This window comes from Maylandia zebra, linkage group LG3 (assembly GCF_041146795.1).
Source record: "Maylandia zebra isolate NMK-2024a linkage group LG3, Mzebra_GT3a, whole genome shotgun sequence".
Classification (NCBI taxonomy): domain Eukaryota; kingdom Metazoa; phylum Chordata; class Actinopteri; order Cichliformes; family Cichlidae; genus Maylandia; species Maylandia zebra.
In genome coordinates this window covers 11,910,971-11,983,059 of record NC_135169.1, presented here as the reverse complement: position 1 = coordinate 11,983,059, position 72,089 = coordinate 11,910,971, and the positions used below count along the sequence as shown (strand labels likewise).

The 72,089-nt window shown below is 39.8% G+C and overlaps 1 protein-coding gene and 4 long non-coding RNA genes across 10 annotated transcripts; 3 read left to right on the top strand and 2 right to left on the bottom strand.

Moving 5' to 3' along the window:
* The first annotated feature begins 21,696 nt into the window (after window positions 1-21,696).
* On the top strand, window positions 21,697-23,130 carry LOC143414751 (uncharacterized). The gene is made up of 3 exons (XR_013095449.1): window positions 21,697-21,749; window positions 22,733-22,798; window positions 22,930-23,130. It is a non-coding gene; the product is annotated as an uncharacterized LOC143414751 (long non-coding RNA).
* Window positions 23,131-33,351: 10,221 nt separating this feature from the next.
* On the bottom strand, window positions 33,352-36,183 carry LOC143414747 (uncharacterized). The gene is made up of 3 exons (XR_013095447.1): window positions 36,053-36,183; window positions 34,969-35,067; window positions 33,352-34,834 (listed from the first exon to the last, which is right to left on the bottom strand). It is a non-coding gene; the product is annotated as an uncharacterized LOC143414747 (long non-coding RNA).
* Window positions 36,184-36,396: 213 nt separating this feature from the next.
* On the top strand, window positions 36,397-41,694 carry LOC112430747 (uncharacterized). Of its 6 annotated transcripts, none has more exons than XM_076879575.1 (9): window positions 36,397-36,521; window positions 36,962-37,050; window positions 37,407-37,525; window positions 37,628-38,353; window positions 38,533-38,682; window positions 39,378-39,595; window positions 39,684-39,837; window positions 39,919-40,028; window positions 41,000-41,694. In XM_076879575.1, exons 4-9 carry the CDS (start codon window positions 38,167-38,169, stop codon window positions 41,309-41,311), a joined length of 1,131 nt encoding a protein of 376 aa, XP_076735690.1. In that variant the 5' UTR covers window positions 36,397-36,521; window positions 36,962-37,050; window positions 37,407-37,525; window positions 37,628-38,166; the 3' UTR covers window positions 41,312-41,694. The 6 variants fall into 6 exon arrangements, with proteins under 6 accessions (XP_076735690.1, XP_076735685.1, XP_024654959.2 ...); XM_076879570.1 differs by having other exon boundaries at window positions 36,408-36,521; window positions 36,945-37,050; XM_024799191.2 differs by lacking the exon at window positions 36,397-36,521 and adding an exon at window positions 36,683-36,809.
* Window positions 41,695-46,337: 4,643 nt separating this feature from the next.
* LOC143414743 (uncharacterized) lies at window positions 46,338-47,290 on the bottom strand. The gene is made up of 3 exons (XR_013095441.1): window positions 47,234-47,290; window positions 46,489-46,579; window positions 46,338-46,411 (listed from the first exon to the last, which is right to left on the bottom strand). It is a non-coding gene; the product is annotated as an uncharacterized LOC143414743 (long non-coding RNA).
* A 10,403-nt stretch (window positions 47,291-57,693) lies between these two features.
* On the top strand, window positions 57,694-65,197 carry LOC143414730 (uncharacterized). Its single transcript, XR_013095428.1, has 2 exons — window positions 57,694-59,402; window positions 62,592-65,197. It is a non-coding gene; the product is annotated as an uncharacterized LOC143414730 (long non-coding RNA).
* The last annotated feature ends 6,892 nt before the right edge of the window (window positions 65,198-72,089 follow it).

Below are 72,089 nucleotides of genomic sequence, written 5' to 3'. Positions count from 1 at the left end.
ATTGTTGATGTAGGTTACAAATAAGTCTTATATTTATTTGAATTTAATTCGTTGTGCTATGCTGCTTTGTTCACTGTGGCTTTGCGGGCTTATATTTGTTGTGTTGTGTAGGAAAACCAGCTTACAAAATGCAGGAATGCGATCCAGACTGGGCACCCTCTATCAACCTGGGTCATACCGAGTTTAAAGCTGCTACCACAGCGAGATTTGATCAGTTAAGAGAGAGAGCGACATCAAAACAGCCACGAAAAGTCCCGCATATATGTGCCCGAGTGTTGTATTGAAGCACTCAAGTGATGAATAACTGTTTTCCAGTATGTTGTTTTGATATGTTTTTGTTGCATTGTTGATTTATTTTTCACCGAAGCAGCTAATAAAGCATAATGGATTTTTACAATTTTGCCTCTTTCCTGTAAAATTCTAGAATAGAATGAAACAATAATGCCAGTTATAAATAAAGACAATAAATTGAAGGAATTACAAAACACTCATTTTTTTTCCATTAGATCTGAAAATGTTGTGTAATACTACAACCTGAAACGACAAATAGATTGTGTTGGCCTGTACAGGAGATAAAGGAAAAAAAATAACAAATGAAATGGAATAGTCCAAATCACAAAGTAAAATGGATCTGGGCTTGTTGCAGGGATCTGAAGTTACTAAACATTTTGTGAGTGTATGCACTCACACTTAGGACCATATAATAATAAATATGTGCGTGATGAAAGTTGGGCAGCACGCTAACGTCCTTACTCCACTCTGTATGCTCGTATGGGTCTGACCCTTTCACTCCTTTGATTTTTTTCCTCATGCTTTTTTGCCTTTTCAACAAGTCTGTCTTCGTATGGACCTGCCGTGTTCTCCGTCGTTTTGTACATAACAAAATGCAACTAGGGATTAAAACCGCAGAATTAATGATTACCGGTGCTGGAAATGCTAGCGCTTAATGCAGTGTTTTGATTTTGTTGCCACTCGTACCCACAATGCAATGCGCGAAAGTCACGTGGTCTGTCAATCTCTATAATAGGATTTTTTTGTTTTTGGATTACCTCTTGGAGTTGTAAATATGCTAATTATCAAAAGCTTCACTCAGATGACAAATTAAAGGAAAAACCAACATGAAACATGGTAACCAAATGCTGCTCTGAGCTCAGCATAGAGTTTGTTACCTTCATCCCTCAGTTGCTGTTTTGATTAGAAGCTGTCTAACACGTCACTCTAAAGTCTCTGTAGATTTTCAGTATGTTGAATTGTTTGGCTGCAAAAACTCCAACAGATGATTCAGATTATATAAGTTTGCTTCAAACATTCAGAACAACAATTTTATTCTTTTGATCTTTTTCTAAATTACAGACCTTGGAGTGAAGGCCACTCTGACAGCAGACAGATTAACCATACCAGCAGGGGGCAGTGTGACACTGACCTGTGATGTGAAGTACTCTGCTGACTTTGAATATGAGTGGTTCAGAGAACCCCCTTTGTACTCAAAGCTGAAGTTCGCAGTAGCTGGTGAATCAAAGAAAGTACTTGTGACCTCTGACGCCGGCACCTACACCTGCAGAGGACGTGTAAAAGGAACAAATTCAGTCACAGTAGAAAGTGATCAAGTCATCATTGAGGAAACGGGTGAGTTTAGAAATGTCATAAGAAATAAAACAACATGGATTCTCCGAAGTCTGGAGATCAGAGGGGGATAATATTATGACGAAAACATATGTCACAAAGTGATTTACAGCCCCAACCTGCCAAGTTATTTATGATAATATAAACTGTTACAAAGTTATAATAAACAATAATGGGGTTAAAATATTTGATAATACTGTTTTTATTTTTTAATGATAAATGTTAATCAGTCAGAAATTAAATGTGTGGCTCAGTCATTCATAAACGTGTTTTGTGATTTGGCCCCTGATGCTCCAGTTGTCACGGTTGAGCATTTTGAGTCTCCTGTGTTTTGGTATTTTATAATATGGTTCATGTTCGGAGTCCTTTGCTGTTTTGATTATTGTAGTTATTATTATTATTACCCCAGGCTCGGTTATGGCTGTTATGGTTTTAGTTCTTATGATGTGTTCACACCGAACGCGATAGACGCGACCAAAACGCGCCAGACGCCCCTAACTTGACGCGTGCAAATTCGCACTTCGACCCGGGTCCAACGCGAATTATTTGTGTGAACCGAAAATGGAGGAAGTTTTGCCAGACGGTATGTTTACAAGATGGCAGCTGTCGATCTAGCGTTTGAAGAGAGAGTCTCCCTTGTCTATTTACTGTGGAGAGCAGAGCAGCGGTGTAAAGGACGTCCTCGCCGTACCTGGGTCCATCAGGTCCTCCAGAAGCATGAGCAGTTTGGTGAGTTTCACCATTTGCTCAAAGAGCTGCGCCTGGATGACGGGTGCTTTCAGCGGTACTACAGGCGCGCAATCCCACCTGCAGAGCGCCTGTCCATCTGGCTGCGGTTAGTAAAAGTGTTTAATACGGTAGTCCTGATACCTGTGCTAATATATGCTAAACTATCCGTTTATACACTGATAGCATGAATGTGGTATGCTATCAGTGAATGCCGTCGGTGTTTACTGATAGCAAACTGTGGTATGGAGACGACTGTTTCTAATATTTCTAGTGATACTCAAAAGGTCTCATCAAGTCACGATTTAATTCAATTTATGCTGTTATCAGTGTTTGCAATGGCTGTGGTGTCTATCAATGTATGCTCTCGATGTTTGCTGATATCAAACTGTGGTATGAGGACCTCTGTTGGTAATCTTTGTAGTGATACTCAGAAGGTCTATCTTACAAAGTCCTTTTTTAAAAAAATTTTTTAGACCTGGTTTAATTTTGGTATAGAACCAGTTGAATATTTGTATATAATCCCCACAGCTGTCAGACTCTGTAACAGGGGTCACCAGCCTTTTTTAAAACTGACCGCTAGATAAAATTGTGAACAGTTTGGTTCATCTTTAGTTATATGATAATAACAATTCTATCTTGATATGCTGTCTTATCACAGGTTAATTTTTCAAAACAGGCCTGGGTCATGTAGCAGCCAACAAGTCCTCCAGAGAGGCTGTCCTGGTGAGGGAGAAGTTCAGGCCACACTTCTCGGAGGAGGGAGCAGTGTCTTGGCAGCCAAAAGAAAAGCCCATTTGAAGTCCCAGTGACTTCCCCACAACAGCTCTGAGCCACCCACAAACCTCTAAAGAGCGTTCCTGCCTTTTTAAAATTTTCTCAATAAATGGAGCTTGCCTCCAAAATAAACTAACCTGTCTTTATTCTCTTAAATAATTGGTCTTCACTATGTTCCTATATAGTAGTATATTTTTTCATTAGTATAATATGAAATAAATTCTACATATGTCAAGTTGTGTGCCAATATTTGCTGTGTAGTAGAACTGAGACATAGTCATTAAAATTTTTTATTTTAAATAATATTAAAATTCTCAATCAAAAAAACATTAAACATAAATATATAAAATATAAGTATTTACAGAGAGACAGGAATAAAAAGGACCCAGCTTAAAGTGGAAGAGCCTCAGGGAGAAGGAGGAGAAAAATAAGAACACTGTTTCTGCCCTGGAGAGCCTGCTGCCTCATCAGAAAACTACTGGTTGCTAGGGTCCAATGTTTCCAAATTTAACACAGCAGTGCTGTTTTCAAAAACGAATTTATAAATTTGAAATTTCACTAATACTCTCGTGTGAGGCGGCATGCTCTCCAGAGCAGGAACAAGGCTGAGGAGGAAATGCTCCATTGGAGACTGGTGGGGCCTCTTCAGGGACTCCAAGATGGCCAGCTCCACCACCGATGGACCGTCCTGGGACCCGTCCCTCATCCGCCTCAGAGCTGTCCTCCTCTGTGGGCCTGTAAAACACAGCACAAAACAACACAAAGAAATGAGAAGGCTGCTACTAGATTTTCATTTTCAACATTGAAAAAAAAACCAGGATATAAACAGATTGGTTGTAGATATTTAGTAAAGGTGATCACAAGGAAATTCAAGCGAGTAAAAAGCTATCAGGGCTTGCTGTACATACCTGTGGGTGCAGCAGCAGGAGAAGCAACAGGGGATGGCTCTGCTGCAGAATCAGTTGACTGTCAAGACAATATTAAATGATAACTAGGGCTGCCACTAACGATTATTTTGATAGTCAACTAGTCACCAATTATTTTTGCGATTAGTTGACTAATCAGATCATGCATCCATCGGACGTAAAACGTACAGCTTATTGCACCAGCATGCATCTGCTCTTATATAACTATCATTAGCTTACAGTTTTAAGTGTTTAAGGTATGTGCTAACTAAACATAAAGACAATATGATAGTTTATTAAATTTTAATGACATTTCCAGATTGTTTCGGTGAAGTTTAATAAACTCAGCCGTCTGCTCCTTGCTATCTAAAATATAACAGGACACCGGAGTATATTCTGGAGCATCTCACACTTCTGATAATCAGCTGTCTGCTTGACGTTTATTCAGCTGTGTAAAAACTATAACTTTAATATCAGCCAAACCGATTTACTCAGGAACAAATAAAATACTGAAAAAAGCCAAACAATAACATTTTTAAGTTATCTGAGTGATTTATATATCATGTTTAACCTGAGTAGTGAAAGATGGCGGTGGGTTTGAAAACGATTTGCTGGGAGTCCGGTGTTCTCACCGGCTCTAGTGAGCCTTGAACCCTGGCTAACTATCGAGCTGGTGGGTAACAGACGTCTCCGAAAACGTCGGAGCGCTTTTGAAAATATGTGATGTCTTGATAAACTGAGCAGATATTTGAGGTTTACACAGCTACATTCTCACCTGAAAATATGTTAAACATTTATTTTGTGACCCAGAAAGAATAATAAGAGTAATTTTAAAACTAACTAGCTGCCGCCATTGCTGGAAACTGAGCAGGTCCGCGCTATGAATTCTGGGACACAGTTTCTTCTTCCTCTGGGTTTAACGGCAGCTGGCATCCTTGTACATGCAGTGCTGCCATCTTCTGTTTCAGTCCGTTATTACACTCTTAAATCCTACTACTTATTCCTGCGTCTTTTGGGATCTTACAAAGCTTCAAACGACGCGTCGACTATTAAATTTGTCGTCGACGATTTTGATAGTCGACGTAATCGTGACTAGTCGACTAATTGTGGCAGCCCTAATGATAACAGGTTGAAAACAATAGTCATAGAGAAAGTATATACAGTGGTCTCTCATTTATTGCAACAGGGGTTCTCAAAGTGCAAACCTTTGTAGATTTTAAAACGTAAAAGTATTATTATGCCGCGTTTCTTTCTTCATCTGCCTGCCACTTTTGTGCGCCTTTTTCCCTCCCGGTGCAGGTGTCTATTTCCAAATGAGGTCATAGTTATGGGTGTTTTTGTGCTGTTTTTTCAATTGGACGTGATGATTATCAAAACCAAACATGATAAATTTGGCAAGGGCAGGAGACACGACTCTGCTTCTTCTTTCACAAAGTGAAAGAAGCCATCTATGTCCACTGTGAGTGACCATCTTTGAACAGAGGCGGTGGTTTACGACACCAACTCTCTGCCATCTATAATCCAGTTCTGAGTTCCCTCCCCAGACGCCTTAACGCCCACTCACATCCTGGGGCATCTGACCTCAGGAATTCGCATGATAAGGTGGGGCCAGGTTTCACAATGAGCTCACCCGAAACCCTGGCTGATTGGAACCCACACCCAGTTTCACACCTTGGCTCAGGCGATTAGAGGATCATCAGGGGGTCCTTTTGTCCCTCTGTGGGGGGATACTCCCACTAGGTTTATATCTGGGACTCCCCACCATTTGACCTTAGAACTGAAGAAGCTTCTCGGATGAGAGGTGAAACGACTTCAAGCAACTTAAAGAAGTCCAGACGCTTTTCTTTGCAAGCTCCGTTGACCTATATGACAACATGCATAAGAGCAGAAAGGTATTTGTACATCAGTGGGAACATAGCGGGACAGTAGGCGGGCTTGCTAGCTTTTGTGCAGCTTCCCCAGGTCAGTCAAAAATTTAAAAAGAGAAATGAATGAACTTACCAGGTTGCCGGATCTCTTCACATATCTTCATCCAAGCTCGGTCCTTTTTATTCCTGTCTCGGTACAGAAAGCAGCTGGTGTCGTACAGCTCCGGGTGGTTTGCTACGGCGTTGATTAGCCTTTCCTCCATATTGAATGAAGTATGAAGGGCTTTGGCTGGACCTGCCCCTTTGACCTAGGTCAGAGCCACGTCACCAGGCTTCTGATTGGTTGTCGCGGCGCAAATTGATGCTGGAGTTCAGATTTTTCCAACTCGAGCAGTAGGCGCCTATTTTTTTTGACGCGTTTTCGCGATGCAAATCTGCTTCTGAATTTTCGCGGGACCCGCAATCGCGCGTCATCACGCTTCTCCATTGGAAGTTCAGTTCAGTTCAGAAATGTGTTTTGGAGTTTGTAGTGCTTTGTCTCTAGGGGCCACTGCATATATTCATATATAAACATATATAAATAAAACCACTTTTTGTTTACATTAGTAATTCCTTTTGTGCATAATTTTATATTGTTAATAATAAATTAATTAAATCAACAAAACAACCTAAAGAGCCGGTTCGGAGCCGAAAGAGCCATCTCCGAAAACATTAGAGCACTTATTCAAATATGTGATGTCTTGATAAATCATGCAGATATTTGATGTTTACACAGCACCATTCTCGCATGAAAATATCTTAAAAGTTTATTTTGTGACCCAGAAAGAGTAATATTTCAAACTCCGCCACTCTGTGTTCCTCCGCCATTGCCTCGTTTGAGTTTTGGACGAAATGGATTCTGGGATATTGCATTTCGTCATTTCGAGCTGATTGGAGACCAAAACAGCCAATCAGATTTTTTTGCATCCAAGTCTGTGATTGGCTGGTTTTGTGGCACAAATATAACCGTGTACAGAAAGAGTTGAACGCGCACGGGCAGAAATGTCGAGAGCGCAAGCAACACATTGCGAGCAAGCGCAAATGCAAAAACTGAGCGAGAGGGGCTGCTATTGTGTGTGTGTGTGCGGATAATAGCAAACACTGAAATACATTTTTTGCACACAGCAATGAATTTTGTTCACTCAAATTTAGCTTTTCTTCGCTCAAAATAAATTTCTCCTCAAAATGCAACACTTGCACTTTCAAATTTTTTTACGTGCGCTCAGAATAGTGGCACAAAAATAACGCCATAGTTGCAGCCATTGCTCTAACACTATATACAATGGAACCCTGACTTACGAAATTAATACGTTCCCGAGGGTCTTTCGTAAGTCGAAAATTTTCGTAAGTCGAAGCACCCATTGCGCGTTTTGAGTGAGGCGATACTGAACGATGGGCTATAGGCTAATTGATAACTAGAACAACAATACGTTGTTCAAGTGGAACAGTGAATCGCAAGTATGGAAGCCAGGGGTTGTCACATTATTCGGAAGGCATTGTGGGCATTGTAGGCTCAGCCAATCAGAGCCAGCGGATTTCGTTACTCGGGCATTTTGCCGTAACAAGGGCAGAAATATTGCCGTTCAGTGCCTTCGTAACTTGAATTTTTCGTGAAACGGGGTATTTGTAAGTCGGGGTTCCACTGTAAATGTGACAGGGCTCAGTGCTGGTTCTTAGGGGCGATCGTGGCTCAAGAGTTGGCAGTTCGTCTTGTAATCGGAAGGTTGCCGGTTCGAGCCCTGGCTCCGACAGTCTCGGTCGTTGTGTCCTTGGGCAAGACATTTAACCCACTGCCTACTGGTGGTGGTCAGAGGGCCCAGTGGTGCCAGTGTCCGGCAGCCTCGCCTCTGTCAGTGCGCCCCAGGGTGGCTGTGGCTACAATGTAGCTTGCCATCACCAGTGTGTGTGTGAATGGGTGGATGACTGGATATGTAAAGCGCTTTGGGGTCCTTAGGGACTAAGTAAAGCGCTATACAAATACTGGCCATTTACCATTCTACTTCCAGCTTTATTTGTGAAATAAAGCTTATAAAACACGTAGCGAGCTCGTACAGCTGTGACGTAAAACTTTCATAAGCTAAGATGACCTTAAAATAACGGGGCTACGTGCAGTGATGGTAGCGTTAGCCACGTCAGCACGTTACCTTCAACAAGTGGTCAGACTGAGTAAACGGGCATTCAGTCAGAGGTTGGGCTCTCCGTTTCGCTGCAAGGTCCCTTCATTCTTCACATATCCGTGTCGAGCCGAGTGTAAATCCCGAGGCTGAACGGCCTTTGTACAAGCACACACGCTTCGTAGCAGGGCGAAGCTATGAACTAGAAAAATTCAGGCAGACAGCCTGTGGCTGTCCAACCAATCAGAGAGCTCCTTACATGCCACGGTGTGGCTAATTTGAATAGCCACAGGATTTTTAAAATGAAGTTGTTAATCCAACAGCTAATCCAGCAGCTAATCCAGAGTTGAATCCCTGAGTGAACAGGAAAGGGAAATGGATTTTGAAATGCAGTTTATTAAAATGAAATTGGAAAAAGGATTTTGAAATGAAATTTATTAAGTTGGAATTCAAAAATGTTTTTTGAAATAAAGATTTTAAAAAGCATTTTAAAAATCAGTTTAAATTGGAATTCAAAAATGAATTTACAAATGGAGAATTTATTCTACAATTCATTATTTAAGCACAGAATTCTTTATTTCGATGTGCGTGGCTCTTGTGGTCTTCCATACTCTATCCTTTTTTATATATTTTATATATTTGAATCAGTGGATAAATGTTTGAAATGACTTCATCTGTTTTAAAATTATTGATCTGAACAGGAAGGTGAACATAAAACATTCATTCCAGATTTCTGCATCTGTTTTTATTCTGTTAGGATTTCAAACTGCAAACTTCTCACTCTTGTTAATCAACCTTTTCTTAGAAAATATATATATATTTTTTTGTTTTCATCTTAAATCAGCCAGCAGGAGGAGTTTCAGCCACAGGGATGATAAAAATGTTTATTCATTCCTTTTGTGTCCTAACTGAGGAATTTTGCTGTGGAAAGTTTCCAACAGGATCAGAGTGATGCCGCATCCCAGCTGGTCTCATATTTGTGTTTATTTGTTTGTCTCCAACACTGTTTAACCCTTTAAGACCTACCATAGGACCAAGTCCGCCAGAGCTCACTTTATATTTTTACATGCTGTGGAGCCATTTTTGGGAGCACTTCAAGTTGCTATACATCAATACAACCACTATAGCCCAAATTTTAATAATATGTATGCATTAAGACCATAGTAACTACATAAATTGCAAAAAAAGTGCAACAAACTACAAAAAAATTGAAAATCGTTTTTGTTTTTCTTACATATATTTCTACTTAGAGAAATTTAAGAGGTTTATCCCCCAAAACTGTAAATACAAAAAAGTTGCAAAAACAGTTTACAACAACAGGAAATTTATTTTGAGTGTCTTCATAGTTTTATTTTTGAGATACACCAATTTTTATATACTGCAGATGTGAGAGATACACATATTGACGGGGCCGGGTTATGTTAAAAAGTATAAATTGTTATACTTTGTTCATTGGTTCAAAGGTACCCCACACTTCTTTTTTTGTTTGCTTGTTTGTTCTGGTGTATTTTTCATTTGAACTGTTATTCTGCCAGAGTACTCATATTTACAAGATGGCATTGAACGCCTCATTGGTGTGTCAGGAAAACTCTTTTGTACGTATGTTCCTTGAAGGGGATTGGAGTTGTTCTTTTTCCACTGCAGCCAAGGGCTAGGAGTTGGAGAGGAGCTGCTGTATGTTTTTGTTATCGATCTGATTGTGAAATAAAGCATATGCAGTGAGAAAGCAACTCTCAAGTCATCCCTGCCTTAAAGCTGCAACACAGAAAAAACGAAAAACAATCCTATGATGCAAATTTGCAGCGAAAACAGCATGTGCATAAAAATAAATTATTTAAAGCAGTGCAATTTGAGTTCTAAGAATCCCAGAAACTATTCAGAAAGGCATAAAGTCAAACATGATTTTTAAAAACACCAGTAAAGGCTTTTAAGGTCTACAAGTAAAAAACTACATTTTCCGCGAAAATGACATCACTTCCGGTTTCAGGGAGGTAATGGCGGACATGAGATCGCACTGACATCTATTTCAATGTAGGAAGTGTTCCGAACAGCTGATCGGATCGGCAAAGCCCGTTTCTGGAATATTATGTTTTTGTTCCTGCAAGTGCTTTTTATGCAATTTTTGCAAAGCTTTATGTGGAAGGAAACCGTGACCTAGGACAAGCTGATGGCATCAGATGTAAGTACAACTCCTCCGGTTTCATATGCAAAAAAAATTTTTGCGCTAGCTTACGTGGTTGCAGTGCTACTGGGATTTAAAAATAGTTACGCATAACAGAGCGTTCCCGCTCCGATCGGCTCTAAAGGGTTAAGCCCCGTGGGAGTTTCCCCCCACAGAGGGACAAAGGACCCCTGATGATCCTCTACCTAATCACATCATTCACCCTTACCTGAATATTGTATATTGTATATTGCATAGCTTTCTTGTTAAATTGTATTGTATTTATTTAAATTTTTACTTTTTAATTTATTTTATTTGCATTTTTTAATCACTCTCTTATATTTAAATGTTCATTTGCTATTTCATCTAGGGTAAGATGTAAGTACAACTCCTCCAGTTTCATATGCAAAAAAAATTATTGCGCTAGCTTATGTGGTTCCGGTTCTACGGGATTTAAAAATAGTTAGCAAAACGGAGCGTGCCTGCTCTGACCGGCTTTAAAGGGTTAAATAAAAATAAATTCAGTTCAGCAACTTCATGTGATTGGGCTTCTACATGCACAGCTTTAAAAGAAGCAGTGTCTTTGAATACATCAACCAAGATTTGAACCATTTTAGCACTTTTACCTCTCTGTAACAGGATCATTAGCATAATCTCATCTCTCCCAAGCAGGGCCTCCTTCAAAACTACAGGAAGTGACACGTGTGGGAAGTCAAAGATTACAAAGAAAATGAAAGCTTTCAAATACTAAATAAATAAATACACAAAATAACTAGATACATATGTATGACTTGGGTATAAAAAAATAATGAAAAACCAAATAACAGAGGATGGATTCTCTGTGAAATATAAATAAATGTTTTTCAATGCATGTCTTACATGTGGATGCAGATTACTGTTTATAAATTGTACAAAAAAGTTTCTTTACTATAGAAAAACTTTTGTCCGTCCAGTTTTGACTTTCTTAGGAAGCTGTTTAGATTTTCCTTTATCTCTAAAGGATTTGTGTTTCCACTGGAAGTGAACATCTCTTTTTAAAAATAGAGCAGTGTTGCATTCTGGGAAATAGGGTATAATTTGAAGCTTCAAAATGAAACACTGCAATTATCAGGGGCTACACAACGGGTGGTTTCACCAGTCTGCTGCAGATCATGTAACAGTTCTTTGGTGCAGATTTTCAGGAAAGATGTTTGGCCTCATGCATTTCAGTCTGTCTGAGGTCTGGACTTTGAATGAATCATTGCTCTCCTGCACCATCAAGTAAATGTAACACAGGCAGTGTGATCATAATGACAACATGATGTGTGATGCTTTGAAATGAATAAATTAATGAATGATGTTTGTGATGCCAGTAGTTACATTCTTAACGTTTCATACTGGTTATACAATGGTAAATGGCCTGTATTTGTATAGCGCTTTACTAGTCCCTAAGGACCCCAAAGTGCTTTACACAACCAGTCATCCACCCATTGGTGATGGCCCTCTGACCACCACCAGTAGGCAACGGGTGAAGAGTCTTGCCCAAGGACGAGACTATCCAAGCCAGGGCTCGAAACGGCAACTTTCCGATTACAAGGCGAACGCCCAAATCTTGAGCCACGATCGCCCCACAATGAATGGGCTTAAGTGTTGTCACCATAACACGTCATGGTGACAACATTTCAGCCATTTTTATTTAAAAAGAACTTTTCCTCTGTGCTGGATTTAAGCTTTATTTTTTAGATGATTTTACCTGCTTTAGAAAATACCCTTTCACAGGGCACAGGTGGAAATGGGGACGTGAGAAAAGCACCAGGAAGTTTGTATAAGTTGGGCAATACATTTTTTCTGTCCTTCACAGTACTCTGGGGGTTCTCCAGTCTTCAGTGTTTGGTTCACCCTCCACTGTTGTGTCTAAACGATGTCACAGTTTGATACCTCAGACAAACAGGCTCTATGTGACTAAATCCAATAATATCATTAGAGCGTATCCATTTACCCAGAGTCACTGACTGAAAAGCTTCTGATCTGTTAAGATCATTAGCATTAGATTAGGTATGATTGTTTGTTTTATGCAATTTTAAGGAATAATGTGCATGTTTATATAATTTTCTTATTTCATATCTGCAGATAAACCCAGGGCCACACTGACAGCAGGAACAACAATCATACCAGTAGGGGGCAGTGTGACACTGACCTGCTCTGTGCAGAGCTCTGATGGATGGAAATATGAGTGGTTCAGACGAACCCAAACAACCTATGAAGTTCAAATCAGAGGTCAACAAAACAGAGATATCAGAGTATCTCAAGGAGGAATCTACAGCTGCAGAGGAACAAGAGGAAACCCAGTTTACTACACTGATCAAAGTGATGAAGTCACCATTGAGATAACCTGTGAGTTCAGTAATTTAGTTTGAAATATACATTCACTCATGATTATCAAACATACAATGTTAAGTTTTCTGTGTTGATTTCATGTTTCTGTTTGTATCTCAACTGTTAATATGTGTAAACAGTTTCCAATAAAGTTGTTTTAAAACAACAACCCAACTGGCCTCAGATATTCAGAGGTGAGACGATCACTCTGACATGTGAGGTGCAGGAAGGAGGTGAAACCACCGAGTGGGAGTATGAATGGAGAGGACCCAGGACACCCACACAGTGGACACACAATAATGATGTGACATTCAGAGTTTCTGAGTCCAGCAGTGGAGACTACATGTGTAAGAGTCGACGCAGAGATGACTCATATTCTTCAACAGAGTGGAGTGAAGCCTTCACATTGTCAGCATCAAGTAAGTCATGTTTGTTGTGTGATCTCCATTTGACAAATGTCATAATGGTCAGCACAGGATGGATTCAATGGTCTACAAAGCATGTTACATTGTTAGTCAGACAAAGAGCTGCAGCTGATAGTAGCCTCATTGTAGACAGTTTGTCACCACTTTGTGTCATGAACTGTCAGCTGGTATAGAGACGCCAATGCTGACCTGCTGCTCCATCACCTGAGGACAGTAATGACAGAAATAAATAGATATAATAATAATAATAATAATAATAATAATAATAATAATAATTTCCAACAAATAGTGGTAAATCTACAATTTTTAGAAGACAGAATAAGTCATTCTGGCCTGTCATCATTTAATCAAACACTGCCATTTGTTAAAATAAAACACATACATATGGTGGGGTTTAATACAAAAAGTCCTAAAGAATAACAAAGGGAACTGCAAATACGAAAGGCAAAACCATTAAAAAACAATAAATAACAGAACCTTAAAGAATCAAAAACATTATATATAAAATATAATATTGTGAGGAGAAAACTATTAGGAGGCAAAGAAACACAGACTCAAAGATTTTACATGTACATGGGCGATGCCCCGACACTGCACCAACGTGTGCACTGTGTGTGTGTCACAGAGGAATCGCCAGTACGTTCCTTATTTATACTCAAACAAGCTTTCACAGTAATAGGTGTGGCATGTACAGAACTCAAATAACATCTCCTTAAAAGGAGAGACCGTTAGCTTATCTGTTGAAACAGGAGGTAGCTTTTTGGCTGTCACAGCACATTTTTTCTGCACACAATGTCTCACTCCCTTTTCCTGCAATTGTTCAATTCACAAGCTCTTCTTCCTTTAAATGAAGCTACAAATAAACATAACACAAAACTCAAAATCTCTCAACAAATATAAAATATAATGTAAAAAGAAATGATGAGCAATCAGATTTGAAAATTTAGTGAAAATATTCGGTGTTGGAGCCACACCAGCTTCACACCAATAATGACATCAGGGCAAAGCAGCAGATGGAGGAGAATCGAGGGAGGAAGTTAAAAATATAACATAACAAAATATTGTTACTGTTGCTATGACTACCATCATCACCACCACCAGTCACCTCCAGCAGGAGGGGAGCATATTGAGACTGATCCATTTAAACTCACTCACAGAACCTTGAGATGGTCCAGTTTAGTGTGTGTGTGTGTGTGTGTGAGAGAGAGCAAGAGCGAGAGAGAGAGAATGTAGAATCGCAAAAGTGATGGATGAGTTTGATTTACGGTGTGATTTGTGAGATTTTGATGTTAGTTACTGTCTTCGGCTGTGTCAGGGAAGACCTCCCTGCTTTTTCAGTGTATCTAGTAGCACTTATTCATAATTTGTGTGTTCAAACATTCAGACTTTCTATAAAACACGGAGTATCTTTAATTAATGTTGTTATGGAAACTTTTTTCATGCTGTGAAACTTGAAACTTTAACCAGGACTGCTGTATTTTACCTGTTATTTTGCTCACAGATGCTGTAATCCAGTGGTTCCCAAACTTTTTTTGCTGGGCCCCCCTTTGTTTTACACGAAAAACGTGTAAACACACGCGTACTAACACATCCTCCAACCACACACACTCATATTTTGCTCCATTGCGGTTTATTTCACACCTCAAACATTTAGTTAACAATTAAGCAAATACAAGTAACCTGCAATAAATGACAGGTAGTAATAAAATAAACTACTAACTCTTTTACGCTACGTCCGCACCTACACGGGTATTTTTGAAAACGCAGCTGTTTCATCCACACGTAAACGGCGTTTCGAATCACCGAAAACGGATATTTTTTAAAACTCTTTTATTACGGACGAGGAATACAGAGTTCGTCTGGCAACGTCAAAGGTATGTGCCTCTTTTCACGTCAGGCTTTGCGCCACGTTATTGTTTACATGAGATGAATTGCAGAATGGCAGACCGAGACGAAATACTGTTACTGTTAATCTGACTGTCTTCAGGTTTTACACGCAGTTACTGTCCCTCCATTTACAAAGGCAGAGGCGTCGCCGTGTGATTATTTTACGTGTAGTTGTTTTTTTTTTTTTTCCCTTCCGTGTAATAATATTCAACATTGCTATCAATACATTTTTCAAAAAATGCCTCTGTGCAAAATAGGTTTAAAAACAGTTTCTGGCCTCATCTCTAAAATCTCTAACTCAATTTAAGAGTGTCCAACACCCAAGGTCCAACCTTTGCTGCCCAAAAAAGCGCAGATTACCGTTCCAAACGGTAAAGTGGTCCAACCACTAGCTTATTCCAGAATGCCCTGTACCCCACAGTTAAGCCACACTGAACTAACCCTCTTCGCCGAGAGGTCAATGTCGCGTGTCCACGACAAGGAGGGAGCGTAAACTCCGGGCTATGCGCTTCCTACCAGTTCTTCGATAATTTATAATACTTTGGAACAACAGTAAAACACCCAAAAAAGTGTAAGACTGAAGCAGGTCCAACCTTCTAACCAATTAGGGGCTCCACCCCAAACAATAACCAAATTCCCTAACATACTAAAATCATTGAGCAGTCCAACTGCTTTCCACGGTCCAACCGTATTAAATCCTTTAGCGGTCCAACCACATTCAATCATTTTTAGCAGTCCAACTGCTTTAAATCCTCAGTACTGTTATGAGATTCTCATCAAAATCAAAGCAGACATTCACCAGTAATTTCAGTGAGTAGACTTTAATTTGTAATGTCCAATTTGGCACACTTTGGAAATAATTCAACAGGTAGTGCCTTACCTTTGGATAAGCCGGCTTATGCCCACTCACTTCGACCACTGGCACTCGTGTTTGCCCGTCCGACCACCTTGGACCCCAGATTTCTCCGTCTACACCTCCAACTCTCTCCCTCCTCAACCACCGGACGAAGCCCCCAAATGTTATTTTAGTTTTTTTTTCTTCTTCTTTTTGCCTGTCCCATTTGGTTCTTTAGCCGTCAGAATTGTTGTCTGAAGACCAACAAGGATACCCAATGGATTTACTTTGCCAAATGGATCATCGTGGCATTGCCGTATTGGTCCATTTGATCGACCTTTGTTTTGATTATTTATTATATTTTATTTTCAGATGTTACAGACGGGACAGACATGAGTGAGGGATAGGAAAGGGAGAAAGAAAGAGGAAGGAAAAGAAAAACAGAAGGGGAGAGAGACAGTGAGAAAGGGGGGGAGGAAAAAAAAATCTCCTGGATCACCTGTTGAGAGAAGAAGAATAGAAAACAAGCAAAAAAAAAAAAAACAACCAAAGCAACATACTAAACACAACACCATCGCATTAATCTAGCTAAGTGTAAACAGCAGTAAATACTAAATATTCAATGTTGTTGTGCAGCACGCAGGACAGACAGCGCACAATGTGCTTTGAAGTAGCAGCCAAGAAAGGTGTAATTTAAGTCTACGAGCAGTGAACACCCGTGTGCACACCTGTGTGGATCAGCGCGCTTGTATTCAAATGGTTTCCACATGTAATGGTCTGCAAGAGGATGTAGCGAGCCATAGCCCCGTCCCCCAGGGCATGAAGCATGCATGGAAGAGATCCAGGCCCCAGACATCCAGAGGCCTCAGAGTGCGAGAGCCCAAGGAGGACCACCGGAGGGGCATCCGTGCCACCCTCATGGGAAGGGCTGAGGATCCCCAGACGAGGCGTCACCCAGTCCCCAAATGTTAAGGTTCAAATATTGAGGAGGAGAGTACAAACAACCAGGTCCAGAGGAGCTTGGTCAGACAATTGATTTTAATGAATACACGCATGGGAAGACCAGTTCCGTTCGCAGACAGGGCTGATCTTCAACTTAATCAAAGCATAAGCAGATATTTATACCATCAGGGTTTGATTAATGACGCCCCATCATACGTCAGATCAATTTCATACATAGGTCAGGTTAGAGTTAAGTATTTATTGTCATTGTCAGAGAACAATGAAATTGCGTTTGGGGCTTCCGTACAACCCGTAAATAAAATAATGAAGAAAATAATAAATACCCCTTAAAGCCCAAGTGTAAGTATTTAACCCAGTGTGACTCCAGTGCAATAAGACAATCCTTAGCAACAACATAAGAACATGACAAGTGATGTTCATAAAAAATTCAGACAAAGACCTGAGAAACATGACAAAGTACAACAATGCAACCCATTCAATATTATTGTACTGTAAGATATGATGTCAGATATGATAGTTATCTATTTAAGAGAGAGATGACTATCTACTAACTACTCACTAACTAAAAATATGATATGATATGAAAATATGATGATATGATGCACCAATGCAGACCAGTTCAGTGCTATTAAGAAGTTGGATATGGTTATCGTCCGTGAGAGGGGGGTAGAGAGTTCAGGAGCCTCACAGCCTGTGGATACAGGCTGTTGGCCAGTCTGGATGTTCTGGCCTGTATAGACCTGTACCTTCTCCCCGAGGGCAGCAGGTGGAAAAGGTGGCGCGCAGGGTGATGTTGGTCCCGCAGAATACTGTGCACCCTCATTCTCCATTTGACAAATGTCATAATGGTCAGCACAGGATGAATTCAATGGTCTACAAAGCATGTTACATTGTTAGTCAGACAAAGAGCTGCAGCTGATAGTAGCCTCATTGTAGACAGTTTGTCACCACTTTGTGTCACGAACTTTCAGCTGGTATACAGACGCCAATGCTGACCTGCTGCTCCATCACCTGAGGACAATAATGACAGAAATAAACAGAGATAATAATATTAATCATAATAATAATAATAATAATAATAATAATTTTCAACAAATTGCAGCAAATCTACAATTTTATAAGTAAGAAAAAGTCATCCTGGCTGTCATCTGTTAAAACACTGCCATTTGTTAAAATAAAATACACAAACATGACTGGATTTAATACAAAAAGTCCTAAAGAATAACAAAGGGAACTAGAAATACAAAAGGTGAAACCATGAAAAAACAATAAATAACAGAACCTTAAAGAATCAAAAACATTTCTCGTTTGGCTCTGACGGAGGCGGTCACATTTTTCTCCCTCCCTTATCTTTCCTGCTTAGCTTCTCATATCTTTTATCGAGTCTCGTCTAACTCTCACCCTCAGAGAGTCTCTAAGTCTTGTTCACTAAAACCTAAAGAATTATGGATTTGACCAACCTGTCTGTGAAGGTTCTCAGTCATCCAGGTCATCGTAGTCAAAGGAGCTTGCAAAGAAAAGCGTCTGGACTTCTTTAAGTTACTTGAAGACGTTTCACCTCTCATCCGAGAAGCTTCTTCAGTTCTAAGGTCAAATGGTCGCTTTTTTTTGCAAGCTCCTTTGACATTTGACCAACCTGTTCGTGACGAAACACACACTCTCTTCTCTATGAGAAGCCTGAGCTCGGGAGAGCCATCCTGCAGAGACCTTTGCTGCGAGATGCTTGATGGTTGGTTATGTTGTATGTCTGGTGACACTCTTGATGGAGCACATTGAACGACATCTACCAATTCGGAACCACAGTAACAGAGTTTTGGCTGATTGGAGCTGGCTTGGACCTGGCTTATCAAAGAACAAGAAACGGCTACAGCTGTTCAGAACCCCACAAGGCTCGTTGAGATGATAGACAATGGGCAGGCTGTGAGTACTCAGACTGTGATTATTGAACCCAATATGGGCAAGATCTTGACCATCTTCACTCATGTTGCCGTCCCCATGTCATCAGCTGACTGGATCAACAAAAATTCTTACCTGATAACAATACTGTTGTTGGAACTCTTTGTCCATCCTTCAAGGTCACCTGGATCCACTGGAGACTGTTGACCTTTGCTTAACCGGGCGTGGTGACACTTTCTCTCAGCTGAACATGGCATACACACACACACACACATACACACACACGCGTAACTGACATAGACACACACAAACTGCTCTCCTAGTGGAGCCCAGTCTGAGTAGAGTCCTTTTTTTCTCCTTCTGTCCCCGATGTTGTGTATTTTCATTGTTTTTCTTAAATGCTACCTATTCTGACCTGTAATGGGATGTTTGTGTAATATATGTATGGTCGGAAGAGGTCCATTCTCACTGCAGGCAACTGCAAGTGACAAATTTTGGCTTCATTCATTCATAAACACAGAGTCACCAGACCATGACAAAATTACTTTTTAAATACAGCAAAGAAAAAAAGAAAAGTTTCACAGTGTTGATAAAAATGAGTTTATAGTTTATTTTATCTTGTCACCAAGATTTGGTCATGTTCACATTTTACATCTAGTTTTTTAAATTATTTAGATTCAGTCATTTATTTGTTTGTTCTTTTTCTAAACTGAACTGCAGATAAACCAAAGGCCAAACTGAGAGCTGATAACACAGCTGTTCCAGTAGGGGGCAGTGTGATCCTGACCTGCTCTGTGAACCCATCATCATCATCTGGATGGAAATACTACTGGTACAGAGATGATACCACAGTGGATGTTGTCTCCCCATCAAATGGACAAATGAGTGTCTCACAGGAAGGACTCTACAGGTGCAGAGGAGGAAGAGGAAACCCAGTTTACTACACAGAGGACAGCCAAGAAGTTCAGATTAACACAACTGGTGAGTTTGGATTCAGGAACAATGTTGAATAGATTGATGATTTAGGATTACTATGAAGGCCAAACAGCATTATATCTCATGGTAACCTCTTTGGCATTGTAATAATGTTCTTATTGGAAATGGTTGAACATGAATAGTCATGTAAAATGTGGAGTCTAGAGAATCAGTGTCAGGAATGTGATCCAAGGAGGGGAGACTAGGTGGGATTATGAATGTGAAACAACCACTTTCAGCAAATCTCCACATCAACATAAATTCACAATTAGTTCTGCAGCAATTCTACAAGTAACACTGCAAGTAGTGTAGAACAGGAGTCACAACATCAAACCACAGAGCAGAGTCATGCTGACAGTTTCTGACAGGAAACAGAAAATTTCAATGTAAACATCAGTTTTTGTTTCTTTATATTAAGATTTGACTGTTTGACACGTTTATATAGTAAAAGTTTGTAAAGCGGATTTACTGAAGTCAACATTTTAAGAGGAAATTTTAAGAGACTGTCGATGTCTTCATTGTGGGGAGCAGTGTTGGTCAAGTTACTTGACAAAAATTAATCAGTAACTAATTACTGATTACTTCCCCAAAAAAGTAATCCCGTTACTTTACTGATTACTTATTTTCAAAAGTAATTAATTACTTAGTTACTTAGTTACTTTTTAAAAACACGATTTACAACCTGAAGAGGTGATAAAGCGATAGATCTTTCAGCCCAATTCTACTTTTTCTACATAATCCATCATACAAAATGTAATCAAATGGAAAAGTCCCTTTTTAAAACTTGTTTTATCAGTTTTAATCTTTTAACTTTATGCATCAGGCAAAAATTTAATTATATGCAACATTCTCTGACTTGAATAAATTAGTTTAACATTTAAACCTATTTTCTGCACATTCCAGCACATAAAATAAAATATTTTTTGTGTTTACACTCACTCTTTCAAATAGATGCAAGTAAAACACAGCAGAAAATAAATAAAGTCAAAGACTCAGCGGTCCTGTTGCTCTATTTTCACCTGTAAAGCAGAACTGGGGTAGGCGGAGGTTTACCCTGGTGCAGGTGTGCTGCGGTCAGTTGAAGAATCCACGAGTTTCTCTGTGAATTTCCCATTACGTCGTAGCACACTCGAAGCTTGCTCGGAAGTTTAGGGTTTTTTTCGCTGTAAAAAGAAGTTTTCTTCCCACGCACGATGGACACTAATGTTTTTGTCACTTTTTATGGAATCAAACTCAAAGTAAGGTCAGTACTTCCACGCTTTAAACGCTGCATGCTCATACTCTCTCCCACAATCGATATGTGATCCATTGTTGATCTGCACACAGCTGTTGTCACTAACGGCGCACTCGCTTACGTCACTGTCATGAGACATTCTCGCAAAAAAAATCACGGTTTTATTAATGCAGTAACGCAGCGTTCCTACGGGAAAGTAACGGTAATCTAATTACCGTTTTTGCAATAGTAATCCCTTACTTTACTCGTTACTTGAAAAAAGTAATCAGATTACAGTAACACGTTACAAGTAACGCGTTACTGCCCATCTCTGGTGGGGAGTCATTCAAACACAGCAGGAGTTGACTCAAAGTGTTGTCTAATCGAAGAAAATAGTTGAACTGGATCTTTTACATTAAAACTGTGTTATCAAATATCAAATATAATTCAAGTTTATTGATAATTATTGTTTATTGTTACAGTAACTGAGTCAGGAGCTGACAGCTCTTCATCTCCTGTGTGGTTGACTGTTCGACTGGTTTGTGGAGTCTCTCTCATTATTATTCTCATGCTCTTGTTGTATCGCTGCAAAACGACCAACAGTGAGACCTTTTCCTTTACTTACTACAAACTCTTTATCATTCAAAGACACAAATGCATCATGAGCTTCATGTAAAAGCAAAAGTCTTATTTTACATTTTTAATAAAGGTGCTGCTAATGAGCAGACGCTCAATCAGGATGAAGATCAGCAGCACGTGTACTCCTCTCTTCTTCGTGGTAGTTTGTCATGTAGTTTCAAATATTCTGATGCTATTTGCAACAAGACTGTACTTATTACATCTGCTGCAGCTTTTAATATAAATGTTATCTGCAAGAATATTTGTGTTTAAATTAGTATCACAGACATGAGGTGACTGGTTTTCTCTGACCTGCAGGTGATCGTTGTGTCTATGAGACAGTCAGAAGATGTGAAAACACTGAAAATGGTAAAGTTTACACTTTCATTAATATAAAGCTTGTGGAAGCTGGATGATTACACAATAACTGTGTTTAACCCTTTAGAGCCGGTCGGAGCGAGCACGCTCTGTTTTGCGTAACTATTTTTAAATCCCGGTAGCGCTGCAACCACGTGAGCTAGCGCAATAATTTTTTTTGCATATGAAACCGGAGGAGTTGTACTTACATCTTATGCCATCAGCTTGTCCTAGGTCACAGTTTCCTTCCACATATAGCTTTGCAAAAACTGCATAAAAAGCACTTGCAGCAACAAAATCATAATATTCCAGAAACACGCTTTGCCGATCCGATCAGCTGTTCATAACACTTCCTACGTTGGAATAGGTGTCAGCGCGAACTTTTGCATGTCCGCCATTACCTGCCCGAAACCGGAAGTGACGTCATTTTCGCGGAAATGTAGTCTTTTTTTTTTACCATCAGGGCCTCAGGGCCTATACTGGTGTTTTTAAAAGTTATGTTTGACTTTATGACTTTCTGTGTCGTTTCTGGGATGCTTAGGACTCATATTGCACTGCTGGAAATAGTTTATTTTGATGCATATGCTGCTTTTTTGCAAATTTGCAGTATAATATTTATTTTTGTTTTTCCTGCAGTATATAAAAATAATTTCCTGTGGTAGGAAACTATTTTGTGCAACTTTTTTGTATTTACAGTTTTGAGGGATAAGCCTCTTAAATTTCTCTAACTAGAAATATATGTTAAAAAAGCAAAAACGATTTTCAAATTTTTTGTAGTTTATTGCACTTTTTTGCAATTTGTGTAATTACTATGCACTTAATGAATACATATTATTAAAATCTGGGCTATAATGGTTGTATTGATGTATAGCAACTTGAAATGCTCCCAAAAATGGCACTACAGCATGTAAAAATATAATATAAGCTCTGGCGGACTTAGTTCTATGGTAGGTCTTAAAGGGTTAACATGAAAGTCAATCAGATTATTATTTCAGGTCCAGCAGAAGGTGATTACACCAATGTCACATCTGTGATTCAGCTCGAAGTCATTAACAAGACAAGTGAGTGCACAAAATGTGAGATTTGAAATGCAAAATATACATTGGTAATTATTCTCTCTGATAATAAATGCATTTGTGGACAAAACAGAGAGTGTTTGTTTTGAAATGCTTTCATTTGATCACCTCAACAGGGCAACGTGGTGACCCAGAGGAGAGCTCTGACTACAATAATGTCAATCCAAATTCAGCCACAGCTCTAAACTCTTAACAGCAGCTCTTTAGCTGTTTTTCTCTTTTTCCTTGTAAAGTCTCTTTGAACTTGAAGTGACTTTGAATGAGAAGGTGAAGATTTTGAATTCAAAGCAATGATCCTGACAGCTTGAGTTTATATTTCCTTTAGAAAAATCGTGTGTTTCACTTGTTTCTCTCCCATTAGATAATAATTTTGATGAACTTTAATGTGCTGTAGATCTGTTTATTTTTGTTTTTAACTATTTCTTCAATTTTTTTTATATATTACAATTTTCTTTCTGGGAAGCACTTTGTAACTTTGCTAATAAAAGTGTGATGTAAATAAAGTGTGTTGTTGTTGTGTGTCAGACTGAGAGTACATGTTACAGCTGTTCAGTGTTGTGCATGAATCCACTGAAAGAGAGCTTTCATTTAAAGACACTCATTGTCATTTAAAACAACTTACAACATGTGATGATCAGAAGCTGTTAGCTTCCAGCTAGCTAAGTGTGACTAATAAAAGCATCATAACAAGACTCATTCTTCATAAATAAGGAGACAAACAAAACATGGTACTAGGAGTAAATCTAAGCTGAGGTGCATCGTGGACGACAATAATGGATCAAACTACCAGAGAGTTTGAAGCTGACGGGAAACGTCGCCATCTTTCTGCAAGAAATGTGGCGTTACTGCTTACAGTAGCAGGGCCCCAAGCTGTGCAAGTGTACAATGCATTTGGTAAGCGATGTATACGATGTGCCAGGTGATAAAGTTTGATGTTGTCATGGAAATGTTTCATGGCTTTGCTCTCCTAAGAAGAATGAGACATATGACAGATACATTTTTTGCTTGAGGATTCAGCAGTTACGCGAGTCATTTGACAGCTTTTTAACTGACCTGAAGCGTAAAGCTTTGCTATGCTGCGTCACTCAATGATCTGTGACCAAATTGCTTTTGGCATGGTGGACAGAAAAGTAAGAGAACGGCTACTGAGAGAAACAGACCTTTTACTAGAAGGAGCTATACAGATTTGTCAAGCATGCGAGTTGTCACAACAGCATGTTTGGACTTTCAGTGAAATGGGTGCCACTGCCGTCAATGACAGCACTACTGTGGGAGCTGTTTCCAGTCCAAGACGGAAACGCACACTGCTGCAAACTGACAGCAGGATGTTGAATTGCAAGTGCTGTGGCCTGAAGCACATGCCCAAACAGTGTCCAGCCCATGGTAGAACATGCTCAGCATGCCACGGGAAGAACCACTTTGAGAAGCAATGCTTCTCAAAAAGTAAAGAGGAAAAGAAAAAATGATCATTGATCATTGATCATCATCACGGTGACACATTTTTTGTTGGTTTGGTTAACTGTGAAAATGAACCAAAGAAATGAATGCCATAGTGGAAGACAAGTGGACAGTGCAGCAGCAGAATGGACCTAAATATAATGTCCATATTTTTTAAGTATTTTGGATTAGTAGTACTGCTGTGTTTGTTGCATCATATCGCTGTAATTGTTTATATGCTTTATATATTCTGAGGTAAGTTAATCTATAGTGTTACATCATATTCTATAAGGATGTTATGTGTTTGTTTACTTTCTGCCCAGTTTGACCCATTTAGCAGAAGTCAGCCTGTTTAAGGCTCTGATATCTATTCTGTATGACTTAAAGCAGTTATGACATGGTCTGATTTTCTCACCCAATAAAGGAATATTTCATATATCAGTCTACTCTTCATTTTATCAGAAACAGTTATCACAGCCTGCAAACTTTCTTTTTACCCATATTTGTAAGCATTCATACAGATTTAGTCATGCCAACATATTAAAAGAACAATATCTGTCTCTTACGTATAATACAGTGTAAAAGATACTTGTCTTTGAGTGAAGATATAAAGTGATGAGAAATATAAATAAATGCAAGTTGAATCTTTACTGAAGCTCAGTATTTGGCACAGTTCAGGCTCTTTGCTGTAATAAATTATAATTAATATAATAATTAATTATATTATTATAATCTGTCTGCAACAGACTGACGACCTGTCCAGGGTGTACCCTGCATCTCACTCTATGACAGCTGGGATAGGCTCCAGTACCTCCTGCGACCCTGAAAGGGATAAGTGGAAGCAAATGGATGGATGGATAAATATAATATTGGCCATATTATGTTTACATAACCAAAGTGTAATGACACTAGTCTCATGAGTGACATTAGCTAATTGTTATTTCCTTGCTCATCTTAAAGCTACAGTTGGGTACAGAAATGAAGCCCAACAATCATGTTTTTACGGTCTTAACAGCTTAACAAACTTAACAAACCAAAACATCTCATAAAAAAAAACAAGAACAAGCCCCTTCCCCCCTCTGCGCAGATGGTCTTAAAAAATATTCTGCAGTGGATCAAAAACAAAAGAGAACCACTAATCAACATATGGACATTACCTGATGCTGCTGAAGTGAAGCAGAGCAGAGTTACAGAGGTTTTATTAGAGACACAAAGCATTTTGCAATTTTGCATAATTTTAAAAAGTTGTTCAGTATTGAACAGCAGAAATGAACAGCAAAAGTAAGACGGATTTCATAACGCGTTAACGCTGTTTATGTGAAGTGTAGTTTGGATCTTCTTTTGCTGCTGGTTCAGTCAATATTGTTTGGAGAGAGAAAAAAACCTGCAGCTTCAGAATCTAGCGCAAAAAGGACGTAAACACAGAGCCCGCCAACGCACCAAAATCAGAGCTGTTGGCTTTCAGCCCAGACCGTCCGTGTCCGTGCCTTCAGGTGAGAAAGGCGACATCTCGCTGATTCTGATGCGTCCGCGGTTCTGTGCTTTGTGTTTATGTCTTCGTGCAGAATCCGTGTACCTGCTCTCATTAACCTCCTAGGACCTGGCGTCCACATATGTGGACATCACATTTTGGGTTGTCTAGACCAAAATACAAAAGTTTGCTCTACAAGGGCCTGATATCCACTTACGGGGACATTATATTGCCACTGTTCTATCCAAATTTAAAACAAATTTAACTATGTGTAGAAAAATACATAAGAAGATACTGTGCTGTGTTACCTATAATATGACTGAATTAACTCTAAAAGATTACCAGCACATGCTCCTTGTTTAAAGTTTTTATTATAGTTTGTACTTTTTAAAAAAAAATTAAAAAAAACAAATAAGTTGTTGTGGAAACTCAAAAACAGAATCCAGATATCAGGACTGGTTGGTAAACACTTGTATATCTGATAGTAGTACAATAAACATCCTAAATTGTTGCTCTGTATTCTGTCTGTTATTTGTCTCATAGTCTTCTTATAATACCTCTTTGCTGTCACTTATCAGGTCTAAAACATGATGTCATCTGCAGGACGTCACAGATTTAGTTTCAACTGTTCTTCTTCATTTTATTTCTGCAGGGTGATGCAAAAAATGAGATCAATGTTATTTATAAGTACAAAGATGGTGCAGATGAGCCTACAACTATGTGGTCACCAACAGTTATACCACACAGAAATATTCAGACAGTATTTTCCACCAATCATGTGTCTTTATTAAGAAGTGAACCATCCTGCTGTGATCCACAGTCAGTGAAACTAAAGCTAAAGTTCCTTTAATACAAACCTAATAGAACCAAAAAACAGTTTTATATTATGCTAACAAACCTTACAGCTCAAAGTGATTAATAAGGATGGTTTTATTCAAACCTGTAATGGCCAGCAGGTGGCGACTCCTCTGGTTGAAGTGTGATTGTATTGTAGTCTATGAAAAACAATCCTGATGTTCAGTTGATGTAACACAGCAGAAAAAACTCTGTGGACACATCAGTGGTCTCAGTCACTGTAGTTCGACATGACCATGAGGTGTAGCTCAGTTTCAAAGGAAACAAATTGTGATTGATTAAAAAAAAGTTTACAGGAACATAGAGCAGAGCACTGAATAATAATCAAAAATGAAAGTAATAACTAATAATAAACAATAATTTAAAAGTGTTTAAATGTTTAAAACTGTGTCAATGAGTCAGGACCATGACATCAGCAAGTAGCGTTTAAAAAGAGGCAAAAAAACAAACAAACAAACAATCAAACTAACTCATCAGGTGATGTTAAAAATTTCTGGTAAAAGACAATCTATCAAAGTCTGTATGGTGTGTACTGCTTAAGCTGACGAGCAGAGTGCAAACACATAGAAATTACAAAAGTCAACTCAAGTGCTGTCAGAGCACATCAAACCCAAACATGGCAGTATAACACTGGTCCCAAAGCCATGCTGGCCAATCAGAAACTTGAAATACATCTAAACAAAGAAGACGAAGGAAAACAAAAAACCAGACGGAATAAGTCAAATACAGTAAAAACATGACACAGTGTTTCTCTAATGTAAGCTCAGTACTACACTGAAGAACACAAATATATGATAAAACTCTATAAATGAGTTCAGTGATGAATAGTAAAAGAATTAAATGATTTTCAGATCATTCTAAAAATAAATGGCTGAATATTAACTGTGTGTGTGTGTTTCTGCTTTGCTGAACTGTGTCCAGCTGTTAGAATGAGCACTGAAATAAATGGTTACACAGTCTCAGTAACATGCAAGACTAAATAAAGCCACGGGATGATGCACATCTCACTTTTGTGTTGGAGGTTTCTCAAGATTTGTTGTGACACTAAACAGGAAATAATTGACTGGACCTTTGAACTGAAGCAAAGCAAAATGATTTTAATCAATAACAAGAAAAATAATATTTTTTATTGATGGACAGGTGCAGATGTAAACAGACAGCAGAGTAATCTTCATGTTTGTGTTGGCAGCTACAAGGTTTAAAAATAATGGGTTGCATTTATATAGCACTATTTGGGAACCTCAAAGCGCTTCCACTATTCATTCACACATTGGTGGAGGCAGCTACAGTTGTAGCCACAGCTGCCCTGGGGCAGACTGACAGAAGCGAGGCTGCCATATTGCGCCATCAGCCCCTCTGACCATCACCAGTAGGCGGTAGGTTAAGTGTCTTGCCCAAGGACACAACGACCGAGACTGTCGGAGCCAGGGCTCGAACCGGCAACCTTCTGATTACAAGACGAACTGCCAACTCTTGAGTCATGATTGCCCATTTAAATAATGATTCATGACAAAATTTCATTTGTTACATTCAGTTAAAAATCACTTTGTGTGTTGAGAGTAGGGCTGCCACGATTAGTCGATTACTCACGATTATTTAGACTATTAAACTCTAATTTAATAGTCAACGCGTCATTTGAAGTTTTATAAGATCCCAAAAGACGCAGGAATAAGTAGTAGGATTTAAGAGTGTAATAACGGACTGAAACAGAAGATGGCAGCACTGCATGAAGAAGGATGCCAGCTGCTGTTAAACCCCGAAGAAGAAGAAGCAGTGTCCGGTATCGTAGCTGTGTCCGCATCCTCCTGCGCCAGCATTAGTAGGCCGATTATGTTAGAGCAACACGACAAAGACTGTCCAAATTAGAAGACTCAGACAAGTGCGCCCTTCATTTCCCCAGATTTGAAGGATGGGTCAGGTGTATCCTTCCCAGAATTCATAGCGTAGCCCAGCTCAGTTTCCAGCAATGGCGGCAGCTACTTAGTTTTAATATTACTCTTATTATTCTTTCTGGGTCACAAAATAAACGTGTAACATATTTTCAGGTGAGAATGTAGCTGTGTAAACTTCAAATATCTGCTTGTTTTTTCCAAACATCACATATTTTCAAAAGCTTACCGACGTTTTCGGAGATGTCTGTTACCCACCAGCTTGATAGCTAGCCGGGGTTCAAGGCTCACTGGAGCCGGTGAGAACACTGGACACCCAGCAAATTGTTTTCAAACCCACCGCCATCTTTGGCTACTCAGGTTAAACATGATATATAAGTGACTTAGATAACTTAAAAATGTTATTGTTTGATTTTTTTTCAGTGTTTTATTTGTCCTCAGTAAATTGGTTTGGCTGAGATTAAAGTTTTTACACAGCTGAATAAACGTTAAGCAGACAACTGAATATCAGAAGTGTGAGATGCTCGAGATACTCCAGTGTCCTGTTATATTTTAGATAGCAAGGAGCAGACGGCTGAGTTTATTAAACGTCACCGAAACAATCTGCAAATTTCATTTACATTTAATAAATTATCATATTGTCTTTATTTTTAGTTAGCACATACCTTAAACACTTAAAACTGTAAGCTAATGATAGTTATATAAGAGCAGATGCATGCTGGTGCAATAAGCAGTCACTGATCCACAGTCAAAACCAGGGCTGTGCAGAGAGGTTTAAAGGGGCGGGTGCTCAAAGTTAAAAAGGGGCACATTGAACCAGGCTGAATAACAACAACACACATTCATCAAGAATCTAATATGGGCAACAAGGCAAAGCAAACGTCACCGATGTTTTACCTGATGGGTACATGGTAAATGGCCTGCATTTGTATAGCGCTTTTCTAGTCCTTAAGGACCCCTAAGCGCTTTACACTACACTACATTCAGTCATTCACCCATTCACACACAGGCGATAGCAAGCTACATTGTAGCCACAGCTGCCCTGGGGCGCACTGACAGAGGCGAGGCTGCCGGACACTGGCGCCACCGGGCCCTCTGACCACCACCAGTAGGCAAACATGGGGTTAGTATCTTGCCCAAGGATATTTGGCATGCAGCCAGGAGGCAGCCTGGGATCGAACCACCGACCTTCTGATTAGTGGCTGACCTGCTCTGCCACCTGAGCTACAGCCACAGTACAATGTTGCTGTTGAGGGGTTTCTGCTGCTCCTGCTGCTGATAGTGCTGGAGGGCAGGGTTGTGTTGATCTGAGACTGTAGACATTAAAAAGTCCATAGGAGAGATGGTAGCTGATTAAACAAGTGTCATGAGATAATAACAAAATGCAAAGATTGGTGACAGCGCTTGGAACCATAAGGACACAAAAAACTGTGAGAAATAATTTAGGCTCTGCCTGTGAATCACTCTTTGCTTCTCTTCTTCCTTCCATCCCATCATTTCATATATCACTCTCCACTTGCTGTCCATCTGAGAACAAGGCACAACTTGCTATTGCAATGAACTATAATTTAATTATCCACACCTAACAACTCTTGGACTTAATCTAAATGATGACAGAAAAATGTTATAGCACTGCCTTTAGTAGCCTCACACAGCTCCTACTGTTTCCTCCTCATGTCCTTACCAGGCTTGTCTGGACAATGTTATATCATGAGTAATATTTTTTTTAAAAATCCATCTAAATAAAACACACACATGCACACACAGTGACATTTTAGACCTTCTTCAGAATACTGTATATACTATGGGCATCATGGTGCTGATCCAGAATCCTTACATTATTATTTATTACTAGAGCTACAATAATAAAGCAATGAGGAGGGGGAAGTAATAAATATGAAATAATGTCATTATGATGATTCCATTTGTTTCACTATCCACTCTGTGCAGGGGCAAAGCTTATTACATTTTTAAACTGTAGAGATACAATAATTTTACTGTTGTAAAATCCAAATTTTGTCTTATTTAAAATATAAATCTAATATAATCTGCTTCTTAATGTATGTTTTTTAAAATACAGCGTGTGTTTTTTAAAATATTATAATAATGCATAATTATGTGGACATGCATATTAGATCGTTTTTTAGTGAAATATAATCCCTCCAGAAAGGCAGGAAAAGCCCTGTAACTTACTTTAAAACTAAATATGTTTCTAAATACTTTAAAACTAAACATGTTCCCTAAAACGGTGGACAGAGCTACAGACCCATGACAGCCAGGTAGCCAGCAGCTATGACCAGCACTACTTGTGCAGTTAATAAAAGGACAGGTAATGTTTGTCACGCTGTTGCTCATTTGTTTCAGTTCGTCAGTTGCAACAAGACAACTTACCAACGTGTACGTAATAAGCTAATACTCCTGTGTGCTATACACTACAGTGTACGCTGTACACCTACTTACTGGTTTTGTCACATCAGTCTGTATCTCTGAGTTAACTTGTGTTTCTCCTACAGCTCCGGACCGCAACAAATGCGCGTGCTCTTTGTGAGCTCGTTCCCGGCTCGTAACCAGCGCGTTCTGCCGTCAAGGGCGATCATTGGTTAATAGTGATCATGTGACTGATGCAAGCCAGATCCTTGTATTTAGCAAAACTGTGATTAATAGTTAAATATTATTGTTGAGGGGCACAAACAGGACTCCGCACGCACACACACATTAAAAAAATAATAATAATAATTTTTTTTTAAAAAGTTGCCTCAACAAAAGGACACCTTGGGCACCCATCAGGAAAGGGGCGGGTGCTCAAGCCCCTCTAGCCCCCCCTCTGCACGTGCCTGGTCAAAACCGTCTAACAGTGAATCAACCGGTCGCAGCAGATGGCCGCCCCTCCCTGAGCCTGGTTCTGCCGGAGGTTTCTTCCTGTTAAAAGGGAGTTTTTCCTTCCCACTGTCGCCAAAGTGCTTGCTCATAGGGGATCATATGATTGTTGGGTTTTTCTCTGTATCTATGAAGCGCCTTGAGGCGACTTTTGTTGTGATTTGGCGCTATATAAATAAAATTGAATTGAATTGAATTGAATTAATTCTCCTCATATGACTGAATGACATCCTCATTCTCATAAGAGACTCAAAGAAGATGCAGAAACAGTCCTTTGAACAATAACAAACATCCACACAGAAACACACAAACTGCAGTAACTGACTATCACAGCGAGTGGTTGTGATGAGTCTTTATGCTCAGGATCAGATTTAATGAAGCCTGGAAACACATTTTCAAAAAGCAAGTACATGTAAAAACATTTTCTTCATACATACGAAGGACGTGCGAAATCTTATTAGAATCATGTTAAAGTAAATTATCAAACAAATTGCTCAACAAAATAATTTAAAACATGCTCCAATACTTACACAGTGTTAAGTTTTTAGAAGCTTTATTTGTGGTAACATGGTTGTTGCCTCTGCAGACCACAGCTCTGTTCTCAGTGAAGATGGTGATGTTGACCTCACTGAATGATTTATGGGATGTTCTGCAGGCGTCTTCATCACAAACAGACCAAAGTTAATAATCCTGGATGGAGCAGTTTACTGTGATATAGTGATGGTAAATATATATTTTCTCATCTAAATGTCCACTGAGCTGTGTGTGATGTGAGCTTCTACTCAAGGTTTTTTCTTCCAGTTTAGAGTAGAAATTTTTTTGTTAAGATACTGCACTGCAAATTATCTGGTGCTTGCCATGATTTAAAATCCTATTTTTAGACAGGCCAGATTATTTGCCTTGTTTTAAAAAAGATTTACTTGTTTCTAAGTCTGGATTTTAGATAATAAACTTAAATTGAGAATAACCATATAATTGTGTCTATATTAGTACAGAAATCCAGAAATGGGAAGAATAACTCTTAAAATAGCCTACATTAGGTCTCTCACCAGATGTCTCTCAAAATATCACTTGTTTCAAGATAGAGTGACAAACTCAATTTGCTTGATTTAGGAAATTCACACAAGGCACCTGTGGAAAATATGATTTATTCAAAATCATGTCTGACTTCAAAGTTGTACATATAAAGGAAAAAAATTAACCACAATTTATGATACAAATCACATTTCAAAGACAGCTGTTTGTCACAGCATGCCAGCATTATGTGGTACAACATTGACATTGGTTTAGGGAACATTTAATGACTGTCAACTGATATCATCACAAACTACACTAAGCCAATACTTGGTGCAACCCTAATCTTAAGGGTGATTTCTATGGGAAATAATATCAGAAAGACTGTATTTGATTGGCACAAACACACTGTCCCTAAAACTAATAGAAAAGTATGAAGTATAATCAATGAGCTCATGGGCTAATTCTGTAGCTTGAGCAACAATGGGCACAGTTACTTGTCCATGCAGTTACTTCATATGCCAATAAGTCTTCATTTAAATTCAAAGTTTCATACTCAAAAGCAATAAAAGATGAGTCAATCAAAAAGATATCCTTTATCAGTCCAAACACAGGGAAAGTGCCATCCACGTCTGCAATAATCATGGACTTCCCAGCAATGTATTTATTGCCATTTAGAACATACCATTTCACTGAGACAACAGACTGCATGACATCTATTCCAAAAAATTCTTTAATTTTTTTCCTAACATATTCATTATTTTTAGCTGATACTGGCCCGGATTCCTTTTCTTTCGCAAAAATAGGATGTTCAGTGCCTATTTCATTTTGACAACACTCAAGAAATTGATTGTGGTTTGCAAGGGATTTACAAATATTTTTAAAATTTAACTTAGAAGCCCACTGTTTAAAAAAGGAGTGCTTTGCCTCAAAGCGCATGCACATACTCCTTATTAAAGGTCCAAGCGATAAGATTTGACTGGGAAGATGCAACATATAATGTTGCTTAGGTATTATATTGGCTTCGGGAAAAAGTTGCTTGAACTGATACAGGTGTTCTTCAATCATACTTCTCAGTTGCAATACAGTTTGTAAAGAAATAATGGGAGCAAGAACTATTTGAATTATCATAATTAACTTTCTAATAAATACAACATACTCACTCTCCACACCATACAAAAGAAAAAGTAATATTTTTAAAAGAATTAGCATCTGTCCACAAGACTGTTTCAATTTGTTGTCGTTAGCCGCTAAAGTGCCAAAGCTAATAGGACATGGTTTATCCCGTATTTCAAGAGGTGAGTAAGGAAAATTTTGAATGTCTGAATTAAACTTGTCTAATTCCAATTGTCCTGAGAGAATTAGGTGTTTTAATACAAATTTAACTTCCATTGATGCAACACCTTCAAAAATAACATGCATTATGTCCTGTGGAGTTTGTTTGATCAGGTCAAATGCAGGAACATCAACTAGTCTGCTTCTTCTATTGATTCCATAAGTAGTTTTGAGGGACGCTTTCAATAAATCTGTGCTTGCTTTATCTATTTCAAAACACTGCCTGATATGTTTCTCCAGAGTTCTGTGAACAAACTTCTTCTCCTCAAAAACACTTTGCATATCATCAAAGTTGCATTCACAGTGTCTACATTTGCTATAAGCAAAACCAATCCCTTCTTTAAAGCCAGCAATCTCATGCTGGGCTAGCGTGTCTCCGCAAATGGCTATAACAGCACCAAACAATTCAATTTCACCATTTGACATTTTAATCCTTACACCATTGTAAAGCAGTGATAGATCTTGAAGTATTCTTTTCAGTACAACATCAATACCCCACTGAGAAATGTCATTTGCTTTAGCAATAGCAAGAAGTCGTATTGCAGCTAACTTTGACCTAAATTTTGGATCAATATTTCCTAAAGTATAATAAAACATGACCAATTTGTTTGCAGAAGCATGGGACCCTAAGGGGTTACATATTTCAATTTCATCTGTGTACAGTATTAATTGCAATGCATTTGGCCTCTGAGAAAACAAGGGGTGAGATGTAAAGAGGGACCCGTCTCTAAAATCATAGAAGAATCCCTCTCTGCTTCTTTGTGGTGCAGTGTTCAACATGGTAAAGATTCTCTCATTAGTCATTAACTGCTTTAGACTTTCAATTAATGGTACATAGTAAAAACTTTTGTTCCTTATGGACATGACCCTTGAAAGACCTTGCTTTACCCAACATATCTTCTGGGATACTACTACTTCCTCTGCGTTGACTGGACAGAACATTTCCCCTATGGCTCTACTCTGTCCATATGCAATGGTGGAGAAAGGATCCATGAATTTATCAAATGTAGCCAAAGCCTCATCTTGAAGCTGAGTGGTTCCCTCGGCATTATCTTCAAACACTGTCTTCATTCTTTCCTTGAGCGTATCCAAAAGAACAGCCTGATACTGTTGCACTCCTGAGATGATATGTTTGACCGTTCTCTGTGAAAACATTTGAAATAAAAGTAACTTATTCTGCATTTATATAAAATAATAATAATTCTGAATACCATTATGAACAAGTAAGACATTGATTGCCTTATGTAATGTATTGATCCATTAAGACTATAACATACCTGTGATAAGTGGCACTGTTCTTGAACACAGATAGCAAAAGCTGCAGCAGATCTGGTAATATCATGTCTGGTAAAGGATGTTGTAGCAACAGCTTCTTCCTTTAGAGCAGAAAAACAAAGTTACTCCAAATTCCTGGCCAATTATAGAAATTCTTACATAACAGGTATAATCAGTTACACCTAATGATTGGTCCATTAAAAAACAAAGTGCATGACAGTGACTAGTGTTACAGTTGTGAATATTCAATATAATATAAGATAATATAATATTCATTCTTTGGAATAAAGAAAAAAGAAATGGAAAAGAAATCAAAGACAAAGAAACAATAAAAAAGGGGTTGTCCATTTTTTTGATGAGGCTAGGGATTGGATTCATGAGAATAAGATTTTATTTTTTTAAATAATGAATTTTTGTTTGCACTTAGATATTAGTTTCTTTACATGTTTGTTGTATTTATTAAATTATTTATGTATTTTTAAATCACGTAATTTAGATTTGCACTCAGAATTTATGTTAGTATTAGTATATGGATATATTTTATTGTATGCATTTATTAATTTATTTAATTTTCAAGAAAATCATTCTTATCCATGTTTTGGCAGTATTTCTGGCCAACAGATTTTTTTACAGTGCTTCCAAATACTCTGTGTCTTACCTGAAACCGTATTCACCACTTATAATTCCTACGAGATACCCAAATTGCTGCCACATTGAAAGATTTAAGCGCGCTGAGAGTGTCTTTGATGCAAACTTCACCAGGAGACATGCCAGCCGCAGAGTGTGTGCCTTCTCCGGCTGCAACATAGCCTGTACTATCTACACTGAACTGCTATTCTGTTTATTTATTTTTTATTTCATCCTGCAGGATGAAATTGTGATTTAAAATCCAACCATAGTGGAAATCGCTTGTAACAGATTGAAGAACAATATCTAGCGGTATAATATCGCGAGATCTCGTTAAATTTCTCTTGACTAAAAATGGAGAAAAGAATTAAAAGTAATATAGGACCAAATACGAGGAGTTAGACATAGCTAAATTTGTCATCAGAAGCCACACTACATTTTATTTAGTTTAACACTTACCGTGATCGGGCTGTCAACAACCTGAGGCTCCTGCACTTCAGCCAAAGATCCACCAGTTGATATTTCCACGGTGCTGGTTGTTGTTGCAGTACTACAGTTGGCAAAGACTGAAACACCAAAATTTTCCGATCCTAAAGAGTGGGATGTTGGGGGGATCCTCCATCCTCTTGGTGGGCTTCCATTCGTCAAATACAGAGGGTGCGTCCGTTTAATGTGGCGAAAGAATGAGTTAAAAACTCTGAAATCTTGTTCACAGCCATCTATTCCACAGTAAACCCCAAAATCCTGCCTTCGACCATGAGCTGCATTTATGTGGCTAAGGAGCACCTTCAGAGTTAAAGAAACAAAGATAAAACAGATCATACATCTCCAGAGCGCCATGGTGAACTGTTTTCGCGCTGTAGCCATGCAGCATACTTTACCGCTCTCCACTGAAGGCCACAGATGAGAGTGTGGGACCATGGGAAAGGTAGGCAATTTTTAAAATATATGTATCCTTAATTATCCAATTTTTCAGGTTTAAATTACATCAGTTATATTTATTTTTAGGCAATAAGTGTTTAAGACTTAATTTATATTTTTCTTTTCTTTTACTTAAAAAAAATGAAATATAAATAATTTTCTGCATGCGCATTCTCAGTTCCTGTCGTGACATTACTTTCACGCGGGACAAACTCTTTTCCCCTGCTTTGTTAACCATCAGGACCGTTAGGAAGATCAAAATTATTTATCTAAACAAAGTGAACAGTAATTTAAGGTTGGTAACATTAAGTTGATTTGAAAAATACTATGGTACAACGGTGTTATTAAGATAAAGTCGTGTTTTGTGAGGGCTGCTGCTAGTTAGCAATCTAGCTAATGTGTTAACTTTAGCTAAATGATCTTATTTAAGCTGTAGGATATTTCCAGGTACTGTGAGTGGAGGCTTTGGAACGAACTAGAGAACTGCTGTCACGGCATGGACAACTTTGACGATGCCATACTGTCTGTGTTGCAGGGTAAGTCTTATTTTTCAGTTATTTTGGTACGTTAGCTAAGCAGCCTTAGCATCTGTTAGCATCATTTCTGAAACTTGGAGCTAGGATTGCACTCTACTCTGAACTTTATCCACATTATAGCCTTGAGCTGTCTTTGCCTAAATAGACTTGGAACATCATTCTTGAAGACACCCAAAAATAGTTTTATTGCATTCCCAAATATTTGATAAACTGTTTTAAGTTTGACATTTTATCCTGTTAATATTACTTATTGCTAAAATACATTTATTGACAAAAAATGACCTTGACATGTAATAAGCCACGCCCAGGAAAAGAGAAATAAATATCACTTTTGAAGTTGTTTTTCTCTTTTACAGCTGCGAATATTGATGAGGAAACTTTGAGAAGCTTTACCCGGGATGACCTAAAGGATCTTTTTCCGGGCCATGAAAATTTCTTCCGTAGAAAGAAGATTTGGGATTTTATCAGCCAAAAGGTAAATACACATTATACCACTAAGAAGATGATTACTGTCCATATTGTCTAGCATTAATTTGCCTAATTGTGTATTTTTGTTTATATCCCACAACTGTTATAGTTTAAGAGTACTGACCAAGTTGCCAACACTTTCCATCGAAGCGAGAGTAACCCCTTCGGCTTTGATGTGTCACAATGTCAGCCTCAAACTTCCACTCCCATTTCCTACACTGCTGACAAAAAAATGAAAATGCCAGACCCACCAGAGTATGTGGTGTATACAGATTCAGAGTTGGACATGGTGCGCAGTCAGTACTTTGCATTGCTCCACAGTGGAAAGGAAAAGGACTGCAGGATGTCGAAGGAGCTCTGTTGCAGACTTGTAAGGAACACAGTCACCAGCATGGTTGCAATCCTCCGAGCTAGTCCCATGGGGAAAGAAGTAACATACCCCTCCAAACTCGAAATGAGAGCAATGTCACAGAAGATTGTTGACTATTACCCCATGTTACGTGATGCTGACACACACATGCCATACATAAGTTATTCTTTACCCACTACAATATCTAAAATTGAGTGAGATAATAAAATGATGTACAAATATATATTATTTTACCACAGCTGACCATCTACACCAAACTGTACAAACGACTCCAAAATATGAAGTCTCCAAGGAAGAGGCAGGGCTCCATGCCACAACGAGGCAGGCCCAGGAAGACTCTTTTCAGCTCAGATGACACAGACAATGGGACTGAAGGTGACCTAAGTGGTGAAGCAAGTGGTTCAAGTGACTATACCACACTTCTTGAGAGCAATGATGACCTCAGCGAGGATAACTCAAATGCAGGTGTGTACTTTGGTCTGCTGTACTAATGACTTTTGGACATCTAAAACTTCAAAGAGACCACCTGCCCTCAGTTTTCTGTTCAGAGTGCATCACAAGATTTATACAGTGTTGAGTATTTTCCTTAACTTTCTAGCTATTCCCTGTTATTACATTCTGTTCATCTTCTGTTTTTTCCTCAGAGAAAGAATCCCAATTGCCGCTACCCTCCACTGTACCAACTGCGTCAAACAATACTACGCTGGCTTTACCACTATTATCCAAGTCAGCCTCATGCTCTGCACCCAGGTCTGATATAGGTCCTTCAACTGCACCTCCAGATGATGTTGTTGGTAAGTCCACCATCACCCTTATCTACCTCTCAGTCTGACTGTGGTTCCTCTTACAGCTCTTTCCAAAATATGGTTGCAGCAATGAACCCCGTTCTAAGTGTTTATTCCAAAAATCATAGTGGTTTGGCATTAACTCGAGTTGGTGTGTAAAATCAACATATGATAGATCCCTCATTCCAGTTTGCCAGTTAGCCATAGTAAGTATTTTACCACTTTGTGTTGTAATGGGTGTTACTCAGTGCTGATTATTTACACATGTAAATCCTCATGCTGGTCACATCTATCATGCCTTATCACAGTGTTTCTGTCATAGATCAAATTACCTAAAAGATTTTTATCCATCAGCTCATAATCACTGTTCACACTGATGTGAACGATATACACAGTAAACAACCTTTACCTTATTTTCACCACAGTTTTATTCACGGGCATCTTAAACTTTCGTTTTAATATTTGATTCTGTTCAAACTAACAATTAACATAAATCCATGATCATTATAAGAAAAGGACACAAAGGGAAATGATTAGGACATATAGGGTCAGTTCATTACTCAAACATATTTAACCTAAACATTAATTCTCATAAATATTATACTTAAAAACAACCATGCAACCTTACTAGAAATGACTGATTAGAAAAATCTGAATTTAGTCTAGTTACACCATGTCTTACAATTGCTCTTTGCTTTCCCTAGCAGACCATGACAGCCTGAAGATGCAGGCAAGACATTACAAAACCTTGAGCAACATGTACAGGAAACCCAATGCAAAACCCAACCAAAGTGACGTCGCTCAAATTTTGGACCTGGAGTTTGAGGCCAGACGAGCTTTTATTGACGCAGATGTTACAAGGGAAGAAGACAGGCCTAGAAAAATATTTGAAGCATACCCGTGCTTCAAAGACATACGAAATGTAAGTTCAACTACCTTCAGTTAAATTCCTTGCTTTCTCTGGATAGGTTTAGTTAGTTCTTGACTAACTGAGCACAACTTTGTCATAGGCGATGGATGAACTGCGTCGCATCATTGGTGGCTCCAACTGCAAATACATAGATCAAATGAAGGGTCGATGGGCAGAGTTTTGTTCGAAGGTGCAGTTCTATGGCATTTGGAAGAAGGTCCTGAAACCTCCTCTCCCCTTGGATGTACGTGGAGGTAAGTGGCCTTTTCATACATTAAATCCACACATCAGATATGTTCGGATTGCTTTGTTGAGATACTTTTCTCCGTTCACAGTGGATTTTACTGTCACTCTCTTCAATGCACTTCCATCTCTTTTTCCTTCAAAAACTACACCACCAAAGCGGCTGGGAAGTGCCAGTGAGGCTCTCCTTCATATCCTCAAGGTGCGAACAGCTGCAATACCAGCCACTGTAACTTGTACTCCATTTACTTGTATTGTTATTATTAATATTATTATTTTGCTTTTCCTGCTTAATAAGAGTGGGTTGAAGTTCAATTCAGCAGGGATTAAATTACTCCTTATTCAGGATTTCTTAATTGTTATTCAAAACCTACTCCAGAGAGGCAGCACAGAGCAAAAGCACATTGCAGTTAGGATACAAGTAGAAGCAGTAAAATGATATATTTAAAAAGGCCTTCAAAAACTAGAATATGTAACAAAGTTAAAAGAAATAGTTTTAAAAAACAAATGAGAAAAAAAGCACAAATAGACATGATAAAAATGCTGCAAACTAGAGAAAATTCATGCTCAGAATTAATACACAGCAAAATCTCCAGTGTTAAATTAACACTGGAGAGTGTCTATATGGGTCCACACCTCTGAGTGTTAAATACAACACTGTTGAGTGTTAAATTAACACTTTGACAGTGTTATATGTTTAAAAGTAACCTAGTCAGTTTTGAAGATTAACAAAGACTAACACTGAGCAGTGCTGATTTTCTAACACTGGAAAATAAATCAAAATGTTAGAAATATTCCAGTGTTAGAAAATCAGCACTGCTCAGTGTTAGTCTTTGTTAATCTTCAAAACTGACTAGGTTACTTTTAAACATATAACACTGTCAAAGTGTTAATTTAACACTCAACAGTGTTGTATTTAACACTCAGAGGAGTGGACCCATATAGACACTCTCCAGTGTTAATTTAACACTGGAGATTTTGCTGTGTACATTTCCAAAGTTTCATATTTATGTAAGTCAGATATTTTACATTTATTTCTTCTATTCCAACAGTAAATCAGTTGGAGCATTCTAAACTCTTGATATTGCTTTTTGTGTCTTAAGCTGTTTGGATGCACAGCAACCCTTTCATTGAAAATCTTGAAGAATTTGTCCTTTTTTTGTGCTTTTCTAGCCGGGTGAAGATGCAATGCTATACCTGGAGAAGCGGCCTCTCTCCTCCCCAGTGCTGCTTTTTGATGGAACAACCAGCATTGTTGCTGTAGGAAACATACCAGTGACCACTCTCTCCTTGGAGGATTTCTGGGAAGGAATGTTGGTGTTGATGGCATATTACTACACCTTGCACTTAACATACCCAAAATGTGTTGCAACGGTCCTCTCTGTCATACAAACTGAGGTAATAACTGATGCCATCCATGATCAAGATGCCACTAGTGCATATAAGAAAGCAATAGCTGAGTGGAAGTCGTTCTTTGAAAAATAGGTGAATACCAAGCAGGATTTTATCAGGTCATTTGCAGTTTGTTTAGTTTTGTAGTACGTTTGTACAACTTTGTTCCTAATTTGCCTAGCAATGTCCTGAGAAACGGCTGTACTTATAATGCTTTACAAATGAAAGTTGTTGTTTTTTTTTCTTAGTGACACTTTACCTGAGGCATGTAAAGTTTTAAGTCAGTAATGCCATTATTTACAACATTGTGAGACTATGTGACTGTCACAAAAGTTTAAGGCCAAAAATGTAATTTCTTTTCTCTGTTTAGGCCTTTTAAAGGGTTGATTTAGACTTTTAGGGATTGTGCAGCAGCCCTATATTGTTTAAAAAAAGGATTTTGTTCTCATGAGAGAAATAAATGTTGACATATATCACTCTTGTCCTGGTTGTGATTTCAGTAGAAGCCAAGGAGTATTCTAGGAAAAAGGTCTGTTTTAAGGTTTTTTTGCCTGGATTTAATATTGATTCAGCTCTATTTTAAGATAAGCCAACCTGAATCAAGAAACAAATTAATCATACTTCACTAATATTGAGTAGTTTTTCATAGTATTAGAACTATTTTTCTCGTTGCAGTGCATTCATTTGCTGCAAGTAAGAATTCAAAACATAAAAAAAGACTGTAATTTAGCATATTTAACTTACTTTTGGGACTTGATATAAAGTAATTTTATCTTAAATTGAGCTTTTTAAAGCTTATTTTAACCCTCTTCAATTCTCAAATGTGTTCTTTTATTTCTGGATTAAAAAATCTTATTTCAAGATTTCTTATTAAGTAAAATAAACTTGCTGCATGGACAGATAATTTCACTTGTTTTCAGTGCTTTTTGTATCAAATGTAGTATTTTTTTCCTAAATATAGACTAGCCATTTTTGCAGTGTGGATGTTATGTTTTTCTCCACAATTTGAATTATAAGCTAGATATATTGCTGCTAACAGCAACAGGGATGAGTCAGTGAGTCAGTTGGGCTTGTGAATCATGATTCATGAGTCAGTAAAGTGATTCTCGAGTATTGAACGATTCGTTCATGATTTGCGCATCACTACTGTGATACTGCAGAGTGCAGCAGACTGGTTGGAGCCGAGCTTTAACATTGTAATGACAGGTGTGGGAACCATTTCTGTAACATCCAGCCAAACAGATAAATTAGCAATTTAATGCAAAAAAGGAAAACTGACAATCACCTGGATGATTTTAAGTTTTTAAGGCTATTTGATGTTTTGGTTTTTTCTGCATAATTGATCATATAACATGTAATCAAATGAAAAAAGTCTCTTTTTAAAACTTAATTAGTTTAATGAGTTTTAATCTTTTAACTTTATGCACATTGCAGGAAGCAAAAATTAAATTATATGCAACATTTTCTGACTGGAAGAAATTTGTTTAACATGTAAACCTATTTGCTGCATATTCCAGCATATAAAATAAAATTGTCTTTTTTGTTTACATTCACTCTTTTAAACAGATGCAAGTAAAACACAATAGAAAATAAATAAAATCAAAGACTCAGCAGCACTAAGTCCTGTTGCTCTTAAATCTATTTTCACCTGTTTAACAGGAGTGGGTCGGGTGGAGGTTTGTCCTGGTGCAGGTGTGTCGCAGCCGTCATGTCAGTGGAAGGATTCTGTCAGGATCTGGAGGTTTGACTGGAAAGTTCCATCAGGCACCTGAGTTCCTTATAAACCCAGGGCTGATCGGGAGAGAGACTCTGCTGGTCCCTCTCTCTCTCTCTCACGTTTTTTTTTTTAATTAAAGGATGTTAGCTGCTCTCTGTTGTCTGCATGAAAACTTCCATAACACCTGCAACTGGTGCAAAATGCTGTGGCATGATTTTAATTGGTAAAAGAATTGGTCTCCATATACTGACTTCCAATTTGAATTTAAAATCTATTTTAAAATCCCTTTACTGGTTTTTAAATCCTTAAATTGTCTGGCACCTGTATATTTGTCTGATCTGCTGAAGCCCTTCGTCTCCCCTCGTTCACTCCAGTCAGCTGAGCAGCTGTTGCTCTCAGTCCCTAAATCACGGCTGAAACTTGCCGAGCGTTCTCTATTGTTGCCCCAAAGCTTTGAAATGATCTCCCTTTCCACATTAAGCGTCTACATCAGTAGTGGTTTTTAAATTCAGATTTAAATTTGCTGGCCTTTGACTCAGTGGTTAACTGACACTGTTATTTTATTGTTATTTATTTATTATATTTGTTATTCTTATTGTACCTCTTATATTTCTGCTGTACAGCACTTTGGTCGGTTATGTGTTGTTTTTAAAGTGTTATATAAACTACGGTGTGGTATTTTTTCTCTCTTGCCTACAACTAAAATGAGGAAGAACAATTTAAGCTGATTTGAAGTCTTTCAGAGAACATGATGCTGACAGCTGATAGCAGAGATAGATACAAAGTTTTTAAATCTCTGGTTTAGCTTGTTTTCATCACACCACAGAGGATGCAAATTACTGACTATCCACTTCCTCTTCCAGCTGTTTCTTGTTTTAAAAACCTCTGTGATGTTCTTTAACTGCTATTTATAAATACCTGCTATATAATTCAGAATAAAAACTGATGCAGATCCTGTAAACATGATATCTGCTGTCTGATTACACATTACCTCTAGTGAGTACATGGTAAATGGTACACGTTGGGGTGTTGCCACTTCTTCACACCCACCTCTCTGCTCCTTGTGTCATCAATTCTTCCCTGTGATTGGACCATTGTTGCATGAGCATTCTAATGATACACTGTAAAGTTTTGCAAAGCACGTCTTCTCATCTTTCAGTAACCATCTCTGTAGGACAACTGATCGAAGAGTTACGGTAGTGTGAATCACCTATGGTAAATAAGGGTACGTGTCAGTTGGATATTCCTCGTCCCATATGTCTCATGTCAAACTCTGAACACAGCTTCCAAGTACAATCACTGGAGTGTGTTTACAGCTGTTGGCCAACAGAGGGAGACATTAATTCATTTATAATTTATTGTATCTGTCATGGTCTCTCAGTCCTCCTGGTCAACCAACACGTTCTCTCTCCTTACGTGTATAATGAACTTGATACTTTACTTTCTGTTTCTCTCCTGTACGCACTGCTGCAGTTTCATCAGAGAGGCAACCTGGCTGTCTTAAAGGTGATTTAAATTCATTCAGAATTAACAACTGTGATGATGTACTGCAATTATTAAAAAGTATTGGTACTGGTATCAGTATCAGTGATACAGGCCCTGTATTTACTTGGTATCAGATCTATACAAAATCTTACAGTATTGCACACGACTAACAAACAGTGAAGTATTAAATTCATTAAACTGTTATTATTTCAGCACCATGGACAGCACACAAGGTTTTCACTGCGTGAAAGAGAATCTGTCTCTCTCTGTACCCACAAAACCACATATAAATATATTTTTCTTTGTGTAACTTCAGATTGTCAGATCATTGTCATTCTCCACACAGCAAATTCTGGTCTTTGGAATAAACTCTCAGGGAGTTCAGATTAACTACATTTGAGTGTACATGCGTGACCATCGAATGAACTCTAGTGCAGAGTTAGAGTAACTCTTTTCCGGGAGTTGATTTTTCAACTCTTTATAGGAGTTAAAACTAAACTCTCACGGAGTGAAATTTCTACTACCATATAGAGTAAAATTTAACTCATAACTAGAGTTAAGTTTGATATTAACTCTTTTGTAGTGTTACTCATCAATTGAAAAAAGTTTTAGGTTTTTGGTGCAAATTACTACAAAAACACAATAGTGATTATTATGAATGTATGGATTTTATTTATCAAAAATAACATATTCAAATATGAATGCTGCATGGATTAACATACATTCTGTGTAACAGTACTGTAATAGCATAATATCCACCATTATTGGCAGCTAAACAGTTGAGGTCAGAAAGGCCTAACATTGGGCGAAAAGAAAAAAAAAAACAGAATTAAAGGAAAAAAATGACTACAGAATAAGCACTTCTTGTAATGCAGTGTTAACGTGAGGAAGACTCTGTAAAGTCTCCATCAAGCCAACAAATTAAGTAATGCAACTCTCTGACAGAACATAAAATTGTGAATCACACCCATATGACATTTGGGCATCAAAACATTTGAAATGTCTTACTTTCTCCCTTTCTAGGACCAGTATCTTCTTAAAAATGGTTTCATTTAACTGAAAAGCAGGACACTGATCATGGAAACACGTTTCATGGTTAACATGCATAACAAAAACAGAGAGAGAGCGAGAGAGCAAGTCTTATTACACACTACAGTTGCAGAGCAAACTACATGAAATACTATATTAAATTATTTTTCTCTAATCTGTTTTATCTTCGTGTTTAAGCTTTTTCAAGTAATGGCAACTAAAGAGTCAAGTATAAGTCAATTAAGTACTGTATCTACATTTCTTTCATGTATGCTGTCCAATAGAGGCTGAACCATTTGAAGTCCGGCATCACTTGTGTCACTGCTCTGACTGCTGGTGGTTGAGACAGACAATGTATCTGTTAGACTTGGAGAGGAGGGCTCTTCCACATGTTGCTTCAGGACAGTCAAATCGGAGGGTGACAAATAAAAATATTAGAATACAAGGTATATACAATCAAAAACACAACACAACAAAGATACCATTTATGCACACAGGGCCAGTAAATTGCACGGTTTGATTAAATTATACTTTCTCCCAGGAGAACAGATGGTTATTTTGTATTTTATTATGGTAATATACAATTTACATACCACAAGGTGTGAGTGTCACATAGTGTGTTAGGTCTGAGCAGTCACGCAGCTTCTTGGATGATTGTGTTTCCAGGATGTCTGAAATGCATGTGATAAATCCAACTTACTGTTGAGCCATGAAAACAGCATTTTGTGATTGTTACCACAGGATATTAGACAAATTAAAAATGTTTATTTAAGAGTAACTGTACAAATCAAATCCTTCAAAATCTATCAGAGCATATATTTACTTACCTTCAGCTGTATAGATGACAAAACACACCTCTTTGACTGCTGCAAGTTCAGGAAAGATATGCTCATCCACCTCTATACCCTGCTCATCCGTGACTTTCAGTGCTGCATTTTCTGGTATGAGAAACTTCTGCTGCACTGAAGTAAAATCATCACTTAGTTAATAACAACATTATCATTTCTTCTTTAATGACTTAGTACAAACCATAACTTACCTGCTCTCACAAAATCTGTGAAGCTGACTTCTTCCAATTTTGCATATTTCTTTGTCTCTCTGTGTTTTACTTTTATCAACATCTTGGCCACCTACGGAAAAAAATACCTTTACTACTATGAAACACAACACAAGAAGAAGAGGTTGTTTATGGTAACTCTATGTAAACTGTGTATAACTTAATCAACGAACACTGTCTTACATTGAGTTAGCCTGTCCACACTAAATATTGCTTAAAATCTATTTAGCTAGGCTGGTTTAGCAGACAATGTGACTGCATGTTTGCTGTGTCCTTGTCTTTACAGTTCTGGAGACAGGGTTGTGTGTATGTCTCAGTGTGCAGCAGGACTAACTAACTGATGTTAATGGTACCTCAACATCTCATCAGTGCAGGCTGCACCTCTCTTTGGTTAAATACGGCCATTACCATGAGTCTAAACAGAATATTACTGTAGTTAGCTAACGTTAAATTAAACGTTAGTGTTAAAATTAAGAAATAGAAATAAACGTTTTCATTGACAACGTGAAATGTGTATCTTAAAATACAGTAAGATAAGTAAGTTAGCTAACTTTTGACTAGCATTAGCCTAGCTGCTATCTCCAAATCAGCATAACATACAGAAAACACATGTAGTGCTAGTTAGTTAACTTTATATTTTACTTGTGCATCCATGTAACTGAATATATATATATAAATAACATCACTACACTCACAGAAAATTCCAAAGTAAATAAAGTATTTTTACCTCCTACATGTCGGAGTCCAAGAAAGAAACACAGATAGGCGCTGTAACGGTCGACAGGCAAACAACACCAGCAATGTGTTGAATTAGACTCCTTAGCACCCAGTGAATGAACACCTAAATATTACACCGCTTTAGAGTACTCCCCAACACTGACTGTAGTATAAGGTGAAAAATAAACTCCCGGAATGTAACTCTTGCGCACTTTTATGCCTAACTCCAGAATATTTAACTCCAGTGATTTGCTGTGCACCTTTCCAATACAGAAAGACCTGTGAAATATAAACATTGGGTGATGATAAAGACTTTGACTTCAAAGTCTATTATTTACATCACTGCATGTTGCAGAAGAATAAAAAACAAACAAACATGTGTGCTGTAAATGTAGCTGTAACTGTTTCCAAAGAACAAGTTTAGATAAAATAAAAGTTATTTCTTAGAAAGGATGAAACATTTCTTATGGATTACTGGCTGAAAGTGATTAAAATGTTTAATGTTGTGACATAGTGGGCACAGTGGGTGAAAGGGAGGGGAACATCCAAAGAGTCATATGCCTGTTGAATGGCCTCCACAACCCTGTGGGACAATCCGGACTTAGACAGGGGTCTGCCCAGAATTCCAGAGTGGAAGCTGACAAACGGCTGTCTTTCTTCCTGAACGGCCGGGTAAGCAAGACATGCTGTCCCAAAGCATGGGGATAGCACAGAGCAACCTGGCTCCAAGCTGCCTCTTTGTCCATGTCCACAGTGAGAGATATTAGTAACTCAACCGACTCGGAAAACTCCTGCAGCATTCTCACGTTTACATCAGGCAGCCCTAAGGCATGGAGCCTCTCCCTCTCAGGGTACAGGCTCTCCCCCTGACCCCTACTGGGAAAAGGTGGAACAGTGACCCCCTCACCTGGAACAGGAGGTCCCTCAGAACAGGGAGCTCCTGGGGTGTCCTGGCCATGATTGGCAGGATAACTGAAAACTAGCATTTGGAGACAAAGAGGGGACACCATGATCAACGGAGGGTCAAAAAAAAAAAAAACTCCTCCGTTTTGACCCGGTGAAGGAATAACTGGAGGAGGGAGTATGGAGGGAAGCCCCAGAGAAAAGCCTGTGGCGAGGGGTGCAGGGGTCCAGATCTGGTGGACCACCTCTGGATGGTCCACCATCCAGAGGTGAAGACTCCATCCAGAGTCTTCACTCCTCTTGGATTGGGCTCCCCCTCGACATATTGTAATATCCCTGTCACGTTTAATGGTCCTGGCACAAAAACGGCTTTCAGTGAGTAGAACAGGGGGTGACCCCACTCCCACAGTCTGGTAGCTATCGTGCAGAGGAGGGGAGACCCTAGCCCCCGTTACCTGTAGATGTAGACTATTGCAACCATTTTTGCTATCTTGATGATAACACGGTACCCTGACAGTCTTGATAGAAACTGCTTGAGTGCCAGGATGACAGCTTGCAGCTCCATCATAGTTATGTTAGAGACTCCCAATGACTGATATAAGAGCTATTGACCATAGAGCCCTCGGCCTCAGGAGCTGACCCGCAAGTGAAGCCCAAATGGGTCTGGGCACACCCCAAAGGCCTGCTGTCATTTGGGGGTGAGTGACATGGAGGCTCTGATAGACTCCAGGGTCATGCCCAGAAATGTGATGTGGGAAGGCCACATGTTACATGAGCAGAGCTACATGGCTGCAGCACTGTCCTTCAGTACAGCAGAAGGCTACAGCCCAATGCAGCGGGAGAAACTGTCACTCACTGGGTTAACTGCCAGTCAGCCACAGAGAGGACCCACTAGCCACGTGAACCCACAAGACAGTGGGCAAGATACATGTTTCTCACACAGCATGCTGGTGTTCTCAGCTTCTTGGTCTTATGGGGTGCAGATGCTCTCTAAGTACAGTTGCCCGGTGTTTTCTACACTAGTGTATTCAGCTTGAATGTTTTGATTCTGGGTCTCACCATGGTGCAATTTGCTGCTGTTTCAGGGGTGTTGATATTATGAAGATTAGGGGACAATTTCACAAATCTGCACACACACACACACACACACACACACACACACACACACACACACACACACACACACACACACCAACAAAGAACAAAAATGGGTGTGATGATGATTCAGAATATTATTAATTGACAGATGGCTCAACCTGCAGACAATAGTACATATGACATGTGAGTCTAGTAGTGGTGTGCTGATCGATACTGAAATATCGATTCCTCCGATACCAGTTATTTATGTTCTAGAATCGATTCTAATATTAAAATATCGATATTTTTGTAATTTGGGGTAAATTAGTAGTTTATCATTAACAGGAACACAGTGGAAAGAAACTAAATCATTCGGATGTCTAACTTGGAAGGAACTACTTCCTCTTCCACCTTTCATAGTTATATGCGAAATATGGCTGTATAAATGTGTTGCAGCCAAGACACGGTTTGCGATACATGTGGGAAGACAGTGAGGTGTTGTGGCAACACCACTAACCTTGTCAAACACCTCAGAGTAATCATATCACAGAATATGACGAGCTTATGTTGAGGCCAACTGAAGAGGACAGGGACAGGTGCTGCTAGGGGGAGACAGACGCCTCTCACGGAGTCCTTTAATGCTACAGGCAGGCAACGTGTTCAAATAGTGCACAACTTCAGGTTCTTCAGTTTCTTTATTTATAATTCTGCACTATTAAGCAATAAGAACAAGTAGTCTGATGCCCTGTAATCATTATGAAACTTTAATTTGAAATACAATAAAACATCAAGTTTTTGTACAAAGTATGGGTATTGGATCGGTATCGTCAATACAGCCCTGAATTTTACTTTGGAAGGAAGTCAGTGGTATCGCACATCACTAGAGTCTAGTGGTTCAGGTCACCTATTAATTCTTTTTTTTCTCTCTCTTTGTTTCTCTGAGCAGACTGTGATGACTGCATGTGTGTAAAAGACTGTTGTTGGTTTATTTTTATCTGCTGAAAATCAGAGACCACAAAATTTCTGTCTGGGCCTCCAAGAAAAGAGGAAATGCAGCCTGTGGTTTCAGCCTGAAGTCTAACGTTTGTCTTCTTTAAAGTCAACACAGCACAGTGGAAATGTGCAGGTATGACAATGTGTGAAAACAGGTTAAAAGTAGCTTTATTGTGGTGATGACACATGCTGGACTAAAGAATAAATAAAGCATGTGGGCATCAAGAGAAATGGTGAAAAGCTTGTTTCTCACGCTCATGTCTTTAAGAGTCTCTGCATGGACGTGCTGTAAATGTTCATTTATCTCTGAAATAAATAAAATCATCCATCACTCTCTCTGTCCACAACATCATATACAGACATGTTTTTCTTCTTACTGCAACTTCCAAACAGGCCAGTTCCTCACAGTATAACACAAAACTCCAAAGTATAATCACTGCTTTGTAACCAGCAGAGGAGCCAGTAAATCATCTAAACCTACTGATACTAATGTGTCTGTTTGGCTGGTGTTACAGAAATGGTTCCTACACCTGTGATGATGACGTCAGTGTTTGACTCCAAACTGTCTGCTGGACTCTGCAGTATCACAGAGTCCCCAAGTTTTTAGATATTTTTAGTTTTCATATCTTGAAGCATTACAATATTAAAATATTGATAAGTACATGAAACTTCTGCACCTTACTTTTACATATAACCTGAAAATAAGCTAAAAACAGGAAGTTACATCTTAATATATTTTATCTTTCTAAAAGAAAAGTGGTGGGATGAAAAAAACACACCTGCTGTTAAACAATCTAAAACACTTGGATATGAACATGTTGGTGAGTGTGTGTAGATGATACTGCAACAAACCTTCATCATAACCTTTGTAAGAAAGTGTTTGAAAGAATGAAGGATGGTGGCTGAGTTTTCATGCTTTTACTATGATTAATACAATAGCCTGAGTGACAAACTGAGACACACTACATGCTCGTGTGGAGGGACTAGCCAATCACAACGCAACCGCACTTTAAAGTATTCACTGTTCTGTCCTTTTGGACTCACTGTGGGTGGAGCCTATAGTAGCTGTCATAGTGTGAAAGATAACCTAGACAGGTTATAGAGAGACAGACAACCATTCATGTTCACATTCACACCTTCAGGCAACAACCTGAATCACCAGTTAACATAACTTGACTTTGGACTGTGGGAGGAAGCCAGAGTACCCGGTGAGAACCCAGACAGACAACCAGAGTTGGAGTTGTCCCTTAAGAAGGTCATGAATCCACTATTAATTATGTGTGTCATGACATGAGACAAGGTGTGAAAAGTGGGTCATTGTGCTGCATTCCAGATACCTCCGAACTTGGAAGTTTGAAATCGGGCGTGGCGTCACTCCTGAGTTGCAGAAAAAGACAGGAAACACAGGATTTGTGTTGGTTCTTGGCAAGTTAGAGCAATGCAGGTATGATAGTAGTGCAGTATGATGCTTGTTGTTTTGACTAATCAGTGTTCAAACATAATCATGGCTCATTCAAGGAGTTTAAAATACACAACAGTGTAAAGTTTTTTGTCACGGCTGGGTGGCTGGTGCGTGGTGTAAGAGTAAGAGCAGATGTTCGAGACAGGAATGAACAAAAACTGAGACGTTTACTTTAGGTTGGACCAACAATATAAATGAAGAATGCAAGGAAACTAGGACGATGTTAACAGTAACCTAAACTGGAGAGAAGTAACACTAGACACAGTGAACATGAAACTTAAACGTCACCAACATGAATGACATGAATACCTGAGACGTGACTCATGATGAACAGAAACATGGCCCATGGTGAAAAGATGACCTGCCAATGAACGAATGAAAACTCACACCACACGAGTGTGACGAGGGAAGTGGAAACACAGCTGGAAGCAAAACTAAACACAGAACGTGATACTGTCAAAATAAAACAGGAAACGTGCAGACTAAGAAACACAGACCTGAGACTCAGACCAGGGAAGAAACAGGCATGGAAGCAGAAACGGGAGTTTGGAAAAAATGACATAACAGGATGCAGAGCGAGGGACAGAGAGATCTTCTGTGTTATTTAGTGTGTTTATGAAGTGTAGAGGTCCAACACCTCACTGCATGTACATATGACAGGACACTGCACAAACCACATAAAAGTCTCTGAGAATAAAGCATAATTATGAGCTGGTAAAATATGTCACCTGACCTGAAACAACAGAAGGTAAGAAGCAAACACAAGAAGCAAGCCTGCATGTTTGCAGTGGACAGGAAATGTGAACACGTCACACAACTGCTGTGGTCAAAGCTACAGGAGCTGTTTGAGGTTTGTATAAAAGGAAAGGAAGCACAGAGAGGCCACAGTCAGAAGAAACACTCTGCTCTTATCTGTATTAAATGCAGCTTCTCTTTTTATTATTGATGTAAAGTCAAAGTGTTTGAGATCAGCTGAGGATCAGAGTGCAGCAGGGCTGGATGTGAGGATGGGGCACTCTTTGCTCTGCATGACGGGGTTATTGTGTAAGTACATTTGTGACATTGTTTGAATGGCACTGATTAATGAAAGTGTTTCTCATGTGTGAGAATTAGAGTGTATCACTGGTTTGAAGTGTTTATGTGAGAGTTTGAACAAAGCATGTTTGTGATGTTTATGAAAGTTACAGACAAATGTTGGCTGGTTCCTTGGTTCAGTTTAGTCTGGAGTATCGTGTTGGATACATCGCTGCTTGTTGCACTTGACTCATTGTCATTGTCTTTAAGGTCATATATTAATAAATTTTAAATTAAACTTTTATAACATTTTTTATAACTATAGTTTTAAAAATGTTTTCTCATGTGTCAAATGTACTTTTTATGCACAGAGAAAGAAAGATACTCTTAAACTCTTAAAACTAATGTCCTAATTTAGTTTGTTTTGTTTGATTTTCTGTCAGTTTGATCCTAATGATTTTTTATCTTTACTTCATTACTCTCTTCTACGTTAATGCTGATGCTGAGACATGGTTATTTTTCTCTCCTTTTTGATGCTCAATAAATAATTAGACTTCTATTTTTACCTTTTAATGTTAACAAAAGACAATCAGATTTTAGAAATTCAAACATCTGCAGTGTAATGTCAGAGATAGAAAATATCAGAGTAGTTTTATTATCATAGAGACTAGAGTCTAGAGTAGGGTAGATATCTACACTGTGTTGTTAATCAATACTAAAACAGAATGAAGATACTATTTTGCATCAATGTTGATATCCATAGTGTTGTCTTGGCTTCCTGAGGCACATTTTGATGCATAAAGGAGCCATCGCACGCCAGATTTACGCTCTCGCATGTGTGCATTGTTGACCTTTGAAGTGTTTTTTGTGCTTCTTCCTTTCCTGCTGTATTTCGCTACACTTGCCAACCAATGAACATTCAGCAGACGCTGACATCATCAACTTCAAACAGCGTGCAGTCAGGACCTTAGAGGATACACGAAAGCATGTGTTGGGTGGGTGAAAGTCCCTCCCCCTCTCTGTCCCAATGAAAAGTCTACACAGTCGACACATTTGCAGGACTCTGCTCTCGAAGCTGAATCCTGCTTCTGTGAATCAGCTGAGCTTTGATAGTTTGGAGGGACACATAGTGCCACCTGCTGCAGAGATATTATTAAATAGTGATTAAAGATCTATAAATAATATCAAACTCAAAACATTAAAATGTAACACTGCTGTAAAAAAGGACAAGATATGAATGCTGTAGAAACTCATTAATCTGATGATGTAGCACACAGAGCAGTAAAATAAACATTTTTATTCCTGTTAATTATTTTATCATTGAGTCCAGTCTCAGTGCTGCTGTTGATTTCTGAGGCTCTGAACCTTTAAACTGGATCCATTTAAACCTTAAAGGTTACAGTCCCACAGCCTAAACAAGGAAACATGGAAATCACTTTACTTTGTTTGGAGATCAAACTGAAATTAATTTGATTTGATTGATTTGGTTTTGCCAATTTCTGAGCAGAAACTGAGACTCATCAGACCAGGCAATGTTTTTATGCTTGCGTTTTTAAGCTTCTGTTTATTTTATTTATTTTGTATTTATTTTATTTAAATATCATAATAATAATAATAATTATTATGATATTTAAATAAAATAAATGTTTTTCTCATATATATATATATATGTATATGTATATATATATATGTATATATACATATATATGTATGCTATACATAGCAGCTGGATAGCGTAGTGGTTAGACTACACTCCTTTGGAACAGAGGATCGCAAGTTCGATTCCTGCCTGGGGCGTCTGTATCCAGTAAGGGTCCTAAGGCTAGACCCCCTATGCTAAGTAAGCCTACCGCAGACATGAGCGAGACAGAAGGCATGCCGGCTCGGACGTCGCCCGGATCAACAAGGTCCGCGTCAGGTGTTGAGGTGTTGAGGCACCCTGACGAAAAGTGGGCTACTGGAACAAGAAGGCATCGGTGGGCAAGAGACGAAAACAAGGCGTTGTTGGAATGCTACTACGCAAGTAACCCCGGCGGAAAGGGCTACATGAATAGGATGACGGACCTATGGATTCTTCGATACGGCGAAACAACTAGTAGCTCAGTGTTCCAACATTCGAAAGAAGGGACTGCTCTCACAGCTAGAGATTGACGAGGTACAACACAAATGCTACGGCAAGGAGGAGTCAGGACGCCAGGTCAGGGGGGAGATATCATCACCCCCACCCGAGATTGGGTACATAGCCCCAAGTGCGATAGGAGAAGGATCGTTGAGTGCGAGAGGAACTGACCTGAAAAAAAGGATCATGTCCAACCTGGATCCCCCGTAGCCGGTTACCAAGATTACGTGAAGTACCCTCAGAAGGTCTGCTAGATGATGTTAATGCAGCACTACGGACAATACCTACAACCAGGATTACCGACACTAACAAGCTGATCTACAATATGGCATCAGTGAGATGCTTGGCTACAAGTTGAACAGCCACAAGGGGCAGTACCCTCCATGGAGAAGGAGGCTAGAGGGCAAGATCAAAGCAGCACGGAGGGAGGTTAGCCAACTAACGGAGTTGCAGAAAGGTGCGACAAAGAAGGTGCATAAGAAATACAGCAAGCTATCCATACCTGAGGCCTTAGAAACTGCCAAGCAAAGACTCACAGCCTTGGCCAGCCGCTTGAGGAGGTACACCAGAAAGATAGAAGGCAGGAGAATAAACCAGCTGTTCTCCACAGAACCAGCAAAGGTGTACTCTCAGTGGCAAGGGACCAATAAGAGAACAGCACCACCAAGGCTGGAGACGGAGCAATACTGGAAGAGCATATGGGAGAAGGACGCAACCCATAACGGCAATGCTCAGTGGCTAGTGCATCTGAGGGCAGACCACAGCGACCTCCCTGAACAGGGTCCAGTAACCATCACAGTGGCAGATATCCAAGAAAGGGTCTCCAGTATGAAGAGTTGGACAGCACCAGGGCCCGACATGGTTCACGCCTACTGGCTAAAGAAGCTGACTGCACTCCACGAGCGTCTGGCAGCACAAATGAACCAGCTGCTAGTTAACGGGAGACACCCGGAATGGCTAACCGAAGGTCGGACGGTCCTGATCCCCAAGGACCCCAAGAAGGGACCGGTCCCCTCCAACTACCGACCAATAACCTGTCTCAGTACTACATGGAAGCTCCTGTCAGGCATCATATCGGCTAAGATAAACAGGCACATGGGTCAATACATGAGCGGAACACTGAAAGGAATTGGCAAGAATACCAGAGGCGCAAAACACCAGCTACTGGTAGATAGAACAGTCAGCCGAGACTGCAAGACCAGACTGACCAACCTGTGCACTGCCTGGATTGATTACAAGAAGGCCTATGACTCAATGCCCCACAGCTGGATACTGGAATGCCTAGAATTGTACAAGATCAATGGGACCCTAAGAGCCTTCATCAGGAACTCAATGGGGATGTGGCGTACAACACTAGAGGCCAACTCCAAGCCCATAGCACAAGTCACCATCAAGAGCGGGATCTACCAGGGAGATGCCCTGTCCCCACTGCTGTTCTGCATAGGCCTGAACCCCCTCAGTGAGATCATTAACAAGACTGGCTACGGATACCGACTACGGAACGGAGCAGTTGTCAGCCACCTCCTGTACATGGATGACATCAAGCTGTATGCCAAGAGTGAACGAGACATCGATTCACTGATCCACACTACCAGGCTATACAGCAATGACATTGGAATGTCGTTCGGACTGGAGAAGTGTAGTCGGATGGTAACAAAGAGAGGGAAGGTAGTCAGAACTGAGGGGATTGAACTACCAGAAGGCAACATTGCAGACATAGAGGACAGTTACAAGTACCTGGGGATCCCGCAGGCGAATGGGAACAATGAAGAGGCCGCTAGAAAAGCTGCAACCACCAAGTACCTGCAGAGGGTCAGGCAAGTCCTGAGGAGTCAGCTGAATGGTAAGAACAAGATCCGGGCCATCAACACGTACGCCCTGCCCGTGATCAGGTACCCTGCTGGGGTAATAGGCTGGCCAAAGGAGGAGATAGAAGCCACTGACATAAAGACAAGAAAGCTCCTTACCATGCATGGAGGGTTTCACCCCAAGTCCAGCACCCTGAGGCTGTACGCTAAGCGGAAGGAAGGGGGCCGGGGACTGGTGAGTGTCAGCACCACAGTCCAGGATGAGACAACGAACATCCAAGAATACATTGGGAAGATGGCCCCAACTGACCGAGTGCTCAGTGAATACCTCAGGCAGCAGAAACCCAAGAAAGAGGAGTGAGACGAGGAACCATCATGGAAGGACAGGCCCCTGCACGGTATGTACCACCGGCAGATAGAGGAGGTGGCTGATATCCAGAAATCCTACCAGTGGCTGGACAAAGCTGGACTGAAAGACAGCACAGAGGCACTAATCATGGCAGCACAAGAACAAGCTCTGAGTACAAGATCCATAGAGGCTGGGGTCTATCACACCAGGCAAGACCCCAGGTGCAGGCTGTGTAAAGATGCCCCAGAGACAATCCAGCACATAACAGCAGGGTGCAAGATGCTAGCAGGCAAGGCATACATGGAACGCCATAACCAAGTGGCCGGCATAGTGTACAGGAACATCTGTGCCGAGTATAACCTGGAAGTCCCGAGGTCAAAATGGGAGATGCCCCCAAGGGTGGTGGAGAATGACCGAGCTAAGATCCTGTGGGACTTCCAGTTACAGACGGACAAAATGGTGGTGGCTAACCAACCGGACATAGTGGTGGTAGACAAACAGAAGAAGACGGCCGTAGTGATCGATGTAGCGGTTCCGAATGACAGCAATATCAGGAAGAAGGAACACGAGAAGCTGGAGAAATACCAAGGGCTCAGAGAAGAGCTCGAGAGGATGTGGAGGGTGAAGGTAACGGTGGTCCCCGTGGTAATCGGAGCACTAGGTGCGGTGACTCCCAAGCTAGGCGAGTGGCTCCAGCAGATCCCGGGAATAACATCGGAGATCTCTGTCCAGAAGAGCGCTGTTAGATATTTTGATACCACGGTAAGCATTTACAGGATATTGTTTTATACAGGAAAACTGTTACTCAATAAGGCCGATCTACTAGTTGTTTTTCTCTTTCTCTGTGACCCAAGAATTAATGTGAGACTCACAAGCTGGTACCTCAAGGTCGAAAACACCACAGAGATGAGACCACTTCTTTGCTCCCATCCTCCCTTTTTCTTTATCTCCTGGAAAAGGCTCGTTAAAGGCTAGGTGGTTCGTTTCAGAATTCACTAATGAAAGAACTCTGTATTTTATGTCTAGGAGTGTATTTTGCTGGGATGATCATAAATTGTAGCTGAACTGATAAACTACACAAGGGATACTTTGCTCAGAAGGCAGGAAGACGTTTCCTTATTTGGTCTGTACCGGTTTGAACTGGGAAAGCTGACACACGAACCTTTTTTCATCTATATAAACTGCTGTGTATCAAATAAACCTTTGAGTCGATTGGGAAGACAACCTGAAGCAGTCTGTGTTTCCTTGTTCTCCCAAGCTGCTCCCGGCGCTGTAACTAACCCAGCTGAACGGCATACCTGAGTGTTACTTTAAATAATTAGGAATCTTAGAAGGAAAGGACAAAACTCTGCTTATCGCTCACGCCACGGAGGAAACCCGGGATGGCAATTTCCTTCAATTTTGGTGTCAGAAGTGGGATCCCTGACAGAAGGTAAATATGCGTCTTTCATATTTATATAAAGACCTATTATACCTCTCTCAGTGATTGATCCATAAAGAAACGGGATATGCTGACGAAGTTTCACTTAGTGATCCAGAGAGATACACTGACGACTTCCTCAGTCCCCGAATAAAGTAAATTAACCCTTGTGTGGTGTTGGTGGACACAGGAAGTTGCCTGTTGTCTTGAATATTTTAATTTTGTTTAAAAAAATAATAATAATTAATTGTTTAATTAAACGTACGTTAAAAAGTGAGAAGTTGCTCACTTAGAAAAGTGACACAGAAAGTTGCCTGTTGTCTTAAATACTTCTCGTTAAGTGAGAAGTTGCTCACCAAAGAGTGACACAGGGAGTTGCCTGTTATCTTGAAACGTACGTTAAGAAGTGAGAAGTTGCTCACTCACAGAAAGCTAGTAAATAATTAAATTTAATTTTGTTAAAAAAAAAAAAAAAAAAAACGAAAGAAAACTGAAAACGGGTCTCACAGACCCGATTACCATACAAGGGTTAAAAGCAGTAAATTAAAAGCAGAAAGACACAGGAAGTTGCCTGTTGTTTTACGAGAAGTTGCTCGTTAAGCGAGAAGTTGCTCGCTAAGTGAGAGTTGCTCACACAAACAAAAAATTGCTAGCAATAAATTTAAAGTAACCTCAGCTGTGCCGCAGCGAAAATACTAACATAAATCCTCCTAGCGTGTAAACCCCTCTGGAAATCACTGAACATGAGTCAGAATTATTCAAAGACCACAGACAGGTCCGATAAAAAATCTAAAGTACCTGTAAAACCAAAAAATTAATAAAATACAAAATAAAGTCTCAAATAACGGCTCAGTACAACTCCCATTTCCGGTTACGTGTAACCTACGTCCGCGAATCGGTGAAGACGTCCATGATCACGTATCCAGAACATGCGGGAGTGCTTATGTGACTGACTTTGTTTACAACTTAAGAAGTTCAATGCATTCTAATTTCTTTTCGGAGCCTTATCCCGAACGATTATCGCCAGAAAACAGGTCAGTAGAAATGTTGAATATCATTTGTGATAAGAAAAGTAGTCTGCTTAAAAAGTCCTGTAGAAAATATATGATAGAATGCCGCGACGTGATGCATCAAATGTTACCGCTATGGACAAAAGGAGGGTAAATAATGACAAAGTCGCCGATTTCTTTAAGAATCTAAAGAAATTCCTGCTAACAATGTCCAGAGACAAAATTGACTTAAATGCAGTAACTATGTGTAAACAGAAGCCTGATGAATCTATCCTAGTATTCATAAAACGCTTTATGCACTGTTGGACAAGCTAGAGGTGCAAATTTAGCTCAGTTTTCCAGCAGCCGCAGACACCCAAGGCAAAAATGAATTTGTGTATTTAATTTAACACAAAGGGTGAAATGTTTGCTGACACTGATAACAGCTTATGTTTTCTCTGCCCTATGTACCGACATGATGGAGAAGGAACATCCTCTGTGTCAGCTGGACCCTCAGCAGAGAATGAACTCAACATCCTTTTTGTCCGGTACTCTATGTCACACACTGTGCCAAAAAAAACGTGTACAGACGCCACTAACAGGTAATCCCATATCTGGGAGCCACACTTTTGTTTCTCTCACACTGTTCAACAACATGATAACTGCTCACACAAGTGAAGGTCAAACAGTGATTTTGTCACATAACTCAGACATAGTTTATGACATAACTACACCATGTCGTCACATAGATCTAACCTACCCTATCCACTGTACTATTTCTGCAGTTACATTGCCAGCTGAATACCAGAATATGACATTATGGTCAAAAAGTGAGAATGAGATAGGATTTATTGACTTTATCACGTACACCTAAAAAAAAAAAAAACAACAAGCCAGTATATGTCAGGCAATGTCCCCTTTCCACGGAAAAAGCCGCAGCCCTAGATGTCATGATAGGAGATTTATTGACTACAGGAGTAATAAAGCCCACACTCCTGTCAATCCTGTGCCAAAGCCTAACAAACCTGGCGTATGGCGTTTCATACAAGACTTGAGGCAAATTAATGCAGTCAACATTCCTCTGCCACCTCTCGTTTCAGATGTTCACAGCATATTGACATGCATTGCATACACACTTTACCGTGGTGGATTTCAGTACCTGTGCATGAAGACACACAGCCGTTATTTGCATTCACACATAGAAATAAGCAGTACACTTGGACTCGTTTGCCCCAAGGCATGATAGACAGCTCTGCTGCTTTCTCAATGGTGCTTCACTCCTCCAGGGCTGCACCCTGATCCACATGTGGATGACCTCCTCCTCTGTGCTGAAAGTGAAAAAATATGTCAAACTGCTACACACATGCTTCTCCAGCACCTCCAAAAGACTGGCCACAAAGCATCAGCAAAGAAAATGCAGTACTGTCAGACTTCTGTTCAATATTTGGGATTCACACTGTCTCACGGAAAACGTTCCATGACTGCAGACAGGGTCAAAGCTGTGACCTCCGTCCCTCGTCCCACTACACAGAAGGAAATGTTGTCCTTCCTAGGCATGGTGAACTATTGCAGACAGTGGATACCAGACTGTTCTTTTCATGACCACATTCTGCGTGACTGTTGTAAAAAAAAAAAGACAAGCCTCCTCGAATACTGTGGTCCACAGAAATGACTGCCTCTTTCAATGCATTACAGGGAGTGCTGACCTCCGCCACTCAAAGGTGCTGCCTGAATTGTTCAGGAATGCCGGCCTGCCTGAGGGCAGTAGCAGCTTGCTCTATCATGATAAGGGACTGCGGGAAGCTCACACTCTCACATGACACTATTCTACACACCAATCACCAGGTCACGACCATTGTAGCAAACATAACTAAACAACATATGCAAATCTCACTATAAAAGCGAGCAGCACACCTGATTCGCCAGCACATTTATTGATCCTATGCTGTGTTCTTCTGACCGACAGGATGGCTCAGACAGGCTTGATGTTCATGACTGCATGACACGTATACAGGAATCCACAGCACCACGTCCAGATTTAGAGCAAACACCTATCTCAGACTCAGCCACGGTTTATGTGGACGGGTCCTGTTCAAGGCCGAATGACAACTCATTTCTTTGTGGCTATTCAGTGGTAACAGTGCCTGACATCATACTAGAGGCTCACTCATTACCATTTCACTCAGCACAAAAAGCAGAGCTCATGGCTTTAATACGCGCCTGTGAGCTACATTTGGATAAGCATGTGACAATTTACGCACACAGCCGCTATGCATTTGGCGTTGTGCATGACTTTGGCACATTGTGGAGACAGAGAGGATTTAGATCTGCTGATGGAAAATAAATTGCTAAATTCTGATTTTGTTAAAAGACTTTTGCAGGCTATACAGCTGCCATCGGCCGTTGCAGTTGTAAAAACGAAAGGACACAGTACAGCTGACACAGACGAAGCAACAGGTAATGCTCTAGCAGACGTGACAGCCAAGGCTGCAGCTGCATCACAGCTCCCACCTCCGCAGGAAGTATTATCTGTGCCCCTACAGCTGCCACTTGTTACACTCCCAGACTATTTAGAAACAAATGTTGATTTAAAATTCATACAAGAGCAAGCCTCTGCATAGAATAATGACTGTACCTTAGATGACAGAGATGGCTTATACAAAATCTTAAGGCTTTGATTGCCCTCCCATATTCCCTGATGCCAGTCCTTGCCCGACATTTTCACTGTGTGAGTCATGTCGGACAAAGAGGGGTAATAGGGGCAATAAAATTAAGATTTGTAATTGAGAAAACATGACATGCAGTAAAAAGCATATTAGCAACCTGTCTAACATGTGCGCGAACTAATGTAGGTAGCTCAAAAGCAAAACATCAGCATTTACCATAACCAGATTTTCCATTTCATACATTACAAATTGATTTTACACATATGCCAGCACAAGGAAGCATCAAGTACTTACTGGTAATAGTGGATCAATTTAGTAAATGAGTAGAAGCTTATCCAACCTCAAAAGAAACTGCAGAAGTAGTCTGTCAAAAGTTGAGCAATGAAATAATACCCAGATTCGGAATACCTCACCAGATTAACAGTGATAGAGGATCTTCATTCACATTAGAAGTAATTAAAAAATGTGCTAAAACTTTAATGACCTGGGTCAAATTACTTACTCAAGTCCTGTGTGAGATTGGAATGACTCAATCTGCAGTAACCAAATTATCTCCATTTGAAATAAGACTATTTCCAAGACCATGGTCAGCTTCCAGAGGGGCACCGCTAGTAGAAGGTGATGTATATTGCATTGTCCACTGATGTTCACAACCTGGTAGAAAAACTGAATAATAACTATCAGAAAGTTTGTCTCTCTCAGCTTTTCCCCTCCACAGTTCCACCAGTGGAGACAAGGAGACGCATGTTGGAGAAGCCACTAAAACCAAGGACACTCTGGGAGGCCGCGTTTTCCAGCCCCCAGGCTTTACTGGCAGTGACGAAGAACCAGCATCCTCACAGACGGACAACCTCAGTGGATTCATGCCAGCAGGGTTAAGACCAGCCCAATCGGACCATCTCAGGCGTCGGATCAAGCAGACGACATCTCCGGCGAGCCAGCGCCCGGAACTAGAGCAAATAAACACACACGGGTAGATGACATCTCAGGCGAGCCAGCGCCAGGATCCAATGTACATACACACACAATCACTGATTAACACACAACGTCTGAAAGAACAACAACAAGGTACTCAAACATCCAGCAGGAACAGAAAGCCAAAAGTACCACATGATGTCTAACCTGATAAAGCCAGACTCATTTCATCCTGATAATGGAGAAAATGAAATGCCCATTGTCATCACACGACGCTTATTCAATGTCTCTCGAACCTGGGACCAGGCCAGGAGACAACTGAAGAACTGTTTTTCTTATATATTTAGGTTATTTATCATATCTATCGCATTAACCTTAGGATTTCTCTTTGCTATTTTGTATTGTAAACTGCAACCATGTTCATATTTCTGCAGGTCATATTTTGCTGACTATACCTCATGCTCCATTTTGCAAGACACCTACTTAATGCACTCCTCACGTTCCCTAAAATCAGTAAATAGCAACATAGACGCCACTAATAAACCATCTTATGCACCCTCTAGAACAGGAGCTAACGCCTGGTATGAAAATGCCAGAACAGCCGCTCGTGATTTAGGAAACAGTAACTGTTATGTCTGTTCAAAGGCTAATCCAGAACAGGTAATAGTAGGATACCCCATATCCGGTTTCCCCCTCACTGAGGGACTAGAGAAAATCAGCGGAAATAATGCTCTCTTTAAAGACGCTTTACAGTTGACTCTGAGCCCTCTCGACTGCCTACTTAGACACACACACACACCAACTAACCCTGAGACTCCATTAGGCGAATTATTGAAGTTATCTGATGACACCGCAGGGACCTGCGCCCCAATGAAACGCCCTAAGAATAGGTTAAAGCCCTCACTGCCCTTAGGACAGATCCCTCTCCATTTTAATACTAGTATGATATGTCTGCGCAGACTAAAGTTAACTGGCCCAGACACACACATAGATTATACAAAGGATAACTATACATTCTTCTCTGACTCCCCAGGTGCACGCTGTAATGAGACATGGCTAGCTGTCTCTGTGGCTGAAGTTGTATCATATCTGGAGGAACACACACACAGTTCAAGTTCGAGCAGAGAATCGATCATTGTTCCCCCAGACGGTGTATTAAATGACACTGACTGGGGGGAGTTAGTTAAATCACACATGGTCACGCGCCTAACTAGACCAATCCCACGTGCTTATTGGTTGTGCAATAATACCCTTAGATTAGCTTTACCTGTTAATTGGACCGGTACCTGTGGTCTAGTAACCGTTGATGTATGCTGTACTTTCATTCCCAATAATACCGCCCCTAACGGTTCATTCACACAAGCTATGAATAATCTTGAAGCATTGCAGATAGAACTAATTGCCAATGCAGGTCACGGTCAGTGGCTACATAAGTGGCTACAGGACACGTTTGGAAGATGGAAGGAACTAATTGTAGCCTTTGTAACCGTTGCAGCATGTTTTTGATGATTATTGTCTGTTGTGTGGTACCCTGTGTACGTTCAATGATAACCCGTATAGCCACTAGTACAGCCACTTCAATGTATTTGCAATTGGCACAAATTGACCCAGATTATGTGTCAGATGTCATCAATGATGTTCCTGATGTGTATATTGAACATTAGGTTGTGAACTATTACATTTTATGATTTGCTTTTTATATTATGTTATTACATTTGTGATTTTTCCTTTCTATTTGAGTTATTATTTTTAAAAAATAATAAAAGAGGGGAACTGTTAGATATTTTGATACCACGGTAAGCATTTACAGGATATTGTTTTATACAGGAAAACTGTTACTCAATAAGGCCGATCTACTAGTTGTTTTTCTCTTTCTCTGTGACCCAAGAATTAATGTGAGACTCACAAGCTGGTACCTCAAGGTCGAAAACACCACAGAGATGAGACCACTTCTTTGCTCCCATCCTCCCTTTTTCTTTATCTCCTGGAAAAGGCTCGTTAAAGGCTAGGTGGTTCGTTTCAGAATTCACTAATGAAAGAACTCTGTATTTTATGTCTAGGAGTGTATTTTGCTGGGATGATCATAAATTGTAGCTGAACTGATAAACTACACAAGGGATACTTTGCTCAGAAGGCAGGAAGACGTTTCCTTATTTGGTCTGTACCGGTTTGAACTGGGAAAGCTGACACACGAACCTTTTTTCATCTATATAAACTGCTGTGTATCAAATAAACCTTTGAGTCGATTTGGGAAGACAACCTGAAGCAGTCTGTGTTTCCTTGTTCTCCCAAGCTGCTCCCGACGTCGTAACTAACCCAGCTGAATGGCATACCTGAGTGTTACTTTAAATAATTAGGAATCTTATAAGGAAAGGACAGAACTCTGCTTATCGCTCACGCCACGGAGGAAACCCGGGAAGGCAATTTCCTTCAAGCGCAGTCCTGGGAACAGCTAAGATACTGCGCAGGACCCTCAAGCTCCCAGGCCTCTGGTAGAGGACCCGAGCTTGAAGGATAAACCACCCGCAGGGGTGTGCTGGGTGTTTGTTTTGTTTTTTTTTGTAAGAGCACATGTCTTGGACTTGTGTTCTCCTTATTTCCTCTTTAACCCTCAGTCAGCTCACATATGTGTAATGAAACTTACTGTCTGTCTGTTATTGGTCAGTTTAGTCTGTGTGTTAAAGGCCTTTTCATAAAAATCTGGTCAGATCTTGTTAAGTTGTTATTTCTGTGTAAAAGGAAGGAAGCAGAGAGAAGAAGTTTTAAAACCTCTTTGTTTCCTTCACAGCTCTTTGGTATCTGCTGTGCTGCTGCTTCACTCTCTCTCTTTACAGAAAGTATTAGAAGTTTTCAGACGTGTCACTGCTGGATGTGAGGATGGGAGCCACTTTGCTCTGTGAGCTGGGCCTATTCTGTGAGTACATCACTGACTTCTATTGTTTGATTCATACTGATCCATAAACATGTTTTAGTAAGAAGAACAGAGCATCAGTCACTTGTACCATTTCAGGTCATGTGATCAGAGGACTCTCATGTTTGTTACCAACATGGTTGTTTGTAGACTGGATTAGATTTTAGTGCACTGACTCAGATCAGAGTGGAGCTGGTTTAGTTTATCTAACAAAGGTTTGTTTCTCCATCAGTGATAATTTGATGCATACAAATCATAGCAGCCACTGGTACAACCACAAGTGTTTGATTTATTTTGGATTTGTGTGTCTTTAGTTTGATAAAGTCTGAAGTTTCTGTCTTTATTGTAGTGCTCTGTACACTCCTCTGCACTGGACACGCTCAAGGTGACTGAACAGTTTTTACTTTTTTTCTGTCTTTTAATTTTTCTGGTAAAAATCCTCTCAAAATACTGCATGAATCTTAATTACAGTTGACTTATGTTTTATATTTATTTATTATTAAATATATGAACAGTGTATGAACATACTGTCACAGATTGTTTCGTGCATAAAAGTGTTTCAGGTTAACTTTGTGGTCATATTGGATTTTAGATGCTGTGTTAACTATTGAACCCAACCGGTCGAGTTTTTTCATTGGAGAGTTTGTTACCTTCAAATGTGACATAAATGAAGGAAAAGACACTGACTGGGAATACAAAATCAACAAGGACGGTCGAGAATTAGTTAGGTACAGCACACAAAAAGACAAACTTTTGTTTACAAGTCACAGTGGTGAATATCAGTGCTCTGGTCGCAGGAAGAGTTCACATGATACAAAGATCAGTAATACTGTCTCTATAACTGTATTAGGTAAGTCCTCAGTGAACAACAATGTGATGATTCATGTTGAAAATCATCTGAATTATAAAATTCTCAATACATTTAATTAATGTTGTCATTGAAATTTGAAACTTTAACAAGGACTACTATATTTTAGTGGTTACTTTGCTCACAGCATACACAGTATTACAATACTCACAGACTGTCATTTATTATTACTTCATGTGTGTATTTTATTGTATAACAAGAATAACTGTGTATGAAATACATTTTAAATAAGGAAAAGAAGAAACATCAAAAGTTTCATAAAATTTAAGGTGATGATGTTTCTGTTATCTAAACCTGAAACTAGGCAGATCCCTCTGAACCCATCATTGTGTTTCCTTCAACAGTGAACTGCATTAATTTACATTCAGTGTGACTTCTTCAGGCCTGAGATTGGACAAACATTTATACTATGACTATTTAGAGATCTACAACCTGAATTACTGCAGCTCTGTCACCATGTTGAGACGGAAAAATGGCAAACATTTGAAGTGTCTGAAACTGCAGAGAAAAAAAAATATAATAGGGAAATTTGTAGATTTTATTTTGTGGGAATTTGAAATGAAAACATATTTTGAAATGCAGCTTTTTCCCCTTTATAATAGATCTGTCCTCGTTTTTCATAACATCAGATAAACCCAGGGCCACACTGACAGCAGGAACAACAATCATACCAGTAGGGGGCAGTGTGACACTGACCTGCTCTGTGCAGAGCTCTGATGGATGGAAATATGAGTGGTTCAGACGAACCCAAACAACCTCTGAAGTTCAAATCAGAGATCAACAAAACAGAGATATCAGAGTATCTCAAGGAGGAATCTACAGCTGCAGAGGAACAAGAGGAAACCCAGTTTACTACACTGATATAAGTTATGATGTCACCAAATCAAATCAAATCAAATCAAATCACTTTTATTGTCACATCACATGTGCAGGCACACTGGCACAGCACATGCGAGTGAAATTCTTGTGTGCGAGCCCCACAAGCAACAGAGATGTGCAAACACAACAACACAAACGAGCAAAATACAAGAATGGCCAACCTGAAACTAATAAATATATGTACAATATATAATAGTGTATGCATTTCTGGATGTGTATACTAAATATTTTCCTACGTGTGTGTGTGTGTGTGTGTGTGTGTGTGTGTGTGTGTGTGTGTGTGTGTATACACATTTTTACAAATTAAATAGTAAAAAAAAAAAAATAATAATAATAATAATAAAATATATAAAATATACAGAGTTGAATATGTGCAAAACAAGTGGCATTTATATACAGTGTGGAGTGCATAATGTTGAGAAAACCAGTGAGTTCAGTCATTTAGTTTGAAATATACATTCACTCATGATTATCAAACATACAATGTTAAGTTTTCTGTGTTGATTTCATGTTTCTGTTTGTATCTCAACTGTTAATATGTGTAAACAGTTTCCAATAAAGTTGTTGTAAAACAACAACCCAACTGGCCTCAGATATTCAGAGGTGAGACGATCACTCTGACATGTGAGGTGCAGGAAGGAGGTGAAACCACTGAGTGGGAGTATGAATGGAGAGGACCCAGGACACCCACACAGTGGACACACAATAATGATGTGACATTCAGAGTGTCTGAGTCCAGCAGTGGAGACTACATGTGTAAGAGTCGACGCAGAGATGACTCATATTCTTCAACAGAGTGGAGTGAAGCCTTCACATTGTCAGCATCAAGTAAGTCATGTTTGTTGTGTGATCTCCATTTGACAAATGTCATAATGGTCAGCACAGGATGAATTCAATGGTCTACAAAGCATGTTACATTGTTAGTCAGACAAAGAGCTGCAGCTGATAGTAGCCTCATTGTAGACAGTTTGTCACCACTTTATGTCATGAACTTTCAGCTGGTATAGAGACGCCAATGCTGACCTGCTGCTCCATCACCTGAGGACAATGATAATATAAACAGGATGAAAATGTAGTATTTTGCAAACTCCCCCAACAAATAAAAACAAATATAAAACTTCATCTCATCAAATAGTGCTTTGTTAAAATTAATATGAAGCACACACACATGACTGGGTTTCATACAAAGGTTTTTGATTTTATTTCTATTAAACTCATTGATTTGCATGTTAACCTCAAAGTAATTTTATGAAAGCAAATCAGACTCATTCCAAGTTCTTCCTGAAAATGTCTCATTTGTACAATATTATGTCTTTGTGGGGAAAAATGTGTTGATGTCCATTCTTTTAAACAGTTTCTGTCTGTGATTCAACTCTTTTTCATTCACTTTATTTGAAAACAAACAAACAAACAAACAAACAAACACAGTGGAAGCTCAGATGTCCCAGTTTTACAGCTGGCCTCAGATCAGCTAACAGTTAATAGTTCACCTATCTTGGCATGAGTAAAAGAATTAAAACTAATATTTTTTTATGATTTATAAAATGGTATAAATAGATCAAGGTGATGAACATCAGCTGAACATTTTATTTTGTTGTTGCAGTAGGTGAATGCAATATTTAAAATAAAAGGTCAAACCATAGCTAATAACTTCCAGTCAGCTTGATTGTCTGAACTTCATTTTAGTTTTTTCAAATAAGCTTTTTATTAATAGTTGTAGTAAGATGACTTTATAAAACCACACGTGGCGGCTAGTAGTGATAATGGGTGCGGACCCATGGCGCCAGCTGGATGCTAAAGGCAAAAGCTGACAGTGTCATGGTTCTGAGTCAGTTTGACCCAGTATTTTGAGTTGTTATGTTTTGGTGTGTTTTTGCATTTTGGATTTTTTTCTTATTATTATGATGATGATGATGATGAATCTATGTTTCAGTTATTCTTGTTTAGGGATTAGTTCGTAGGTTTTGTGTTCTCATGTTTATTGCAGGTTTAGTTCTACTTCCATGTGCCATTTTCTGTCTGTCTCTCAGTGTCGTGTCTGCGTCCTTGTGTAGTGTTTTCTTGTTTCCTGTTTTATTTTGAAGGTCTGCGTCTCATGTGAGTGTGTTCAGTTTTACCGCCCTCGTCTCGTTAATTACTCCCAGCTGTGTTCACCACCTGTGTGTAATCTCCCTGTGTTTCTCTGTGTGTATTTAAGTCGCGTCTTCTGTCATTGTAGTTGCTGGTCTGTCTGTGTAGCCACCATGTCTCATTTGTGTGTCTCCCTGCTGTCATCATCATGTGCCATCTTCCTTCCTTCCTTCCTTCCTTCCTTTATGTTCAGGTTTGTGTTCTTGTTCATGCTCAGTAGTTTAGTTGTCCCAGTATAGTTTAGTTCTCCGTTTTGCCATTTGCCTATCTATATTTCGTGTTCAATTAATCACCTTCACACCTTCACAACTGCCTGCGTTTGGATCCTCCTTTATCATCTCCACACGGCTCTTCTCACTCGCCGTGACAGTACGGACCAGCCAGATATGGATCCAGCGGTGTTCAGCCCTCCCAAGGAGCTCCAGGAGGTCATAATCGACGCAGCCTCCAGGTTAGTGAACCTATGGCTGGAGCATGAGGGAGAGGGATTTCTCAGCTCTGTGGAAGCCAAGCTTCACCAGCTGATTTCCGGTTATCCCTGGCTATTGGACTCATTGCACCCGCTCGTACAAAACTTCATTTTTTACGAACTACACCTTCACCCCTATCCCCCCACTGCTACCACTCGCCCGCTCGCTTCCACGGAGGACGTGTTGTCCGAACCGCCATCCGAGGAATTACCAGGCCCGTTGTAGCAGTCTCCGAAAAGAAAGCAATGTTCACGCCGTCGGCGCAGCACCCCACACCGGTAGTGGTGAGTGAGAGGGACACTGCTTCTGCTTTTTCAGAAACAAGGACAATTTATTCTGGGGCCATTTTCTGTGTTTCCACAGAAGATAATAGTGGTTTTTCTATGGCCACTGCTTCAAAGACTGTTTTTCCTGAGCCCACGCTCTGTGTTAATGACTGTTTCCACTCTGTTGTTTCCAAGCCTGGAGTTACTGAGCCTGGCATTATGAATTTAGGGAATGAATATGTTAGGGGAGCTTTTTCGTCTGCATCGGTTCCTTCAGGCAAAGCAATAAACTTCACTGAAACAGTTTTTCCTGACCATATCCCCCCCATCCACACCTTCACCACAATTCCATGTGGGGTCTGTAACACAGTTAGCAGTTCAGTCAGCCGCCACGCTGCCCCCAGTTCAGTCAGCCGCCACGCTGCCCCCAGTTCAGTCAGCCGCCACGCTGCTCCCAGTTCAGTCAGCCGCCACGCTGCTCCCAGTTCAGTCAGCCGCCACGCTGCTCCCAGTTCAGTCAGCCGCCACGCTGCTCCCAGTTCAGTCAGCCGCCACGCTGCTCCCAGTTCAGTCAGCCACTCCACCACCTATTACGCCTCCACTACAGCCGTCTCTGCTACCTATAGCTCAGTTGCCACGAGCTCAGCAGCCTACCCACTCATTCATTCAGTCACCATCCTCACCGTCTCATTACAAGCAGGGAGCGCACTTCATCGTTATATCTGCTGGTTCACTTAAGCTGGCATCTCAGAGACAGTTGTTCCCTCTAGGGCCTCCCCAGAGGCTGGGTGTCAGTCACCAGCTAACTCTGGACCCCTAGAGGTCAAGACGCCAGCACCAGCAGCTTCACTGGAGAACTTTACTGAGCAGTCTCAGCCGTCATCCCCTGCTGAGAGCTCCAGTGAAGGACCCGTTCAGTCGCCTATCTCAGCTGGAAGGCCCGAGGAGCCCATCCAGCCAGCCCCAGGTCTCATCAGCTGGGGGTCCTGGAGGACCCAGCCAGCACATCCTCATGTCGGCTGACGGTCTGGGGAAGTCTGTTCAGCTGTCACCTGCTGAATCATCTCCTGCGACTTCTACACCGTCGCCGGCAGCATCCGCATCGTCGCCGGCAGCATCCGCATCGTCGCCGGCAGCATCCGCATCGTCGCCGGCAGCATCCGCATCGTCGCCTGCAGCATCAGCGCCACTGTCAGGTTCCGCAGCCGCCACGCTGCCGTCAGGTTCCGCAGCCAGCCCTTGGAGGGGGGGTACTGTCACGGATCTGGGTCAGTTTGACCCAGTATTTTGAGTTATGTTTTGGTGTGTTTTTGGATTCTTTTCTTATGATGATGATGATGATGATGATGAATCTGTGTTTCAGTTATTCTTGTTTAGGGATTAGTTCGTAGGTTTTGTGTTCTCATGTTTATTGCAGGTTTAGTTCTACTTCCATGTGCCATTTTCTGTCTGTCTCTCAGTGTCGTGTCTGCGTCCTTGTGTAGTGTTTTCTTGTTTCCTGTTTTATTTTGAAGGTCTGCGTCTCATGTGAGTGTGTTCAGTTTTACCGCCCTCGTCTCGTTAATTACCGTATTTTCACGACCATAAGGCGCACTGTGCTAAAAGGCGCAGTCTCAGTTATGTGTGC

Excerpts from the sequence above, each read along its gene's own strand:
- LOC112430747 (XM_076879575.1), top strand. The coding sequence starts at position 38,167 with ATGAAGTCTCCAAGGAAGAGGCAGGGCTCCATGCCACAACGAGGCAGG. Across the intron at positions 39,596-39,683 it reads GCTTCAAAGACATACGAAAT|GCGATGGATGAACTGCGTCG; the intron begins GTAAGTTCAACT and ends ACTTTGTCATAG. Across the intron at positions 40,029-40,999 it reads CTCTCCTTCATATCCTCAAG|CCGGGTGAAGATGCAATGCT; the intron begins GTGCGAACAGCT and ends GTGCTTTTCTAG.